This window comes from Malania oleifera, chromosome 6, assembly GCF_029873635.1.
Source record: "Malania oleifera isolate guangnan ecotype guangnan chromosome 6, ASM2987363v1, whole genome shotgun sequence".
NCBI classification, from domain to species: domain Eukaryota; kingdom Viridiplantae; phylum Streptophyta; class Magnoliopsida; order Santalales; family Ximeniaceae; genus Malania; species Malania oleifera.
The window spans coordinates 80,932,839-81,004,927 of NC_080422.1; the positions used below are offsets into that span (position 1 = coordinate 80,932,839).

Below are 72,089 nucleotides of genomic sequence, written 5' to 3' on the forward strand. Positions count from 1 at the left end.
ATTATCCAAGATTCATGATGTATACCATGTATCTATGCTGAGGAAATATGTCTCAAATCCCTTCCACGTGATCAGTTATGAAGAGTTGGAGCTTAAAGATACTTTAATGTATGAAGAAATACCAGTACAGATTTTGGATAGGAAGGAACAAGAGTTGCGCACCAAGAGAATTCCACTAGTGAAAGTATTGTGGAGGAATCATGCAATGGAGGAAGCTTCGTCGAAGCTAAAGGAGGAGATACGACAGAAGTACCCACATATGTTCAGTGGGGATCAATATTAGTCAGAAAAGGAAGGTAATAGTTCATCTAAAGTAAGTATTGTTTCGATTTTGTTTTATATAGTGCAGGATAATTAATGTATATAATTGTGTTTTGGATTATAGGATATAGTGGGTTTTAGGAGAATTTTAGTCAGTTATTGTAATCTCCCAGAACCGTATGTGTAACCACAGTATTCCTCCGCCATAAGGGAGAGTGATTAGTAAAAGTACAATGAATTTTTCCTTTAGAGGTTAGTACATGTATAGTCAGCAAATTTCGAGGACGAAATTTTTAAAAAGAGGGGAGAATGTAGAGACCCAGAAAAATAATAGTAATAAAATAATAAAGGAAAAAAAGGAGAATAAAGGAAAAGAGAAGAAGGAAAATGAATTATATTAAGGAGCATCAGCAAGAATTCGTCGACGAACCCAGGGTCCTCATCGACGAATGTACTTCTAGATCTCGTCGACAAAGTACACGTGTCTTGTCAACGAGAAGATACCGAGAGTTGGAAAATCAGGTCATTAAGTGTTCATCGATGAACTCATTATCTTCTTCGACGAACACCCTTCTATGACTCGTCGATGAGTACACGTGTCTCGTCGACGAGGTCACATGGACAACAGCCTATATAGCGAAAAATTGGATTTTTTTGACAAGAAATTCATACTTTCTCTCTCTACTTCGGCTCTCCCTCCTTCTCTCTTCATATCTAGCTCCGTTTTACCCCGTTTCGACAATCAAAAGTTACCACAATGATCCCGAGGAGATTCTCTACAACTTAGTTGGAGCGGATTGCTAATTTGGGGTTCTTGTGCACCATCCCAAAATTAGGGTAAGTCAGTTATTTTAGGGTTTATGCAATTATTTGGAATATGTGAACCCAGGAAAGGTGTTAGATGGTAATATATTGGGGTTTGAGTTTTTTAAACTGGGGTTAATGTGATTTCAAGGTTTAGAGTTCTGAACGCCGCAGGCGTGATTTAGGGATTTTCTACAGGCTTCTCAGGAAACTAGTAAGGGAATAGATTAAGTCAGGTATTTTCAAAAATTTATTTATGAATTTATGTGGTTTTTGAGAATACTGGTATTGAACAGAGTTTATAGCATATTATAGTATAGTACAAAGTAGAACACACTCGTGTGGCGTGAGTATAAGTTTAATGGAATAAAAGTATGTCAGAATATATTATATTTCATAGAATAGGTATGACTTTATAGTAATTTTTAGAAAGAACATAAACAGTACAGAAGCTAAGATATTTATAGTATAATATGATATGACAGCCGGCGCAGATGCCGTGAAATGATAGCCGGCACAAATATCGTGATATGATAAGCCGACGTAGATGTCGTGATCAATTTAATATGACAGTTTATTCAGAAATTATGAAAAACAGCTTTTATTTAGAAATATGTAAAAGCCAGATTTTATTTCAGAAATATGAAAATGTTATTTATGAACAAAAATATATTATGTGAAATGTATTACATAGTAACAGAACATGGATAGTTATGTATGTTATAAGCGTGGTGCTGTTGCTAGCTAGTCAGATCGGAGAGAAGGATACCCACTATGTGCCAACCCGTTAGAGGTTTAACGGAGAGTAGGATGGGTGAACCAGATTGGCGTATAGCCGACAGTGCAACCACACTATTCAAGAAGTGTGGGTTAGAGGCCGATTAGCTCCAAAGTGTTGGCAGTGTGTAGAAGACACCCTGTGTACTGACCCATTAGAGGTTTGCGGAGAGTAGGATGGGCAGGCCAGGATGGGAGGGCAATCATGCATAGTTATGTCATGTTTGAGTTAACCTAGTAGGCCAGCCAGCGTTAAGTCCAATCCACAGGCTACACAACCCGAGTCATGCGGGGTTAATTCATGATTTGTAGTTATACATCCAGGGTAAGAATTCAGTAATATATAGATTTACGAGATGATTTAAATGATACGAAAATTTATTATGATATAGTAAGAATGTTTAAAAGTACAGTTTTTCATGTGTTATCAGTTACAGGTTAAAGATATATTACGGTTATATTATTTGCAGTATATGTTTATAATATGATAAAACTCACGTTGTCACACACTGATATTAGTTTATATCCCTTACTGAGACGTGTCTCACCCCAATGTTATAAATATTTCAGGAAATCCCAACAGACGAGTGGAGCGAGCTCCGTGATAGAGGAGTTCGTTGGTATTACCTCAGGTACAGGGTAAGTAGTCGTGTCGGAGACAGGATGGATTTTGGGGTATATATGTGTATATGTAGAACCGTGATTCTCTGGTATTGTATATAAGTTAAGCATGTTATGGTTCCACTGCCTAGATGATATGTTTGTATAAACAAGTAAATTTTCGGTACCTATGGGTTCGAGTTGACTTTGACTACGTTCTATGGTGTCAAATTATCAATAGTATGTGGGAATATATATACACATATATGAAAATTTGAGGTCGTTACACCTCAAGCTCTATTGGTTCTACCCCTTGGGATTATAGATGACATCACGCCCTCGATGTGTTTCAACCTACTCAAGGTTTCCAATAGCTCAATACTCTTTGGCATACCTCAAGCTCTATTGGTCTACTTCCTGTAGGGAGGCCTCAAGTTCTATTGGCTCTACCCCTTGGGATAATGAATGACTTCATGCCCTCGATGTGTTTCAGCCTATTCTCAAGGCTTCCAACTACTCAATCCTCTTCTCGAAGACCTCAAGCTCTATGGGTTTTTCTCCTCTATGAGATGGGAGACGTGGCATCACGCCCTCAATGTGTTTCAGCCTATTCTCAAAGCTTCCAACTGCCCAATCGTCCTCTCGAAGACCTCAAGCTCTATTGGTCTTTCTCCTCCATGAGATGGGAGAGATGACATCATGACTTAATGTGTTTCAGCCTCTTCTCAAGGCGTTCAACTACTCCATACCAGGGATTTCTATACATGGAGTGAATTATTCAAGTCCCATAATTCTATTTTCAAAATCAATTACACTATATAGAGGTCCTCTCTTAGTGTTTTCTATTTGGCGGCCTCAAACTCTATTGGCACACCTTTCTCATTTGTCATCCCTTGCCTCACATGCTTCAACATTGACTGTCTTTATCAAATTTTTAAATTCTCATTTTACAAATCATGGTGCCCATACACCGTGCTCTGATACCAAATGTCATGGACCCCCAACTTAAACTCAATTAAGGGGTTGTGTGGCACTCGTCAAGACTCACCCTTGACAGAGTCAGCCAACAACTACGTGTTTAAACCTACAATCATGAGCACCAGAGAGGTTTCGAAAGCCATTTGTAGTCATGAAATATTAGTTCCAACAATATTGAATCATGAAAGCAAGCGACATTCATACCCAATGATAAGTGGAACTATTTGTTTTACTCAATCAACAAGACAACCACAAAAGACGTCCTTTGCGTAATTCAACATCAAGTATAAAAATCCCTAGCGAGGACGGGTGAAGCCATCTCTCCTCCCCATTTAACCGAAATCACACTTTCAACCCCTAACACATAACAATTTTTATTTTTGTTAAATGTGCGCTGTTTTGCTCTTCAAAAGCAAAATAACAACATTAGTTATTTTTAAGAACTTATTAAATCACGTGTTTTGATTTTAATTTTATTTGCATAAAATTTTAAACATCTTGTCCGTTAAACCTCCCAATGAAAAAGAAAATGCATTTATAAATCTTACATAGTCAGTAATTTTCTATTTTTTTAATTTTTGATTCTTAACAAATTTTTAAAAATTTTAAAATTAAATTTAATTATTTTTAGTTAATTGAGTAACACTTTGTCAAAAAAATTTATCATTCAAAATTAATTTTTATAGATTTAAGCATTTATTTTAAAATTAATTTAACTAAAATTAAAATTTAGTGATCATGTGAATTTAAAATATAATTCAAACAAAAATATCCATGAAATTTTTAAAAATTTAAAAATAATAATTCATTAGAAAATTATGTTTCCTATTTTAAATTGTCGTTGTTCTTGTAACATTAAAAGTGAATTTTCAATAAAGTAATTAAATAAAATAATTATTATAATTTCTGTTTTATGATAATATTTTTTTAATTTGTATTCTTTCTATGTTTTTATTATTTTGATTGGATTTTTTGAATTTTTATTTAATTCAACAAAAAAAATCAACATTTTTTTAATCAAGTTTTTTATTTGGTTTAGTTTGATAGTATCAGTAAATTTTAATTTTAGTTTTTAATTTCCGTTTTGAAGTTTTTTGATAGGGATAACAAGGACCTTAAATTTACAATTACCTAATAACTGATTTTTTTTTTTTAATTCTACACATAAAATGAAGGTATTTTAAGGACAATGAAGCATAAAAACCTAAAAATTATAAAAGAGTCGGCTAAAATATTTTTGCACTATTTGTTTGCAAATATAGTTTTATTTTCTATTTTAAAATTTTCAAATAACTATAAAAATATCACTTTATTTTTCAAATTTTTAAATTTATATAAAAATATGGAAAGCATTTTTTTTTTTATTACTTTTCTAGATTTCTAAGGCTTAATTTAGCCCTCTTGTGGCTTTTCAAAAGGATATTTTAAAAAGGAACCAATGAATATAAGTTTTTTGATATTGTTTTAAAATATGTTCCGGGTGCATGTGAAAAAGGAACTATAAGAAAATAAAATAAAAAGTTGACTTTGACTGTTTAACAAAAAATCGTAAAGTGCCTAAAAGTATTTAAAATGACGAAAATAGATATGTACTTTTAAAACATATAATTAATACACATATAGTTTTGTAATATTTGGAAACAATTAAGGGTAATAATGAAATGAAATAATTTGTTGAAGAAAATAATTAGCTTTCAGTTTTCAAAATTTTCAAATTTGTAACTTTCGAAAGTTTACAAAAACACAAAACACTAAAAGTTGAATTTTAAAAGTTGAAAAAATTATTTATCTAAAACACATGCAATCCAACTTTTACTCTTTAAAAATAGAGAAGTTGAGACAAAAAAAAAAAAAAAAGTGATAGAACTCAACCAAACTCTTACTTGTAAGGATATGAAATTTGAATTATGTATAATTTTTTTTTTCTAAATCTATACAAATCTACATTCAAGCCCCTTAATCTATGATTCCATAATTTACCTTATATAATTTAAGAAAAATTAGAAAATAAGTTGTTCAATTTTTGTAATCTTTTTGAAATCTATAAATAAAAATAATTCTTTTTACAAATTTAAACAAAACTCTTCTTTTTTTTTTACACTTTTAATATAAATTTTAAACTAAAAAATAAGTTAAAACTTTTATAATTCTTTGAAAATTTTAAAAACAAAAGATAAAAAATATTTTTCACAAATAAATGGGCCTAAACTTTTTTTTGTTAATAAAAAAAAAAAAGAATACCGAGGAAAACTTAGGCCATTGAAGCCTAACAATATTCCATTTTCAATAATATAATTTCCCGTAAATAATTTAACACTTCAATTTTTTCCTGAAAACATATGTATATTTTTCCATTTTTGGTTCTTTTTTTTTTACCATCATTATAGCGTCCTACTACCTGCGCTCAATCTAAATAGTGAGCGCACGCAAGAATTTCTTCAATAGTTGGTACCCTCAATTGAACTCGAAAACATATGATTCACCTCCTAGATTTTCCAAACATTTACAAGACATTCACAAATCGGATTTTGAAAAAGGATACAAATACCGTCGCTTATCTAAGAAAAAATAAAATAGATTCACATATTGAATTTAGAAAAAGAACATAAGTACCATCGCATTTAAATTTAGCATGCAAGTGAAGTGTCTTTACCAAAGAAAAACGAAAGAAAGATACATAAAAAGTATGTGTTAGATGTATATACAAATATGTAGAAATTCTGGGAGCAGTCAAAACTATATGGCGAGGAAAGTTCTCAACATGGTTGCTCCAGTGGGATCAGAGAGCAAATGCCTGATCAAGCACTTTCTCATGTCATTTGGCGCTATAACAAACATATACAAGGCAAATAGTACAAGGTCCGCTGACGATAGAGTGGATCCAAGAAATCCCTCCCACATCCTGCAAGCCAACCCAAGCCAATCACCCATTTACTTACAAGGCACTTAAGAATTGGTCTTTATAAGTTTGCATGTTTACATATAAATTTCATTTATTAATCCACTCCCAATCCATTCCATTTCAACACACTGATTAGTTTCAAGCAAACCATTCACATAACCAGAAATCTATTCACAAAATAGTCACTGCTGATACTGTAATTGTATGCTTGGAGATTGAAATCACATGCATAACCATCGCTCTTCTTTAATGTTCATCTCCTATTTCATAACACTCACGGCTAGCTGATTTCCAAATCAAGCAGAAGGGCATCATTTGGTTCCCCCCCAACGTGAACAACTGCTTTTTAAAAGAAAAGTATTAGCTTCAAGACAGTTGGTGAAATGTTTTTTCGAGCTTTTACAAAGTTTTTAACCCTTTTGGGAAGATCTCAGAGGAAGTAATTTTAGGATTTTAAAAGCAAAAGCCAGCTTTGGTTAAATAAATATTTTTATCCTAGTGTGTTTTTACCTTTTGCAAATACTATTTATCTATTTAGATATCCATATAAATTTAAAAGAGTCTCCAATTTATCTAAAAAATACTAAACAACCTTTATAACAATCTAAATCGATTCTTTTTTTTATAATTTTTTTTTAATTATTTTCATTTCATTAGTCCAAAAGGGGCAAATGGAGCCTAGGGAAATGTTAGTACTGATAAAACTAGAGCAGAAGCGAGAGGAAAATCAAAGACAGCAAAGAATGAGTTACTATATATTTGATTTCAATTGAACAACTCCTATTTATACAAAGAATTAGGGAACACGTAATCAATATGTACGCTCCAAAATAATTTGTTGACTTTTCTTTTTACGTGATTTCAGTCATGCTTTGGTTCTTTGATTTCTACCGTAAAGTGCGACATTTCTCAACACTTTGGTTCCTTGATCTTTGCCGTGAAGTGCAGAATTCCTCAATACTCCCCCCCAAGTTGGCATGGATAATTATGACACCCAACTTGTTGAGTAAATAATTAAACTGTGTGAATCCAAAAGCTTTGGTAAAAAGATCAACAGGTTGCTGACTTGTATGCATGTAGACTGTTCGTATGATGCCACTCTGGAGTTTTTCTTGAACCACAAGACAGTCTATACCGATATATTTGGTTCGTTCATGGAACACTGGATTTGAAGCTATGTGTATAGCAGCCTTGTTGTCACAGTACAAACTGACTGGTTGAGAATGTATTACTTCAAGGTCTCAGAGAAGAGACTTTAGCCAAGTAACCTCACAACATGTGGAGGCCATAGCCCTACATTCTGCTTCGGCTGAGGAGCGTGAAACTGTTGTTTGTTTCTTGATCTTCCAGGAAATGGGTGATTTTCCAAATAGGATGCAATACCCGGTGACCAATCGCCTGGTGTCCCTACATCTTGCTCGTTGAGTGCAAGATTTTGATCCATAGGAAAGTTTCCCGGTTTAGCTCTAGGGAAGCCTGTATCTTCTAATATTTCGAGAGCATACTTCCTTTGGGATAAAAATATTCCTTTAGTTGAACGAGCCACTTCGATTCCCAAAAAATTATTTGAGAACTCCAAGATCTTTGAGTTTGAAATGATCGCTAAGATATTTCTCGATCTCATTTATCTGCTCCAAGCAGTTTCCTGCAACAATAATGTCATCCACTTAGACTAGAATGGCAGTGAAATTGCCCTCATGGGATCGGACGAATAGTGAATAATCTGCCTTGGATCGTTTGTATCCTGCATCAATGAGAGTGGATGAAAGTTTGGCATATCATTGCCTTGAAACTTGTTTGAGACCATACAAAGACTAAACAAGCCTGCAAACTCTAGTCTCCCCCTTTTGTCCGAATCCCGGGGGAAGCTGCATATAGACTTCTTCATCAAGGTCGCCATAGAGAAAGGCATTGTTGACATCGAGTTGATGGATATGCCAATTGCGAGTGAAAGCAAGAGCCAAAATGGTACGGATGGTGGTCATTTTAGCAACTGAAGCAAATGTCTCCGTGTAGTCAATGCCTTCCTGTTGACTGTAGCCCTTGGCAACTAGGTGAGCCTTGTATTGTTCGATGGATCCATCAGGATTGTATTTGATCTTGTAGACCTATTTGCAGCCAATGGATTTCTTACCAGGAGAAAGATGAGTAAGGTACCAGGTGTTGTTAAACTCGAGAGCATCAATTTCAGCCCACATGGCAGTACGCCAGTTGGGATCTGTCATGGTCTGAAAAAATGACTGTGGTTCTTCGGCAAAAGAGAGGGCTATGGTAAAAGCATGGTGAGAAGGAGATAAGCGGGAATAAGATACAAAATCAGTGAGATAATAAGGGTTACCTGACGAACGGACCATTACAGAGTCAGATGATTGAGCAGGCCAACATGGCAGTACCTGTTGCACATGAAAATCTTGCAAGTATGTCGGTCGCTAAACAAGATTACTGGATCGTCGAGGTTGTGGAGAAGAGCGTAAAAGATTAGATAAGGATGGAGGAGAGGTAGGTGGTGAAGATGATGACTAAGGTGGAACGTCAGTGATGTTGTCAAGAGAAGGAATAGGACAGGGTAGGACGGGTTCCATGGGTTCGGGAGTAGATGAAGCAAAGGGGAAGGAATCTTCATGAAAGAAAACATCTCGAGACACAAAGATATTATGTGTTGCAAGGTTATAATGTCGATAGCCTTTTTGACCACATAGATAACCAAGAAAAACACATCAAGTTGCTCTGGGATCGAACTTAGATGGATTTTGCGAATGAGTGGAAGCAAAGCATAAGCATCCAAAGACTCACAGATGGCTATATGTAGATTTGATATTATACAATCTTTCATAAGGAGACAAGCCACCTAAAACAAGAGAAGGAGTTCAGTTAATGAGATAAGTTGTGGTAAGAATGACATCCCCCTAAAAGTGTTTAGGCATATGGACTTGAAAAATTAGTGGACGCACAACATTAAGAAGGTGACAATGTTTGCATTCAACTACTCCATTTTGTTAGGGAGTGTTGACATAGCTGATTTGATGTATAATGTCTTTGAGAGCATAAAATGAAGGCATGTCGAACTCAGACCCATTATCACTTCAAAGAGTTATGCAGATACTCACCAGCGAGAATTGGAGTTTGACGCAGTAGATCACGTACTCCTAAAAGTGGCACCAATGAAAGGAGTTATGAGATTTGGGAGGAAGGGTAAACTGAACCCTAGGTATATTGAACCATTCGAGATTCTTGAAAGAGTGGGTCCAGTTGCCTACAGGTTGGCGTTACCACTGGTTTTGACTAGAATCCATGACGTATTTTATGTTTTCATGTTGAGAAAATACGTCCTAGTTCCCTCCCATGTGATTAGTTATGAGGCACTGGAGTTTGATGATGTGTTATCTTATTAAGAAATGCCAGTGCAGATTTTAGACTGGAAGGAACAAGGGTTGTGTACAACGAGGATTCCACTGGTAAAAGTGTTATGGCGCAGTCATGCAGTAGAGGAAGCTTCCTGGGAATTAGAGGAACAGATGCGCCAGAGATACCCACACCTGTTCGGTGGAACCTAGGGTTGAACTAAGAGCAAGAAAGTAAATAACGAGATATGTATTTTGATTTGTATAGTATAGGATAGGTAGTGTTAAGGTTTTGATTATAAATGGTTTTGGGGGAGTTTTCTTTTGTTGTACATTATTGTAATCTCCCAGAACCCTCTTTTGTAACCACAGTATTCCTCCGCCATAAGTGAGGGTGATTAACAAAATTAGGATGTTTTCTATAAGGATGAAAAGGTGATGAATAGCAATTTTGAGGAAGAAATTTTATAAGGAGGGGAGAATGTAGGGACCCGAAAAATTTAATTAATGAAAGTAATAAAAGAAATGAAATGAAAGAGAAGAAAAAGGAAAAAGAGAGATCAGCAGGGATTCGTCGACGAACCCAGAGTCTTCATCGACGAATGTCCCTATAGGTCTCGTCGACGAAGTACACGTGTCTCGTCAACGAAAAGATACTGAGAGTTGAGGAATTTCAGAGAATTTCAAATTCGTCGACGAACCAGTCTCCTCGTCGACGAAGTGCCTTCGTGGGCTCGTCGACGAATCACTTTAACTCATCGATGAAGTCTGGCTTATAAAAAGGAAAACCCTCATTTTTCAACGTGATCTCTCTCTCTCTCTCTCTCTTCGATTTTTACTCCGTTAAAGCCCATTTTGACGATTAGGAACCAACACGAGGTTCGTGAGGAGATTCTCTATAACTTAACTGGAGCGAATTTGATTTGGTGTTCTTGGGCTCCACTCCAAAATCAGGGTAAGTGAAGTATTTTAAGGTTTAATGGGCTATTTGAAGTATTCGGAACCTAGGAAATGCTAAATGAGAATTGTTCTGGGAATTGAGTTGATTAATTTAGGGAAATGTGAATTTCAAGCTTTTGAGTTGCGAACGCCGTGGAGCGCAGGATCTAGGGTGTTAGTGGACCTCTCAAAAAGTCAGGTAAGGGGAATAAATTATAACAGTTATTTTGAGAATTTCTGGTTGGATTAATACGTGAAAATGGGAATATGATATTTTGTTTGAAATTATTATGATACGAGTATCAGATAAAATTGTGTGGCATATAAGTAATACTGAATTGTGGTGTTTTGGAATATGATATATGATTATAAAAATGTTTTCTATGATAAATAGGGAAATATGAGAATATAATATGTTTTATTGAGAAATGTGGAAATTCACGAAATAAGACATATATACTATTATGAGAATGGAATGGGTATTGAAAAGATGAGAAAGAAACAGAAAATGATGAGAATATTAAAATGCGATATATAACATTATGAAATGAGATATGAATACTAAAATGTGAATATGAAAATGTGAATATTGCAATGTTAATACTGCAATGAGAATGTTGAAATGTGAATATGAAAATGTGAATTGCAATGTGAATACTGCAATGAGAATGTTGAAATGTGAATATGAAAATGTGAATACTGCAATTATGAAAGTTGAAATGTGAATACTGAAAAGTGAATATGGATATGTGAATATTGCAATATGAATGCTGCAATATAAATACTGAAATGTGAATAGTGAAATGTGGAAATGAGAACCCTAATGGACGGTTGTGATAAAGAGCACGGTACCGTTGCTAGTGAGGTGTTAGTGCAACCACATGGTCTCGTGGAGAGTGGCGTGACAATCGATTGGGCCTTCGAAGAGATGTTGACTGCCCCTAGGTCCGGACCAGGCTGCGGTAGGCCAAACGTACTACAAACGAACAGGTAGAGTTCTTAATTTGATCTAACCGGGTCAGCTAATCGCGGTTTAGATCCAACCTTCGGGCTGCACAACCTCGACCATAGGGGGAAGCATGGCGTGGAGAATATCCTCAGGGCAGCCATGAGTTACAAACGGCACATGGATTGGTTACTGAGGACACTCATGAGCTAAATGCGAAATTGAAATGAGAAACGAAAAGAGTGTGAGTTTAATAACATAAATAATTAGGGCGAAGTAAAACTTTCAACCTGAAGGCTTACTAAGTAAAGTGAGTGCCCTGATAAGTATCAGTTGTAGCTATACCCGAGTTAATCAAACAAGGTTACAAATGATATCAGAGCAGAGGGGAGCTACATGTATGGGCATGTAATCTCCCTTATCCTCGAGAACTTTTGCTGATAAATATGGGTTGCATGTGAATGAGTTAAAAAATGGAATTAAAGTTTATAAAAGCTTGTGTTTTATATCTATATGATTATGAGTATAAATGGTATATTTTTCTCAGATAGTATTATCACTGAAATGAGAATATTATGAAATAACGAAACTCTTACTGCCACACACTGTAAATAATTTATTTCGTCTTACTGAGATGTGTCTCACCCAATTATCTAAATATTTCAGGGAACCGTGACGGACCAGGAGATAAAGCTCTGAGATAGAGGGGAGCTAGTACCCTGATAGACAGGGTGAGTGTTTTGACCTAGGGATGCATGTTCCCCTAGAGTTTTTGGTTGATTTTTGGGAAAGTGTTATATATATATATGTGTGTGTGTGTGTATGTATATGGATGTTTAGTACTCTAATTATTTGTATTTTGGATGGTATGTATATATGGACTTCTGCTGTTTGGGTTGTTTATATAAGTTTGACTGATTACCCGATTCCCGTTTCGGGTCGGGTTATGCTGATACGATATCAGAGATTCTGACGTGGCCAATGTTTAGTATTATTGATTAATAGTTATTATTTACTAGGAAAAAAATGGTATGAAAATTGGGGTGTCACATGTCCCCCATTGCCTCACATCTTAATGCAACGACGTCGTCCCACTCCAATCCATCCAATCACATGTTGTCTCCCACCTCAAATGACTCCCCTGCTTCTGGTTCGTCACCACCTTCCCCCGCTCTTCCCTTAAACACATCCACCACCCAACCGTCATTAGAGCTTGCCACTGCTGCAAAACCTCCAGTACTACGTTCCCACCAAATGACCACATGGTCCCAAAACCACATCGTGAAGCCAAAGACCTTCACTGATGGACCAGTCCGCTACCCACTTCTGCAGTCTTTCTTTGTTGCAGGTGGTGTTCTTGACTCCCCCATGAATTATATAGAAGCAAGCAAATATAGTGAGTGGCGCAATGCAATGGATGAGGAATTCACAGCTCTTATTAAGAATGGCGCCTGGTCTCTAATGCCATCAAAACCGAACATGAACATCGTCGGGTCCAAGTGGATTTTCATATCCAAACACAAAGCCAACGGCACTCTCGAACGCCGTAAAGCAAGACTGGTTGCCAAGGGCTACCACTAATAGCCTAGAATTGACTTTGACGACACATTCAGTCCAGTGGTCAAGCCCACAACCATCTGGCTTGTTCTAAGCATTGCAGTCTCCAAACGCAGGCCAATCCATCAAATTGACATACAAAACACATTTCTTCACGGGAATCTATCGGAGGAGGTATATATGCATCAACCTCTTGGATATGCTCACCCCAATTTTCCAAATCATGTATGTCGACTGCACAAAGCATTCTACGGCTTGAAACAAGCCCCACGGGCCTAGTACCACCACCTGCATGAGCACCTTCAATCACTTGGCTTTGTCAACTCAAGCTCCAACACTTCTCTCTTCACATTTAGGCAAGCTTCAATTACTCTCTTTGTTACATTGATGATATAATCATCATTGGCTCCATCTCACAAGCTATATCTAAACTGATCTCTGCTCTCGCCAGTGAATTCACTATCAAAGACCTAGGTGTTCTAAGTTTCTTTTTGGGCGTTGCAGCTCATCATGTGAAAGAGGGGCTACTCTTATCTCAAAGTCAGTACATATATAATCTACTCAGTCGCACGAAAATGCTCAATGCCTAGCCAGTATCTTCACCCATGTCTTCTTCCCAGAAGCTATCGTTGTTTTCGGGTGCTCCATACTCTAATACCTCTACCTACCGAAGCATATTTGGAGCCTTGCAGTACCTATCTTTGACACAGCCTGATATCTCCTTTGCTATAAATAAAGTGTGCCAATTCATGCACAAACCCACTAATGAACATTGGACAGCAGTGAAAAGGATACTACGTTACTTCAAGTTTTCCATTAGTTTTGGATTAGTCATTCAGCCTAGCATGTCTACACAGCTCTCAATTTATTTCGATGCCGACTGGGCCGGCTGCCCCGACGATCGAAAATCAACCTCTAGTTTTTGCATTTTTTTGTGACAATTTAATCTCATGGAGCTCTAAAAAGCAACCGACTATGGCTCACTCAAGCACCGAAGCTAAGTACCGAGCAATTGCTCAGGCCACAGCTGATTCTATCTGGCTCCAATCTCTACTACGTGAGCTCGGTATTTTCCTTTCCCAGCACCCCATTCTCTTGTGTGACAACATAGGGCCGACCTATCTCACAGCAAACTCAGTGTTTCATGCACGTACAAAACATTTGGAAATCGACTACTACTTTGTTCGTGAAAGAGTTCAGCCGAATTCATTGGAAGTTCGCTTTATATCAAGCAAGAACCAATTAGTCGATGGCCTCACAAAAGCATTAGTCTCTACAAGGTTTTCCCATCTTCGGTCCAAGCTCAACGTGCAGCCTTCCCCGATGAGCTTGCAGGGACGTATTAAGGAAACACTTTCCAAAATAGATGACAACAAGATTAAATCAACAGATGACAACAAGCTCGATTCTATTCCATGATCTGAGGAATTGTATTCATTCACTTCTTTCCATTTATGTAAAGATTGTAATTATAACTATTCCATTTATGTAAATTTTGTAATTATGGCTATACACTAGTCTTTTCTATAATTTTGCCAATTCCTGTAATTACTCTAGGACACAAGTTTTGTAATTTTTATAATATCAGTAAGCTGCTATATATATACAATTCCTATTGACAGCAATTGCACGAGAGTTTCCATCTTGTGAGTATTGTTTTAATAGCTTACTTCATCAACTCTAGCCAACGGGCCAATGTGAGGTCTTGTCAATTCTCCCCACCCAATCCCTCTCCCTAACTTACCAAAACAAAAGAAAAGAATGTAGTAGTTAAATATTTGCATGTTTCCACATTAAATAATATAGTTTTCATAAAATGCATTGAGATGCAAGTGGAAAATCAAGGATGCAGTGGCTATTGAAAGGCATGGACAAAATATCTATTACACAAAAGAGAATATAGAGAAAGTAAAAATGGTGATCATACCATTTAGGTAAGCGGAAGAATGTATGGAAGAATGTTCTAATGCCCTCAATGTCCAGTTGCAAAATGAGCGCTAGTCCAAAGAGAAAGAATGCTCTTTGTCGTTTCCTTTCTTGTGGCCAAAGGGTATTCCATGCTGATGCACAAGAATTATAAGCATCATCATAAATCACAAAGTACACTGCATAACAGAGGTTTGAAAATGCTAGACTAGCCCATTATAGTTTTGTTTTTATTTAGTCATAATTGCATGCAAATGCTTCCAATTACAGATCACTAGAAGCAACCAAAAAAAAAAAGCCTAGTGGTCCTTTGTAACTAGTAATGTACAACATTTACTATAGGTATGGGTTTATAATTAATTTTGTGTGGACTACACCCTAGGGTGCCATACCTAAGGTAAGACCAAGCCAACCCTCATACATTTCTCACTACAACAGGGTGGTATAAGTACAACGCGTTGCTCGTAAGGGATGCCCCAACACATAATCAATAGGGATTTTTTTATAGAGATTTGATAAGTTTTACCCTGATTGTTAGCTACCTAACGCAACCCTCCTCCTTTACCAGAACTTGGGATTTGTGTGAAAAGAATTTGAACATTGAGTACATTACAAGTAAAGTTCTTTTACGCAAAACCACCCATATAAAATTACCATTACTCAGGGAGGCATCCCTGAGGCCATAGTCTCTAATGAAAAAATCAAACTTCCCCATGCTAATGGTCACTCTTGATCATTGCTACTCGTTTTTTATTATTTCTTCACAAATAATTTTTTATTGCTATATTTATTAGTTTTTTTAACTATTGAAGGTTAAAGTTTATATGTTCTAAATATAAAAAATTTCAAACTTAAAATGTGTATGCCTTAGCTCCTTGAGGTTTATGTTTTAATTACCTACCAAGTGTTAAAAGATATACTTCTATGCATTTGCCATTCAAAAACATTAACAAACCCCAACTGAGTTAGCCTTGTTTTATGGAACTAGGTTTTTTTAATTCGAAGTTTGGTCCTCATTCTTAGTTGAGGCATTGTGCCATTGACAATTTGACAATAAGCAAAGATTTATAAAGGAACTTTCTCACTTTGCAATATTGATGCTCTTTCTCCCAGCTTGGAGGAGATGGATCTACTTTATCATGCATTCATGCTTATAACTCTTCTGAATAATCATATTGTTTCTTGAGTTTTAGGCACAATGTGGTCACAAATAAAGGTATATACAAAACATTCATATGACAATGTCTAACACTAAAGCTAGTATAATTCCACTACCAATAAGTATAAAGAACATTAAGTAGCAATAAATGGAACAAATGATGTAGATATATTCCAAAGCAATATTCATGCACATACCTTGCACCGAAAGAGTTCCAGTGCAGCTAACACGAGAAAGTGTGTCCTTGGAATGATCACGCTTCAAAATATTTGCAATCTTAGAAGCATATTTTGGGGCCTCCGACAATGATCTCACAACTGAATAACCTGTTTAATGAATGTGGGAAAGTATAGGAACAGTCTAGATCAAAAAATTAAAATTGATTCATTTTTCCCTACCTGTTGCAGGATGCACCATACTGGCAGCAGCACCAAATGCAATGGTTTTTTGGGCTGTATTTGGCAAGGATCCACCAACTGGAATATAAGACCATTCCTGTAAAAAGACCAAAAGTTGTTAACCACATCCTTTTGGTACCAAACTGACACACTAGAATTATCTGTTAATGAGAAATAATTTGATCACTACCATCTGGCAGGCTCAATGATCAGTCGAAGAATTTTACATTCAGTAATAACTGGAGGTAATGGTCATAACTGCTGCTTAAATACTTTTGAAATTAAGAACATTCTGGTAACAGGCAAAGTCACCAACCTATATAAACCATGTTCATCTCAAGATTAAAGCTTAGGCACACCCTTTCTAATTCAGGCATCAGAGAGGTACCCCAAGGCCCACCCAGGCCTCAAAAGTGTCATTTCTTTTGTAATTATGGGTAAAGCAGGGTGGTTGTTTAACCATTCAATGGGATCAGACTGAGCCAGTTTTTGGCATCAATAATTGGTGGCGTCTCTGGGAAACCATTTGTTTTCAATAAATCATGTCGAACACACTTGTCAAAATCAAGTATAAATGCAAGCACTACAATATGACAGCTAATCTCAAGTGTGTGCGCCAATATTTTTGTTCTGATTACAAAATGTTTTTGAGGTCTAGTGGACAAGATCTTGCCATTAGTAATGGCAATCCCATGGGAGTTAGAAACTACCTTCCATTCAGCAAGTTGTCTCGTTGGAATTCATTCAAAAAACACATCACTCGGATCTTAAATCATAAAGGTTCCACTCCATATTGCAGGCATGGAAAATGGTTAAAACTATGTTTTCCTAATACTCTCCTCAAAGCATTTTCTGTTTCCCTAATACTCCGCTTTTTGCATTTGAGGTTGGCACCATTCCAAACATGCATAATGGAATCTTGGTACATTGCTCAAATATTCATGAATGACGGCCGTGCTTGAGATATGGCAAAATAATATTCAAAGGTGAAAACATAAAAGCTAAAATTAAGTAGAGAGGCAAGTAACCTATCTATTTAGAGCACTGTAACAATTGATTCAAGATTAGCTATTCTGCCTGATTTTGTTATGTTGGTGCACGGTTTTAGCCTGATGCATTGCATGTTAAATTGTTCAGCCTAGTGCATGGTTAACCTGCCACAATTAAGTCATTTAGCTCAATGCTCAATTTTCAACCCAGCTAGTTAAAATTATTCAGCTCAATACTCTGTTCTTGGCCTGATGCATTACATCATATAGCTTGGTGCACAGTTTTCAGTCAAGCGCATTAAATTATTTAGCATGGACATATGGTTTTCAACTTGAAACATTAAATTATTCGGCTCGATGCACAGTTTTCATCCTGAAACATTAATCATATACCAAAAAATATGGTTTTTAGCCTAGGCATTAAATCCATTAGTTTGGACCTGCCATGACCCTCTGGCATGTAAGCCCATGGCACCATGTTAAGCTTGGCATGTCAGCCCAAAACATGCTCTTAAAACCCAGACTTAAAAACAATATGGCCTTAAGGTAGCCTAGCCCTAAGTCAGCTCAGCTCTATCTCAAATCAACCTGGCTTCATGGTAATGTAACCCAACTACAGAGCCGCCCAACTTAGCCCGACCTCCAATCAACCTGACCCAGATGGACCTCAAATTAGCTCAACTTTGAAACAACTGTGCCCAACTAGTCAATTCAGCCTCATCATCTCAGCATGTAAGCACATGCACGACACACTTCTAAGTCCAGCATTTATGCCTGTTGTAAGGGTAAAGGGACCTGGTGAAGACCTATTCTGAGTTCTTACTCCTGATCTAGGGTTGGTAAAAATGAGCCAGTGAAGTTCTTTTTTTAGATCTTACTTCTAACTTTGGGTAAAAGAAATTGGTGAAGACTTATTCTCAACTTCCTACTCTCAACCTAAGGATAAAAGAGCGTGAAGATCTACTCACAAGTCACAGCTCTTCCTCCCACCTTAAAAGTAAAAGAGGTTGGCAAAAATATGTTCCAACTCATATTCCTAATCTAGAAACAACCACCCCAACCCCCCCCCCAAAAAAAAAAAAAGGAGGAAAAAAACTACAGAGGAATATACCAACTTATCTTATTTGTTATGAAGGTATCACCATATCCAACCCCTCAACTTCGACATGAAAGGAGGCAATTGATCAGGGTTAAATTGGTCATAACTACTTAGCAAGATTAAAGACTCAATAGCTTCACATGGATAATCCCCAAATCAGTGGGCCACTCAGTCATCATTGGTGGTAATGGACATAATGCCACTTAAAATACAATTGAATAGAATTTAATTAGATTTAAGGACAAGAATGTAATGGACAAGGACAATGACCTATATAAACTCAAGGTAGAATCATCTCAGGATCCAAGGTATGCACTCCCTACAATTGTGTACATATTATCAAATTGGTTGAAGTCCGAAAGTGTCCCCAAAGCCCACGCTTTGCCTCCTAAGTATCATTTTCTTCAGTAATTGCAGGTAAAGCAAGGTGGTTGCTGATGATCCAAGGGTTGGGACTCGAACTAAGGCATGGTATTGTATGCATCAAATATGCTTCGTAAAATAATCAAATTTGTGCAGTTAGTTTGGAATGTATGGTGTAGATGCACATTCTGCAACAAAGAATACAATCATTGGAAGGTCTTTGCATGGCTAGGGATTGAAGTAAATAATTCAGGCCTTATGGCTAAGGAGGAGCAGCAAAAGCTGAGTTGTTGGCTTTATTGGAGAGTCCTAAGGAAGCTGAAAATATGTGCCAGCATGACACACAAGATGAGAGTGACTTGTCCACTTTGATTGGGTTCAAAACCCATAAAGTTACTCGTAAATTCTCAAGAACAAGTGAGCATTCCATATTCAATAGTTTCAACTTTCACTAAGCTCCTTAGATTCAAAATGCAGATTGGCTTCTTAGTCAAGATTAACAACAAACTAGAGGATTTTAGAGAGTGTGCTTGCTTAAATGAGTTAAATTACAATATGGAAAGCACATAAGCTCTGCCATTTTTTATGAATCACAAAAATTAGACAGTCTAAAGACGAATAGCTTTGGTGTGTCACACCACATATCCACCAAGACAAAGCATGAAAAAGAGAGAAGAAATTACAGAACTAGGTATGGTTCGCAGCAAGTTATTTCTATTAACAGAGACCTAATTGTTTTATATTTCACTCGATAATATAATATAGGTCCTAATTGGGTCATACTTCATTAGGAAATATGGCATATGGCCAGAGCTCTCTTTTGACACTAAACTTTTTTTTGTGGGGGGGGGGGGGGGGGGAGGGGGAGAGGGCCCTATTTTGAGTAGTGAAAAGATCATATCTTGCTGCTGGTAGAGCTGCACTAGTAAGATTACCTCTTCATAAGTTTTTATGATTTGAATTCCCATTGTCTCTAACCTTGACATGAGTCTTTTCTTCAATAGATCAAAAGGCATGGCATCTTTAGAAGCCAAACAGGTTTCCTGCAATGTGATTTCTCACCATATTTAGAATAAAATTATGAGGACTTAAGTAGCACGAAGTGTAAAACTGAAATACATCTACATCTTACATACCTCAAAAAAAACTCTTGTTTGTGACATGGGCATAGCATATAGAAATGTTGGATAATGCACTTCTAAAAACTGAACTTTTTGTTTAATATAATCTCTATAGTCCATGAAAACCATCAGGCTAGGATCATATGGATTATTTTCGACCTGAAATTATTAGTCAAAATTGACAAATTTATAGATGAGCACATTTGCAGAGAACACAAATGTACTGAAATTAAGTTTTGAATCCTCTACTGCAGGTTTGGAATAATAACTGTAAGATTTTAGATATTGTTTTGTTTTCCTCACACAGCAACATACAATAAAATATCAATGAACAATAATTCATAGGCATATATATAGAAGGCAGATTGCAACTACTACATAACTTACTGGCAAATTCCAATATTTGCTGTAGTCTGAAAGCATTTTAACTTTAAAATGAATAGAAAATCAAAATTATATATTCAAACTTACAATAACAATATATATATATAGCACCCCACTTGTGTCAAACACTAATACTACAACTATGGTTATTGCATATATAATCAAAACTAAAGCAATGTAGAAACTAATAATAAAATACGGCAATAAAGAACAACACAAGAATTTACGAGGTTCGATATAGAATTACCTACGTCCTCAGGCGCCGACAATCAATCCACTACTTCCAGAAAAATTACAATTTGGGCAAATTTCAAATTACCAATAGCAATTAGAAATACCCTAGAGTTCTTTATAAATAGTGAGGGAAGCTCTTTATATAGCTTCAACCTAAAGTTCAATAAACATTTCCCAGCAATGTGGGACATAAACTAACAAATCTCTACCTTGGCGATAAATTCAACAAAATTTTCAATCACCAACACTCTCTGGAGTTCCACATCATCGGTGCCTTCCAAAAATATTCAAACTTGCAAGATATTGATCAAGTCCAAACAATGTTTGAACTTGATTGTTGTCACAATTTTGGTCAACATATCTGCGAAATTTTCTCAGCTGTAGCAATCTTTTGAAGAAGTATTTTACCTTCATCAATTATATCCCGCATAAAGTGAAAACGAACGTCAATGTGCTTTGTTCGTGCATGGTAAACTTGGTTCTTTTCCAAATGAATAGCACTCTGGCTATCACAGAACAGAGTAATGTGCTTCTGAACAACTCCCAAATTTTCAAATAAACCCTACAACCAAACAGCTTCCTTAATAGTCTCTAAAGCTGTCATGTACTCTGCTTTTGTCGTAGACAAAGCAATAGTAGACTGTAAGGTAGATCTCCAACTCATTGGACTATTAGCAAATGTAAATACATATCTAGTAGTTGATCGGCGTTTATCCAGATCACCTACAAATCAAAATCCACATATCCAACAACATGTTGATCAATAGTATTATTTTTCTCAAATACTATACCAACATCAATAGTATTCATTATGTATCGTAAAATCCATTTCACAGCTTGTCAATGTCTTTTACCCGGATCATGCATATACCTACTCATCATACTAACAGCTTGTGAAATTTCGAGTCTTGTATAAACCACTGCATATATCAGACTACCAACTGCACTTGCATAAGGAACTTGTGACATATATTTACTTTCCTCATCTGAATTAGGAGATAAAGATGCACTAAGTTTGAAGTGAGGAGCAGCCGGAGTGCTAACTGGTTTTGACTGCTCAGACATGCCAAAACTTTGTACTACTTACTTCAAATACTGTTTCTGAATCAAACTGACTCTTCCTCTCATTCTATCTCTACATATCTCCATGCCAAGTATCTTCTTTGCTTCATCAAGATCCTTCATCTCAAACTCTTGATTTAACTGAATTTTTAGTTTGTTGATTTCTTCCCTCTTCTTTGAAGCTATCAACATATCATCAACATACAAGAGTAAATATATAAAAAATCCATTTTGTAGTTTGCGAAAATAAGCACAATGATCATGTTTATTTCTAATGTACTTATGACCAATCATATAAACAGAGTAGACACAGTTGGTACGTACTATTCATTCTAGGTCTTTTGCTTTGTTGGTTGCTATTGAATATATAGAAGATGGCAGAAACTAGTGCAGCAGTAGAAAAAACTCTGTCCACATGAACTTCAACCCCTTCGACTTCGACATCATTGTCAAAGACGATAGCTAATGCTCAGTTTGAGGTGGAGAAATTTGATTATACCAATAATTTTGGTATGTGGCAATGTGAGGTGACGGACATCCTGTATCAGCAAGAATTGGATATTGCTTTGGATGATAAACCAGTAGTTATGGGTGACAGAGATTGGGAAAAGATCAATCGTCAAGCATCTGGTACGATTCGTCTGTGTCTCGCTAAAAATCAGAAATATTGTGTTATGAGGGAAACATCTGCAAAGAAATTGTGGAAGACATTGGAACATACATTTATGACCAAGAGTTAGGAAAATCGGCTCTATTTGAAAAAGAAATTGTTTCGCTTCCAGTATCAACCAGGTATTTCGATTAGGGGTGAGCATAATTCGGGGAAACCCGAATTAACCGATCAATTTCGGTCGGTTCGGTTCGGTTAAAAAATAGGTCGGTTCGGTTCGGTTATGGATGTACCAAATTTCGGTTAATCGGTTATCGGTTCGGTTAAGAGAAATTTTAATTCGGTTAACCGAATTACCAGAAATAATAATAAATTAAAATTTAAATATAAACTAATAATATATATATATATATATATATATATATATATACGCAGGATGGGGGAAAGATTATTCTAAGAGAAATTAAAATTATGAATTGAGTTTTAAGATTATTTTTATTACGTAAAAATAAGACTAAAGTTTGAGATTGCATAAAAATAAGACTAAAGTTATAATTATAATCTATTTTTAATAATTAATTTAAAATAAATTCGGTTAAATTCGGTTAACCGAATTACCCGAAAAGGTAATTCGGTCGGGTGAGGTTCGGTTAACATCTCTTATTCGGTCGGTTCGGTTAATAAAAATCATTAACCGAAAATTTCGGTTAATTCGGTTAATTAACCGAATTTGACCGAACCGACCGTTTGCTCACCCCTAATTTCGATTAATGACCACATAAATGTTTTCAATAAAGTTTTGGCCGATTTGTTAAATTTGGATGAAAAGGTGAAAAATGAAGATAAAGTCATATTGTTACTGAACTCTCTCCCTGATGATTATGAACATCTAACCACCACTTCATTGTATAGGAAAGATAAAGTTACTTTTGGTGCTGTTTGTACTGCATTGATTAGTACTGAATGCAAAAATTAGGATCAGAGGGTCCATAAGGAAACAGCAGAAACACTAACAATAAGGGGACGTTCTCAGAGTCGTATGCCTAGAAGGAGGAGTAAATCTCATGGGAGACCTGCTAAAGATGAATGTGCCTTTTGTCATGAGAAAAGACATTGGAAGAAAGATTGTCCTAAATTATAGTAAAAGAATAAGGGCAAAGCACATTCTAATGCTAATATAGCCAATGATGATGGAAGTGAGTCAGATTTTTCTCTTGTTGGAACATCTTCGTCACATTTTTTTGGTGAGTGGATTTGGATTCTGGTTGTTCCTATCACATGTGTCCCAATAGAATGGTTTTCTAATTTTGAAGAATTAGATGGTGGAGTTGTTTTTATGGGAAATGATAATACCTGTAAAACAACTAGAATAAGATCAATACAGTTGAAATGTCAAGATGGAACTATTAAAACCTTGACTGATGTTAGGTATGTTCCAAGCCTAAAGAAAAATCTGATTTCATTGGGTGCTTTAGAATTTAAAGAGTTCACTATCACTTTGAAAGATGGATGAAAGCAGAAGCTATGAATCTTTTCTACATTAATTTGTTCATATGTACATCCCAATATATAATACGATTACCTATTCTAAACAAGGAAACAATTCCCTTACTGAATAATATCAAATCCCCCATATTTACCCACTTTCCTAATTTGTATATTATTTACAATGATACTTGGGATTGGGATTTTAACACTCCCCCTCAAGTTGGATCATAAATATTAATCATCTCCAACTTGCTAATAAGATCATCAAAGCTCTGTCGTCCCAACCCTTTAGTGAAAATATCTGCAGTTTGTTCCTTGGTAGGTACATAAGTCATACAGATAATTCCTTCTTCAATTTTCTCTTTGATGAAGTGTTTGTCTACTTCCACATGTTTAGTCATGTCGTGTTGAACTGGATTAAGAGACATGCTGATAGCTGCCTTATTGTCACTATAGAGTTTAATAGGAAAGTTCACCGGAACCTGTAATTCTTCCAAGAGTTTCCGTAACCACAATCCTTCACATATCCCTTGAGCGACTGCCCTGAATTTAGCTTCAACACTACTACGAGCCACCACATTCTGTTTTTTGCTTCTCCAAGTTACCAGATTTCCCCAGACGAATGTACAATAACCTGTGGTGGACCTTCTATCTTCCACTGATCCTGCCCAATCTGCATCTGTAAAGATCTCTACTTCCTTGTTTTCACATTTCTTAAAGAAGAGTCCTTTTCCCGAGAATCTCTTGAGATATCTAAGGATCTTGTACACAGCATCTAAGTGGGCTTCTTTTGGTGAATGCATGTGTTGACTTACTACACTGACTGCAAATGCAATATCTGGTCTAGTATGTGATAGGTAGATTAACTTGCCAACCAATCTCTAATACCTCTCCTTTTCTACTGGTTTTCCACAGTCTTCAACCCTCTTTACTGCTTTCATCGGGGTTTTGTTGGATTTGCATCCCAGCATGCCAGTTTCAAATAGGAGGTCAGTAACATACTTTCGCTAAGAGACACTAATTCCCTTTTTCGTTCTCGCCACTTCCATGCCCAAAAAATACCGCATCTGTCCCAAGTCTTTAACTTCAAATTCAGCAGCCAAAACCTGACTGCCCACTACTGAAAAAGGAGGGTAAGAAAAAGAAGAAAGCCATGAAAGCTGGGACTTCATGGGACCAATTCAGCAGCAGCGACTCGGATTCAGATCATAGTGACACGGAGGTCGCTAATCTGTGCTTAATGGCACACGGGGATGAGGTATCGTTTTCTAGTTCATCATCTTCTTATTATTCATCTGATGATTGTGATTCTAACAGCATGCCTACATTTAGAGAATTACAATTTGAATATATTCGTGTTTCAAAATTGTTAGGCAAAATGACTAAAGAGAATAATGATTTGAAAAAGAAATGTGAAAATTGTTCAAAATTGTTTAATATGGCAAAAACCTCTCATGCATCTATTTTAAAAGAAAAAGATACTACTATTGTTGAGCTTGAGAGGAAATTTGAGGATAGCTCCAAAATCATTTTTAAATTCACAAAGGGTAAAGAAAATTTTGAAAAATTACTTGGTGCCCAAAGAAATTCCTTAAGTAAAGAGGGTCTTAGTTTTAATGGCATTGAAAATGTTAGACGACCTAATCTTTACTTAGGACATTTTACACGTGAGTCAAAATCTCATATCCCTCCTAAAGAACCTAAGTGTAGATTGAAATGTTTTAAATGTAAACAAATTGGTCACATTCAATTTGATTGTCCACTTAGGAATAAGCATGCTAAAATTAGAAGGTATGGGTAGTTAAGGGAGATCTTGCTACTAACCCCCATGGACCCAATAAAATTTGGGGACCAACATCAGTCACTTAACTTATTTTACAAATATGCCTATGATCATCCTCCTCCAAGGACCAGTGGTACTTAGATAGTGGGTGCTCACGGCACATGACCGGCGATAAGGGAAAATTCACTTTAATTGTTCCCAAGGATGGAGGCTATGTGACATTTGGCGACAATGCCAAAGGACGCATCATTGGGGTAGGTAAGATTGGTAAGGATTCCTCTCCTACTATTGATAATGTTCTATTGGTTGATGGACTGAAACACAATCTACTTAGTATAAGTCAATTGTGTGACATAGGATATAAAGTATCGTTTGAAAATGACAAATGCATAGTAGAAAATAAAACGGACCATAAAGTGCTTTTTACTACTGATAGACATGAAAATGTCTACACTACCTCTTTTGATAATTTAGCTTCACAACAAGTAACATGTTTTTCTGCTATAAATGAAGCTAGTTGGTTGTGGCATAGGTGTTTGGGGCATGCTAGCATGGACTTATTGTCTAAACTTGATAGAAAAGAATTAGTTAAAGGCTTGCCTAAAATGTCTTTTGTAAAGGATAAAATATGTGATGCATGTGAAATGGGCAAGCAAACATAATCTAGTTTTAAGAAAAAGAAATTCATATCTATTACTAGACCTTTGGAGATGCTTCACTTAGATTTATTTGGGCCTAATTCTGTGCAAAGTCTTGGTGGTAAATCTTATGCTTTTGTAATTGTGGATGATTTTTCTAGATTCACATGGGTGTTATTTCTTGCACATAAAAATGAATCATGTGAACATTTCACCAAACTTTGCAGGAGAATTCAGAATGAAAAAGGATATAAAATCACTCACATAAGAAGTGATAGAGGCATGGAATTCAAAAATGAAAGCATAGAAAAATATTGTGACTTAGAGGGCATATCACATAACTTTTCTGCACCTAGGACACCTCAACAAAATGGTGTAATTGAAAGAAAGAATAGGTCACTACAAGAAATGGGCAGAACTATGTTGAATGAGCATAAGTTACCTAAATACTTTTGGGCCGAGGCCATTAATACTACATGCTATGTTATGAATAGGGTGTTGATTAGACCATCAATTAATAAAACCCCTTATGAATTGTGAAACAATCATAAGCCTAATATTTCCTATTTTCATATGTTTTGTTGTAAATACTTTGTGCTTAGAGATAATGAGCATCTAGGAAAATTTGACTCTAAATCTGATAGAAGCATCTTCCTAGGCTATGCACTTAATAGTAAAGCATATAGGATTTTCTATAAAAGAACTTTAGCTGTGATTGAGTCTATTCATGTTGTGTTTGATGAGTCTAATCCATTTTCTAATAAAGATGATGAAGATGATATTGATATTAGAAAATGCTTAGAGAAAATGTCCATTGAAAATAATGCAAGTGAAAATCAAGAAGCAAACGAAAAATCACTTGAAGATAATGAAAATGGAAATCAGGAGTTGCCTAGAGATTGGAAATACATTAGAAGTCATCCTATAGATCAAATCATAGGCGAATCATCCCGTGGAGTAGCCACAAGATCATCATTGAGAAATATAGTAAACCACTCCGCTTTCTTATCCCAAGAAGAACCTAAAAATATTAAAGAAGTCATAGAAGATGAATCTTGGGTAATGTCCATGCAAGAAGAACTTAAACAATTTGAAAGAAGCAAAGTGTGGACTTTAGTTCCTAGGCCTAATGAGCACACCATCATTGGAACTAAATGGGTATATAGAAATAAGAAAGATGAAAATGGGGTAGTAACTAGGAATAAAGCCAGACTAGTTGCCCAAGGGTATAACCAACAGGAAGGGATTGACTTTGATGAAACATATGCTCCTATTACTAGATTAGAAGCCATTCGTATGCTACTTGCCTTTGCCGCTTTTAAAAATTTTAAATTGTTTCAAATGGATGTTAAAAGCGCTTTTCTAAATGGCTACATTAATGAAGAGGTATACGTAGAACAACCACCCGGTTTTGAGAATCATAAATATCCCAATCATGTTTACAGGTTGTCTAAAGCCTTGTATGGATTGAAACAAGCTCCTAGAGCTTGGTATGAGAGGCTTAGTGGTTTTCTACTAGAAAATGGGTTTACCCATGGCAAGATTGACACTACACTTTTCATCAAGTCCAAAAATGATGATATGCTCCTTGTTCAGATTTATGTGGACGATATCATTTTTGGAGCAAATAATGATGAGTTGTGTAATGAGTTTGCCAAATGCATGCAAAGTGAATTTGAAATGAGCATGATAGGTGAACTAAGTTTCTTCTTAGGTCTACAAATTAAGCAAGCTAATCATGGAACTTTCATATGCCAATCTAAATACATTAGGGACTAGCTAAAGAAATTTAATATGGAAGATTGTAAAATTCTTGGCACACCTATGAACTCTTCCATTAAGCTTGATAAAGATGAACAAGAAATCCCTGTTGACGTAAAATTATATTGTGGCATGATTGGAAGTCTCCTATATCTCACTGCTAGTAGGCCCGACATTATGTTTAGTGTATGTATGTGTGCTAGGTTTCAGGCTGCTCCTAAGGAATCTCATCTAAAAGCTGTTAAACGAATCCTTAGGTATCTAGTTGGGACTATAGAGTTAGGTTTGTGGTACCCTAAGCATACTACCTTTGAGATTGTTAGTTACACTCATGCTGACTTTGCCGGTAGTAAGGTTGATAGAAAAAGCGCTAGCGGCACTTGTCATTACTTAGGACAATATCTTGTTTCTTGGTTCTCCAAGAAACAAAACTCAGTTGCCTTATCCACCGCCGAAGCTGAATATATTGCGGCTGGAAGTTGTTGTGCCAAAACTCTTTATATGAAACAACAACTTGTGGATTTTGGATTGTACTATGAAACAATACCGATTAAATGTGATAATACTAGTGCAATCAACATCTCTAAAAATCCTATTTCACATTCACAAACTAAACACATTGAGATTAGACATCATTTTCTTCGTGATCATGTGCAAAAAGGAGATGTGGCTCTTGAGTTTGTATGCACAAATGAACAGTGGGTCGATATATTCACTAAGCCACTACCTGAGGATAGATTCATACAAATTAGACGTGAGTTAGGTTTAATGCATAGTAGAGAAGCTTCCTCACTTAAATGTCTCATAACTTGCATAATTTTAGGGAGAGCTCTCTTATGGGACTTATTTTCTTGCTTGAGACTTTGTGAAAAGCTACTTGTTGATTGTGTGCATATGTTATACATATATCTATTGCATGATTATATTGATTATCCTCTATGTTGCACAACTTGTCTAATTCACTATTGATAGTTTATTTGTTGTAGTGGACCATACTGAACTGTTTGAGTAGTTGTGGATAAATTGCTAGGAAATATACACTCAAAACAGGTTACATTTATACAAGTTTACTTTTGGAAAGTCTGATTTACAAACGGCACCCTGCCAAAATTTTTCAAAACCTCTTTTCAAAATTACTCTTGCATAAATGTATTAAACACCCATTGCCTAGGACTTTAATTCCAATGACCCTTTTTGCTGCTGCCAAAAGGGGGAGATGGAAAGAGGCAAAATAATGGGAATACATTGGATGCATCTTGAGAGGGGGAGCCTTCTTAGGCTTAACCCTATAGTTTTGCCAATCGTATTTGTCACCATCAAAAAGGGGGAAAATGTTGACCTTATAGGTCACGCCCTGATTTTGATAATGACAAATACTCTTATATTTAATAAATATCTAGTTCATGTGCAAGTTCATATTAGCATATCATCAATGCCACGTGAAAGCTCAAAGCTTGAAGACAAACTCATGCTCTTAATTGTAATAATTTTTAGTGAAATTTGTCTGTAATAGTAATTAGGGTATTCGGTTTGTAATAAGCACACACATCACATGCATGGTTTATTTTGTAAGCTCAAACCAGATACAAACCAAAAATAACCATAGAAAGACCTTAGGGTTTTCCTTTCAGTCAACCGACACCGGACTTTTTCGGTGTCTTCAAATTGGACCCCAAGTGCCCCTAGGACACTCACACTTTCACATATATTTGTTAGGCACTTGAATAGGGCTTGTTTGCTTCAATACGGGACCGAAATGCACACACGATGCACTTTCGGTCGACCAGCCAAGCCAGTTCATTTTGGCCTGGTCGACCGAAACTCCCTTGGGTCAAAGTTTGACCACTCGGTCGACCAGCAAAGGTAGTTCAAAAGGCCCTGGTCGACCGAAACTCCCTTGGGTCAAAGTTTGACCACTCGGTCGACCAGCAAAGGTAGTTCAAAAGGCCCTGGTCGACCGAAACTCCCTGGGGTCAAAAGTTTGACCAACTGGTCGACCGAAACTGGTAGTTCAAAAGGTCCTGGTCGACCGAAACCCTCCTGGGTCAACAGTTGACCATCTGGTCGACCAAGAACTTTTGTACTACAACAACCTGGTCAACCGGAGTGTTCTCGGGAAAATTCCCAGTGGTCTGGTCGACCAAACCAGGCAGTTCAAAATGCCCTGGTCGACCAAAACTCGGAAAATTAGGAAATCGCCCTCTCCTGGTCGACCAAGACCTCAGTTCAATATTCCCCTGGTCGACCGGACCATTTGAAACTTGGTCGACCGAAACATTTTTGGTCGACCGGACCTCTCGGGTTGTCATCATTTTTACCGCGGGTTAAATTTTTTAAACAGGGTTAAATTGATTTAAATATCATTAATCTTTTCTAACAATCCCTAATAGGTCCCTAACGGTCAAAATTTTCAGTATGTCTATATATACTCTTTCATTTGGTAGATTAAGTATCAACAAAACAACAACAACAAAACCAAGCCTTAGTCCCACTAAGTGGGGTCAGCTATATGAATCCTTTTCCGCCAATTTATGCGATCATGGACCATTTCTTTTGATAGATTCAAAGATATTAAATCCTTACTCACTATCTCCTTCCAAGTTATTTTAGGTCTACCCCTACCCCTTCTACTGCCCCCCACAGTAACTAAGTCACTCTTCCTCACAGGTGCACTATAAGGTCTACGTTGCAAGTGTCCATGCCATCTGAGTCGTCCTTCCCTTATCTTATCTTCTATAGGAGCTACACCTAACTAACCACGAATATGTTCATTCCTTAATTTATCTTTCAATGTTATACCACTCATCCATCTAAGCATCCTCATCTCGACAACTTTTACTTTTTGGATATTATGTTTCTTCGTCGCCCAACATTCTGATCCATATAGCATAACTGGTCTTATAGCTGTCCTATAAAACTTCCCTTTCAATTTTAAGGGTATTCTACGATCACATAGAACACTTGAAGAACTTCTCCATTTTACCCAACCTGCTTTAACTCTATGCATTACATCATCTTAGTGATCTGACAAATTTTACGCTGGCTGTCAGCTACCTAACGCAACCCTCCTCCTTAACCCGGGCTTGGGACCGGCTGTGTGTGAAAAAATTAGGACATTTAAGTGCATCATAGGCGGAGTTTGGTGGATTAAGTATCGATTAGCAAAAAGATTAAGAAAATCTCTCTCAAGCAAAAATACTCTCTTTTGATTCCCATTTGCTCATACTCTTCCAAATACACTCTAGCTTACATTCAATACTCGTAAAATCATTTATAAGTATTCTTGAGTGTTTAGATAGGAAGGTTTGCTCTCTCTTGGTTGTAAGATTGATCTATTTTTATTGAGAGCTGAACCAAAAGGATTCTTAGGGGACTTAACCAATAAGTTCGTCCTGAGAAGACTTTACTAGATCTTCTGAGATTGCATATTTGTTGCAATATCTTAAGAAGCTCATTTTTTCTTTTGGTTGCGAAATATTTTCAAAACCATTTACAAATATCTATTGCTCGTTATTTTGAAAACCATTTGAGGAGATATTTGTGTTTGAGGTGAAACATCTTTGTTGCAATATTTATTCACTCAAATATTTTTGCTGAAAACAAAGATCCTATCTATTTTGCAATCCACGCATATACATACTTCCATGATTGAGATATTCTATTGATTGATATTCTTGAGGCTTATTTGATATTCTGTGTGAGCACATTTGATTGAAATATCTTGAGATACACAGATTGGTTGTTTGACACTCTCACGTACTTACTACACTGATAGAAAACATAGTTGAGAGTTGAAATATTTAGACCACACAGAGCTTACATTTTAAATCATCTGTGGTGTTTGTATTTGTACGCATTTGTGGTACAAATCTGCTTTACGTGAAAGCACCCATATATTGTACCGTTTGATTGTATATCTGAGAGATTCCAGGCGTGGCCTGAGGGGGCGGTAATCCAGGCCGGTAAGGATTGGTAAAGGTTGAGGTCAGCCCTGTAGTAATTTAACCTGATTTGTATAGGTGTCGCTCCACCCGTTTAAGTGAGCAAGTTATTGTGATAATCCTTGTGCTGGTTAGCCAAGGCGGGGACGTAGGCAGTTGGCCGAACCTCGATAACATATTTGCGTGTCATCCTTTCTTTACTGCTCTCTGGTGCTTGTGTGATTGTTTAAACTGCTTTATTTAATTTCTGGTATATTTACATTATTTACATTAGATTAACCATAGGCTTGTAAACATATTGCTGTTAGGTGGAATACCTAGGAGATAAATTTTAAAAATACCAATTCACCCCCCTCTTGGGATTACAGTAAAGCTAACAAGTATTAAAATATTCCGTACCATTATCAGTACGTAAAATTTGAATATGAGTCTGGAACTGTGTATGAATCATGGAATGAAAACTGATGAAAATGGAGCGAACTTCAGTTTTGTCTTTTAGTAAGTACACCCAACGAAGACGAGTATGGTCATCAATAAAGGTAACGAACCATTTTGTATTGGTGCGATTGAGGGAACATGAGCGACCCCATACATCACTGTGAAACATAGTAAATGGGCGAGATGGTTTGTATATGGATGATGGGAAAGAAGTACAACGATGTTTTGCAAGCTCACACACTTCACATTGAAACTCAGAAGACATTTTATTTGAACAAATAGAAGGAAACAAACATTTTAAATATTGGAAATTAGGATAACCCATCCTTGAATGCGATAACAAAAGTTCACTATTTCTAGAAGTAGATGCAGAATCACAAATTGCAGTATTACATAGTTCACTCAAGCTTGCCTTCTCAAAGTAGTAGAGTCCCTCATACGCTTTAGCAGTGCCAATCGTCTTCCCCGATGATAGGTCCTGAAAAACACAATGAGAGGAAACAAATTTAACAGAACAATTTAAGTCATTTGTTAACTGACTAATGGATAACACGTTGCAAGATAACTTGAGAAACATGTAGGACAGATTGTGAAGTTATAGAATCAGATATGCAAATACTTCCTTTTCCAGCAACTGGTGAGAGAGAGCTATCTGCAATTTTTACCTTCAAATTCCCGACATATGGTGAGTAGGATGAAAAACATTGATAAGACCCAGTCATATGATCAAATGCACCCGAATCAATTATCCATGGAGATTTGTAACGGGATGTAGTATTTAAAGCTGACAAATAATTACCTCGGTGAGCCAAGGAACCAGAGGAAGACTGAACCTATGTTTGAATTGACGAAATCATTTTATACAGCTGATCCAACTGTTCAGGACTGAATGCACTACTTGAAGAGGTATTGGTGTTTTCTCCTTGTAATCTTTTAGTTGACTCGTTAGTGCTGGCCTGGCACCCACAATTTTTTTGGTATTTTCTCGGCTTCCAATCTACCGGTTTTCCATGAATCTCCCAGCAGGTATTTTTTAAATGACCTGTTTTTCGGCAATGTTCGCACCATAATTTACCTTTTTGCGGTCGTTGACTACGTCCCCGGTGGGCCTTTTGATACAAGGGCTGAAACATCCAGCCCAGTGTGCCCATCTATTTTTTGGGCAGATACGGGTACAGGGAGGTCCAGCCCAACACGATCATTTTGGGGCCTCAGCATCACACGCCTCCTATTCTCCTCCCTCCTAACCTCTGCGAAGACCTCTCGGATTGAAGGAAGAGGTCGCCAGCCAAGGATTCATCCCCTCACGTCGTCAAGCTCTCGGTTCAAACTGGCAAGAAACTCGAATACCCTTTCGTTTTCGAGCCTCCTTCGGTATCGTGTACTGTCGCCGGAGCACTCCCACTCCTCGTCGATGCTCAGGTCGAGCTCCTGCTAGAGATGGGTCATCTCCATGAAATACTCGGTAACACCTCTCTCACCTTGCCTCATCTGCCACAATCGTGTTTTGATTTTGAAGATTTGCGAGTAACTCTCAATGTCAGAGTATGTCTCACGTACGGCTTCCCAGACGTCCTTCGCCATTGGCAAGAACATGTAGACTTTTCCGATTGACAGCTGCATCGAGTTGACGAGCCAAGTTGTGACCATGGAGTTTTTGGACCTCCCTTTTTGCAAGGCTACAACGTCGGTAGGGTCTGGTTTCCTCCATTCACCAGTAAGATAACCTAACTTCCCTTTTCCCTCGATCACCAATTTTATGGAATGAGTCCACCCACTCAAGGAAATTTTTTCTGTTTAATTTTTCCAATGAGAGTGGAAAGGTTGTGTTATCTAGCCCATTCGAACCCCCAACAGATGTGGCCTCTGAGTCACCGTCGATATTTGCAGAAGAGGTAGACCCTCTGCTGTTGACAGTGCTGCTAGCCATAGTTTAGCTAAGGTTGAGAAACCCTTGCTCTGATACCATGAAAGCAGAAGCTATGAATCTTTTGTACATTAATTTGTTCATATGTACATCCCAATATATAATATGATTACCTATTCTAAACAAGGAAACAATTCCCTTACTGAATAATATCAAATCCCCCATATTTACCCACTTTCCTAATTTGTGTATTATTTACAATGATACTTGGGATTGGAATTTTAACAATGGAACCTTAAAGATTAAATCAGGTGCGCTAGTGGTGATGAAAAGAATAAGGAAAAATAACTTGTATTATTTACAAGGTAGTACAGTTATTGGCACAGTAGCTGTTGTTTCTGAGAAAAATGCAGGTTCAGATACAACCAGGTTATGGCATATGCGATTGGCACATGCAGGAGAAAAATCTTTGCAACAAATTGGTAAGCGAGGTTTGTTGAAGGGTGCAAATGTGTGCAAACTTGAATTTTGTGAGCATTGTATTCTGGGAAAACAGACTAGAGTGAAATTTGGCACTGCAATCCATCAGACTGAAGTACATCCATACAGATGTATAGGGGCCCACAAAAACGGCTTCATTGGGTGGTATGCATTATGTTGTCACTTTTGTTGATGATTTTTTCAGGAGAGTTTGGGTGTATTCTATGAAGCATAAAAATGAAGTGTATGATATTTTCCTTAAGGGGAAAAAATTAGTTGAAACTCAAACTGGCAAAAAGATTAAACGGCTCAAATCAGATATTGGTGGTGAATACAAGAGTAACCCGTTTATGAAGGTTTGTTAGGATGAAGGTATTGCTCGACACTTCACAGTTAGAGATACACCACAGCAGAATGGGGTGGCAGAGCGCATGAATCGGACTTTACTGGAGAAAGTTCGATGTATGTTGTCTAATGTTGGGTTAGACAAAAGGTTTTGGGCTAAGACTGTTAGGTATGCATGTCATCTCATTAACCGTCTACCATCATCTGCAATAGGGGGAAAAACACCCTATGAGGTATGGTCTGGAAAACCTACTAATGATTATGATTCTTTACATGTTTTTGCTACTATGGCTTATTACATGTTAAAGAATCTAAGTTGAATCCAAAAGCTAAGAAAGCAATATTCTTGGGAATTAGTGCAGGAGTAAAAGGATACCGTCTCTCGTGTCTAGAGACGAAAAAAATAATTTTAAGTAGTGATGTGACTTTTGATGAACTTGCGATGATGAAGAAAACAATACGCAAGGAGTCACGAGTTGAAGAGAAGACCAATGGTACTTAACAACAAGTGGAGGTTGAGATAATTTTGGGAAACTTAGTGAGAAATGAAACTACACAAGGTAACTCTCCAGTTACGGTGGGGAATAGTATACAAGAAGAGGAGATTTCAACTCGAGAATCTTCACAGCAACAAGAATCAATTGTTTCTCAGAGGCCAAGACAAGAAATTCGAAAACCTGCTCGGTATACTAATATAGTGGTCTATGCACTTCTAGTTGTGGATGATAATGTTCCTTACACTTTCAAAGAAGCAATGAGGAACTCTGAATCAAACAAGTGAAAAAGAGCGATGGATAAAGAAATGCAGTCTCCTCATTAGAATCAGACTTGGGAGCTAGCTCAACTCAGCTGCCCAAGGGTAAAAAAGCAATTGGTTGCAAATGGGTTTATGTAAAAAAAGAAGGATTTCCAGATACAAATAATGTTCGCTTCAAAACTATATTGGTAGCTAAGGGATACGCACAAAAGAAGGCATTGATTATAATGAGGTATTTTCTCCAGTTGTTAAACATTCTTCCATTCAAATTTTGTTGGCTTTGGTAGCACAATTTGATCTTGAACTAGTTCAGCTCGATGTAAAAACTGCATTTTTACATGGTGATTTGGAAGAGGAAATCTATATGACTCAGCCAGATGGATTTTAGGTTGTTGGAAAAGAAAATTGGGGATGTAAACTTGGGAAATCGTTTTATGGTTTAAAACAGTTTCCAAGACCGTGGTACAAATGATTTCATCATTTTATGATAGGTCACAAGTACATCAGAAATAAACATGATCATTGTATTTATTTTCGCAGACTACAAAATAGATCTTTTATATATTTACTCTAATATGTTGATGATATGTTGATAGCTTCAAAGAACGGAGAAGAAATCAACAAGTTGAAAAGTCAATTAAATCAAGAGTTTGAGATAAAAGATCTTGGTGAAGTAAAGAAGATACTTGGCATGGAGATTTGCAGAGACAGAATGAGAGGAAGAGTAAGTTTGTCTCAGAAACAGTATTTGAAGAAGATAGTACAGAGTTTTGGCATGTCTGAGTAGTCAAAACTAGTAAGCACTCCTCTTGCTCCTTATTTCAAACTTAGTGCAACTTTATCTCCTAAATCAGACGAGGAACGTAAGTATATGTCACAAGTTCCTTATGCAAGTGTTGTTGGTAGTCTGATGTATGCAATGGTTTGTACTAGAGCTTTCACAAGCTGTTAGTATGGTGAGCAGGTATATGCATGATCTGGGTAAAGGACATTGGCAAGCTGTGAAATGGATTTTGAGATATATTATGAATATGATTGATGTTGGTATAGTATTTGAGAAAAATAATACTATTGATCAACGGGTTGTTGGATATGTAGATTCTGATTTTGCAAGAGATCTGGATAAACGTCGATCAACTACTGGATATGTTTTTACATTTGCTAATGGTCCAGTGAGTTGGAGGTCTACCTTATAGTCTACCATTGCCTTGTCTACAACAGAAGCAGAGTACATAACAACTTCAGAGGCTATTAAGGAAGCTATTTGGTTGCAGGGTTTACTTGAAAATTTGGGAGTTGTTCAGAAGCACATTGTTGTGTTTAGTGATAGCCAGAGTGCTATTCATTTGGCAAAGAACCAAGTCTACCATACACAAACGAAGCACATCGATGTTCAATTTCATTTTATGTGGGATATTATTAATGGAAGCAAGATACTTCTTCAAAAGATTGCTACAACTGAAAATCCCACAGACATGTTGACCAAGATTGTAACAACAATCAAGTTCAAACATTGTTTGGACTTTATCAATATCCTGCAATTTGAATATTTTTGGAAGGTGCCGATGATGTGGAACTCCAGAGAATGTTGGTGACTGAAAAATTTGTTGAATTTTTCGTCAAGGTGAAGATTTGTTGTTTTTTGTCCCCACATTGGTGAGAAGTGTTTTTTGGACTTGAGGTTGAAGATATAAAGAGTTCAACTCTCCATTTGTAAAACACACCTCAAAGTTGTATTTTGTCAAGAAGTAGTGGATTGATCGTCGGCACCCAAGAACGTAGGTAATTTTGTACCGAACCTCGTTAAATTCTTGTCTTATTTTTTTACTATCTTTTATTATTAGTTTATGCATTGCTTTAGTTTTTATATATTCAATAGAATTAGTCCTAGTATTGGTGTTTGGCACAAGTGGGGTGTCTGGCACAACATCATAAATTGATGAAATCATTTGTACCACTGTCTTGGAAACTGTTTTAAACCATACAACGATTTTCCCAATTTGCATACCCAATTTTCTTTTTCTGCAACCTTAAACCCATCTAACTGAGTCATATAGATTTCCTCTTCCAAACCACCATGTAAAAATGCAGTTTTTACATCAAACTAAACTAGTTCAAGATCAAATTGTGCTACCAAAGCCAACAAAATTCGAATTGAAGAATGTTTAACAATTGGAGAAAATACCTCATAATAATCAATACCTTCCTTCTGTGCATAGCCCTTAGCTACCAATCTAACTTTGAAGCGAACATTATTTGCATCTGGAAATCTTTCTTTCTTTACATAAACCCATTTCCAATCAATTGCTTTCTCAGATTCAAATCTCCTCCTCTTGTACACTGTAACTAGAGAATTACATCTTATAGCGTCATTTCTCACTAGGTCTCCCAAAATTGTCTCAACCTCCATCTATTTTTGAGTACTACTGGTCTTTTCTTCAGTTGGTGACTCCTTACGTATTGTTTTCTTTATCATCACAAGTTCATCAAAAGTCACATCCCTGCTTAGAATCATTTTTTTCGTCTCTAGACACCAAAGAAGGTATCCTTTGACTCCTACACTAATCCCTAAGAATATTATTTTTTTGGCTCTAGGATCCAACTTAGATTCTTTAACATGGTAATAAGTAACAGTGCCAAATACATATAAAGAATCATAATCATTAGCAGGTTCTCCAGACCATACCTCATAGGGTGTTTTTCTTCCAATAGCAGATGATGGTAGGCGGTTGATGAGATGACACGCATATCTAATAGCCTCGGCCCAAAACCTTATGTCCAACCTAGCATTAGACAACATACATCGAACTTTCTCTAGCAAAGTCCGATTCATGCGCTCTACCACCCCATTTTGTTGTGGTACATTTCTAACTATAAAATGTCAAGCAATACCTTCATCTTGACATACCTTCACAAACGGATCACTCATGTATTCACCACCAGTATCTAACTTGATCCGTTTGATCTTTCTATCAGTTTGAGTTTCAACCAATTATCTCCACTTAAGGAAAATATCACACACTTCATTTTTTATCTTCATAGCATACACTCAAACTCTTCTAAAAAAATCATCAACAAAAGTGAAAAAAAAATGCATACCACCCAATGAAGCAATTTTGGTAGGTCTCTATACATCTGTGTGGATGTAGTCCAAAATACCTTCAGTCCGGTGGGTTGCAGTGCCAAATTTCACTCTTGCCTGTTTTTTCATAATACAATGTTCACAAAACTCAAGCTTACTTACCTTTGCACCCTTCAATAAACCTCACTTAACCAATTGTTGCAAAGATTTTTCACCCGCATGTGTCAGTCGCATATGCCATAACCTGGTTGTATCTGAACTTGCATCTTTCTCAGAAACAACAACTGCTAAGCCAATAACTGTACTTCCTAGAAAATAATACGAGTTATTTTTCCTAGTACCTTCCATCACCACAAGCGCACCTGATTTAACCTTTAAGGTTCCATCTTTCAAAGTAATAGTGAACCCTATAGATTCCAAGACGCCCAATGAGATCAGATTTTTCTTTAGGCTTGAAACATCAGTCAAAGTTTTAACAATTCCATCTTGACATTTCAACTGTATTGAACTTATTCCAGTAGTTTTACAGGTATTATTATTTCCCATAAAAACAACCTCAGCATCTAATTTTTCAAAATTAGAAAACCATTTCCTATTGGGACACATGATAGGAACAACTAGAATCCAAAATCCACTCACCACAGTAATGGGTCAAAGATGTTCCAACAAGAGAAAAATCTAACTTACTTCCATCATGCTTGGCTATATTGGCGTCAGAATGTGCTTTACCCTTATTCTTTTGCTGCAATTTAGGGCAATCTTTCTTCCAATGTCCTTTCTTATGACAAAAGGCGCATTCATCTTTAGCAGGTCTTCCTCGAGATTTATTCCTTCTTCCAGATTTACAACTCTGAGAACATCCCCTTATTGTCAATGCTTCTGCTACTGTTTCCTTATGGACCCTCTGATCCTTTTTTCTGCATTCAGTATTAATCGATGCAATACAAACAGCATCAAAAGTAACTTTATCCTTCCCATATAATAAAGTGGTGGTGAGATGCTCATGATCATCAAGGAGAGAATTTAGTAACAATAAGGCCTTGTCCTCATCTTTGACTTTTTCATCCAAATTCAACAAATCAGCAAAAATTTTATTGAAAGCATTTATATGGTCATTTGATAGAAATTCCTAGTTGATACTAGAAGCAAAACAATTTCTTTTTCAAATAGAGCCGATTTTTCAGACTCTTGGTCATAAATGTATCTTCCAATGTATTCCACAATTTCTTTGCAGATGTCTCCCTCATAACACAATATTTTTTATTTTCAACGAGACACAAACGAATTGTACCACATGCCTAACGATTGATCTTTTCTCAATCTTTGTCGCCCATGTCCTCTGGTTTATCATCTAGAGCAATATCTAATTTCTACTGGTACAGGATATCCATCACCTCACATTGCCACATACCAAAATTATTGGTACCATCAAATTTCTCCACCTCAAACCGAGCATTAGCTATCGTCTTTGAAGATGATGACGAAACAATTGGGGTTGTAGTTTCTACCATATTCCAAAACTATATATCCAATAGCAAACCAACAAAACAGAAGGCCTAGAATGAATAGTACCACACTTATCCCAACTGTGTCTACTTTGTATATCCTATGAAATTCCACTTTGACCAAACTGACCTCCATGGAGCGACTGAACTACAATGGTCTCTAAGCACTCACTTAGATAAGGTCTTTTTTAGATATCAAAAATGGAATCAAGGATCCTAACAGAAAAACACCTCCATATCGGCACTATTTAAGTTGGCTCTGATACCAATTGTTGTGTCGGGCACCCCACTTATGTCAAACATCAATACTACAACTATTGCTATTAAATATATAATCAAAACTAGAGTAATGCAGAAACTAATAATAAAAAATGGCAATAAAGAACAATACAAGAATTTACAAGGTTCGGTACAAAATTACCTACGTCCTCAGGGGCTGACAATCAATCTACTATTTCCAAAAATATTACAACTTGGACAAATTTCAAATTACCAATAGTAATTAGAAATACCCTAGAGTAAAAATACTATTTGTAACTCTACAAATTTTAGGTGTGATTACAAATGATGAAGGAAGCTCTTTATATAGCTTCAACCTAAAGTTCAATAAACATTTCCCACCAATGTGGGACAAAAACCAACAATACACACACACACACACACACACATATATATATACACGCATCTTTTACACATGTGAAGTGATTCACTATAGCATGCATAAGTAGTTTCATACACCCATCTAGAATAGAAAAGATAAAAGTAAAATAAGAGGCATTGCCCTGATATATTTTCCAAAAAGGTAGAAGAGGATAAGTGAATAGAAAAGAACATCCATGAACACAATCCCACAATATGGTGGATTTTTTTTTTCCTTTACTCAATTAAAACCCAAAACTAGATTTAAAATGTCTGCTGTCAATAAAGTTTGTGACACATAAATTTTTTAACAAACCAATAATAAATGGAAAAAAAAAAAAATTTGTATCCATCAGTCCTACCTCAACCTCCAGACCATAGGCTGTTTGCACAGAAACTCTGGGGCCACCCACCTCATACTGCAAGAGTTTCCCAGAAGCTGCTCCAGATGCAACAGTAGCAAGCCTATAACAACATTTTACAATATTGAAACGAGGCAAAATCAAATAGTTCCAAGTACTTCATTTAATTTTGAGGAATGCTTTCTTTTGCTTGATAAGTGGGGAATGCTATTTTACAATATTAAGGGTATCACACCTGCACGGAACAACAATATCGTGTTCGCAAGCTACAAGACTATGGCCATTGGTAGCTTCAACAATCCTTTCCACTTTAGAGCAAAGATATGAGACACCTGACTCGACACACCTAAGGAAAATTAATATCAATCATATATCCATAAAAGCCATAACCACAAGCACCTTGAGAAGGCACTGACACTTAGGAAAGTACAGCCAATTTTACCTTTTCAACAGCTCCTCATGCAGCAAGCGTCGACTAACTCTTCCATAAGCACGGCCAATCATAATGGGATCACCATCATCAAGATATACCACAGTATCCCGCCAAACATGTTCAATGCACCCTTCAAGTCCAAGATCTGAAAGTACATATAAATATTAGCCTCAACCTTGATCAGAGACGAGCAGATATGACAGTCCAAGGTTATTTAACTTTCCATTATATGGACCTTTAAACACAGGAATAAAATTAGATAATACTAATAATATTAATAATAATAATAACAATGGTTAGAGTTCCACTTCAAATAAAATCTTAAGTTGTTAGTGACAATGCATATCAAGCCTTAACATTCCCCCACACGTGAAGTCAGATTGCACGACATATAAATATTAGCCTCAACCTTGATCCAGAGACGAGCAGATATGACAATCAAAGGTTATTTAACTTTCCATCATATGGACCTTTAAATGCAGGAATGAAATTAGATAATAATAATAATAACAATGGTTAGAGTTCCACTTCATACCACGTCTTTCATACCATGTTAAGAGTTACCATGTATATCAATCCTTAACAAGAAGAAGAAGAAGAAGAATGTAAGATGGTGACATGCAAACGAGAAATCTGGACATTGTAGCTTCTCACAAGAAATTCACTTTTTGATAAGGAAGAAAAAATAATCTCTTTCACTGTTTCATAGTGAGCAATTCACTGTTTCAGAAGGACAAAATGCATAAGCATTACAATACAGGAGAACAATGACAATAAATGAACTTGGTAAACAGAGTAAGCACCATAGCCAGCTGCTCTGATAGAAAAGGAATGGTTGCAACGGTCTAAATGTCTAATACATTCATGAATGATATCCTGAGCCTGATCATAGTATCTAACCTTATACAAATGATAAATAATTCTAAATGTCAGAAAAGAGTCAATACCTCTGAATTCATCTTCCCATACACCATAGTTGTTTGTAAAAGGGAGATCTGGCCCAATAAGTCCAACATTCAATCCTAACTTAGCTGATTCTGCAGCAAGGGCAAGACCAGCAGGACCACAACCAATCACCACTAAATCCATTATACTATCTCCAGTTGATATTTGTGGCAACTGCAAGATCAGTCTATAAGACATGATTTATCAACACATAAACACATACAAAATAAAAAAAGCCCTCGCAAATGCAAAAGTCAAGCTTTGAACATAATGAAAATTTCATAGCTAGATAGTAAAATAAGGCATAATATAATATATATTTCTGATAATATTATATAGAGACCTTTTAAAACAAAATTCATACTGTACTGTGACAGGGATCTGAAAAAAAAAGTCAAAATAAAGCAACAATTAGAGGATTTAGCAAAATGGTCTCCATATATCACACTTTTCTCAGAACATACTCCATTCCATGGATAGCATAAAATTTCACAGGCTGCATATATAATCTGTAAAATATCTGATCTCCCAAAATACACAGAAGTAGTGGATGGGCAGCAAGTCAAAATTTGGAACATCTGGTATAAAAGTTCAGGCAACCACAGAAAATGCCAGCCATTTTTGTAGGAAATGATCAAAATTTGCAGATGGTGTACTGAATCTTTCAAGGTACAAGAGCATATGCATTAGTCCAATGGAGAGCAAATTACAATTAATATAATTCTAAAGCTGTTATGTTATACTTCTTTAATATATTTCATTGCAAAGCTGAGGAAAATCTAGATTCTTTGAGTGACATACAGAAATTACATGCAGGATTATTTGCCGCAGATGAAATTAAAATTTCTAGATTTTCTAAATTAAATATATAACACCTCCTTGATTAATGTACAACCAGGCTATATATTTCAAAATTCTTTGGCAAATGTTTCAACTACATTTTCAAAATTTTATATATGAAATTATGAGTAAATACATTGAATGTCGAAATAATAATTGCAATCTACTATTAGATTGGTATGTTAAGAAGAAAAAACAAATTTACTTGAGAGAGAATATAAGTAGAGGAAAGGTTCAAAATATGGATTGAATGCGATCTCCTCAGGGAAGATGCAACCGCTTTAGCATTGAAAAGTACAAATATTTTCACCTATATAAAGTTGGTTCAGAAGCAAAGTTATCATGATAAATTTCATCAAATTGCTGTGATAGACCAACCCCTGAATAATAAACAAAAATGTGCTAGGGATAATTTTTGTGAAGCTGTTAAAAATAGGGGAAACGTCACAGTAGAACCAAAAATTCTGAATTTCTAGGGGTCCATGCCAACTAGTTTCATGTCCAGTGGACCTTGCGACTACCCCAGTGCAGTTACAGAAACTCTCTCATTAGCACTAGATGAAACGATATCATGTGATTATGTGAAGAATGATTCTTGTTTAGAGGGATGTAAAACAAAAAAGACAGAGAAAGCTTGATGATTGCGAAATAAGCAACAAGAATTTGATAGATGGCAATTTCTATGCTGATGCTTTTTGCAAATGATTTGATTACTAAATGCTGCATAAAATTCACCCCTTGAGGGATATAATAAATAGTCAAAAAGAACTTCTCTAATTTTGCTTAGGACAAATTTTTCAAGTTGAAAGGGATAAAATTCACCTAATATCACCAAACCTACAAAAGCAACCAATAATGGCAAGATGGCACTATTTTATACTTTACTAGAGCAGTTATCTTCTTGTCAAGTCACTTCCCTCAGCAGTGCAAGAACCGTAGAAAAATAGGCACAAGTTTAATAAAAAGAATTCAATAGCAACTTGGGTTTTTCTTAATCAAGATAACTACATATTCAATGAGCACTTTTGGGCTTCAAAATGAATTAAAATGTGAAGTTTGTTGCTTTGTAATGCTCAAACCGAGTTATACAAAGATAAATAAGTTGTTTTTAGCTACCATTTGATCTGAATTTTATCAACAAACCAGTGGATCAATAATTTATTCTTATTCCAGTTCCACACTTATGCTTTGCAACTTAGCATCTGCTTTCTGCAAATTAGAGAACCTCTTCATACATACACTCTCAGTCTCGCTAATCCTGCAAATCCATATTTGCAGCATCATGTACATGATCTAATGAGTGGCTTACTACATAAAATACAAAGCCAAAGCACGGTTATCAATAAATTAATTGTAAAAAGCAGTGATGGTCCTTGAATTACCACCAAAGTTGTACTTTGGTCTCCGAACTTTAATTTGTTGCACTAGCAATTCCAAACAACATGACTAATTGCAATGTGGTCCAAGATTGTACACATGTAACAAAATTTAGAGTTTTATCCTAATTTAACATCCTAGTTAATGCCTAGTAAGAAAAAAGCACCAACATGCACATGCTTGAAAGCACCCAAAGGTTGTGTATGCAAGGAACACACATGTACTATTGGTTTGAAAATGTTACAATGCAGAGAATTTTGCATGCACTGAGTATACTTTGAAGAAACATATTAGTTATGCTCCAAATCTGTACTCAAAGTCTCACTGATGTGGCCATTGATATGTGCTATGCCCATCAGTTATAAAGTCACATTTTTTTTTTTCAAAAAAAAAAAATCTTTTTTTTAAGGAATTAGCAACCCATGATAGAAAGCCACATCAGTGAGCCAAAAAAAATAGCAGATGAAAGTGCGTATGTATAGCTCATGACAAAGCCACATATTACGGTACCGGCACTCGCCGCCACTCAGTTTACAAATATCTTATAAACTTATAGTTGTTTATTTTTCTAATCTAATTTTAAACACTTTTTTATATAATGCACCCTCTCAATTAATTAATTGTGGGTCACTTTAAGAACATAATAAACTCTGCACTAAAATTATTTTTAATTAAAACTTACAGTTTCGTAGTTTATTCATGTTTTTACATGGTTTTCATAGTTTATTTATACTTTTTACATATTTTCGAAACTTTTAAATAGTAGCCTGTAATAGACTAATGTAAGCCTGTAATAGACTAATAGCCATCAATTTTTAGAATATTTAATAGCATTATCTAATTGAAAAAGATATAGTTCAAAGAACGGTTGCTTAATCATGGATACTGAAAGAAACAAAAATGCTGATAATAGCATTAATTTCTACATTCCAACGATGCATAATTCCAAAACATAAAATCTATCAAAGATAATGTAAAAAATACTTTTATATCGATTTTACTTAAAAGAAAAAAAAAATTACAATGTAATCCTCCCACTGTTCTAAGGTCCTAGTTCTGCCACTATCTGTGTATAGCATTGCTATTTTTTTAATCTTCTTTGTCGATTAAGCTCTGACTAAGAGGCAAAATCAGTGGAATAAAAATCATTTTCGTTACATATGTGGAATTCAGGACAACCTTGTAATAAGTTGGATGCTTTTGAACTAAAATAGTACAATAAATAAAGTTTGGGAATCAAAGCGCAACTTTGGTGATAGTTAAGGCATTCCTGGTGCTATTAACCCATAATTAGCTTCCACAAATTAGGCTCGTCGGAGACTTGATCAAGAAACAAAAGAGTCACCTTATCTGCGAGTTTAGACTGTTTCTCCATGGCTTTGTTCTGCTGCATTTGAACAAAGAGAAGCTCAGAACCGCCGGCCTTTATGTAATCTTCCTCGTCGGCGAAACATTCCTTCACGTCGACGCAACTCTCGTTGCGTGCGCCGGCCCTGGCTCGGAGAGACCTTACACACGAACCTTGTCCGTACATCGCACGGGTGTGCTTCACTGTAATGAGGCTCCTCCTCCTTCGCGACCAGCGTGCGACGCAGGGAGAAAAAACCGCCATTGCTGCGAAGTTTCGAGCTCCGAGACACTCCATCATCACTGGCGCTTTCACCTTCTCCTTCAAAATCTCGGGTTCCTCTCCATTACCGTCACAATGTTCTCTCTCCCTCTCTCTCTCTTTCACAGTGTATGACCCTGTTCTACTCTGTCAGTCTCCCTCTCTGTTTTCTGGCTGTCTCTTGGTAAGGGATAGGGAAGGAAGGTTACTGGTCTCTGTGATTTGCCTGGCTGTTATACTGCCACCTTAAGCTGCCACGTGGGAGGGCGGATTGGAGACACAGTATGTAACAAACTGAAAATCCTCTTCGTTAGCTACCTTGGGCGGACAAAGCGTTACTTAAAACGGCGTCGTTTCAGAAAACATTCAGCCCCTAATTAGGAGCACTTTAAAAAAATAATTATAAAACTTATCACTTAAAATAAGCATTTTTATAAATTAAAAAAAAGTTACATTCGATTTATTCTATAACAAACACTTATTATTAAATGTATTTCTCTATAACCACTTTTTTGAGAAGTATTTAAGTAAATTTTGAAAAATAATTTAAGATAAATTAGTTATAAATGGTATTTTTGCGAGGAGAATAAATTTTGTGAATACAAGAAAATTTAGTGGTTATTCTATAATTTAAAAATACATTATAACATTATTGTTAATCAAAAATTAATATCATATTATTTTTATTTAATAAAAATATTTAAATATTATTTAAAAATAACAGTTAACATAATTACAAATTAAATTATTAATTAAAAATTAACTATATAGTATTTTATTATGCATTATAACACCTATTAATTATTAATAAAATATAATTAAATTTTGGAATATATGAAAAGAACTATCTACAAATTTAAATTAACATTACATAAACTATAAATTTTTAACGTAAACTAATGTAATAATCACATGTCATAAATATACATTAATAATAAGATTATTGTTAATTAATTAATAACAATATTATTATTTTATTTAATAGAAATATTTAAATTTTAATTATAAATAATTAAAATAATTTATATAACCTAAAAGAGACCTTGACATTAAGTTCAGTATTAACTAATGTAAGATGAAAAAATGAAAAGATTTCAAGGGATTAATAGCAAGGGGTGTAATGTCCATTAACTAAAGTGAGGAGTTAGCACACCAAATTTTACTTCCTAGTAACACATTTGAAATGTAGCCCTTGTGATCCATTAGTAGGGAAATCAATAGGAGGTATCCACAATAACTATGAAAAGGACCCCTGAGGTAGGTAAGGCATCTCATCTCATGTCATTTCACTTGAACTCACTCCTTTACTGTAGTGATCATATAATTTTTTTAAAATTTTCTAACTTAGGCATCTAAGTGATCCCTAAGAGTATACCCTAGGTCCTCTAAGGCATTTTTCTCTCATCCTTGGCAAGTGATCAATGTCATGATTAATCCATATTCTCCTAAACAAAATTTGGTAGCAATAGTTGATGCCGTCTATGGGAGTCAAAAGATTTTTATCTTTGATCTTGACCATGATCACATCACACAACTCCATATCAGGACCTGTTGCTAAGGATCAATCACCCTAATCGATTCATTTCCTACTAGTAGACAAATCATCACAAAGCATGCCATTAGACAATTTTTTTAACTTTGAAAAGAAGGTGGAAGATATGTTTAGCATGATCATACAACAACAATAAAAAAAAAATCATGTAGAACATGACCCAAAGGCTGCTCAAGCAAAAGCAGCACATAAAGGCAAAATGGTTCCATAGGAAGCAACTTTGAAAGTATCAGACCAGACAAAAAATAAATAAATAGAAGATTCCAACATTGTGGGTATTGATGAACAACAATCCTAGGAGCTTGAGGAAAAATTTAGGAAAATTTAGTAACTAGAAAAGATGATGAAGGAAGTTTGCAGCCAACCCATGGGGAGGGAAAGGGAAACTTCAGCCAAGTCCTTAGATTCCCCGTTCACCAAGGAAGTAATGGAGATTCCTTTGCGTAGAAAGTTCAAAATGTCTGATGGGTTGAAAGATCCTTTAGACCACCTCGATGCCTTCAAAATGTTGATGCAATTGTAAGGTACACTTGACGCAGTTATGTGCCTAGCATTTACAACAATTTTGAAAGGAAACGCAAGGGCATGTTACCAAACTTTAAAGCTTGGCTTGGTCAAGTCCTTTTCTGAGATGAAGTAGCAATTTATAGGACATTTCATCAACAATCGAAAAATGGCGAAAACTTCAGCCCGCCATATGAACCTTATTTAAGGAGAGAGGGAAATGTTGAAGGAATTTATGCGTTGCTTTGTTAATGCAACCTTAGAAGGTAGAAACTTAGATCATGGAGTCGCAGTAGCCACTTTGACAACAACCCACTAGCCTAGCGATTTCTTGAATTCCTTAGGAAAGAAACCTTAGTTAATATGAGATAATTGATGGTACGAGCTCAGAAGTATATTAACCTGGAAGAGGTTATCATCATAAGAAGGAAGCACATAATAGATCATACTCGATATGTAGCATGACGAGTAGTAGACCCCAAAGCCTCAGGAAGCATTATCTTTGTCTTGTGAGAATCTTTTGAGAAAACTACATGTTGAAGGGCCATGCCAGGAACTACCGAATTATGTAAACAAGAGCCCTTAGTAGCAATAGTAAAGGATAGGGGAGGTGCTTCCTTTTAAGTCTGAGGAGTGTCCTGTGCCTAAGATGAATCCCTTTGGACCATCTTTTTCTTGGAGGAGCCATTTTTTTATTTACAATCATTTGTTCAAATTCAACCCAAACCATCTCTACCAAAAAAAAAAAAAAAAGGACTTCAAAAATATGATAATATATATATATATATATATATATATATATATATATCTTTATATGTTTAAAGCAAGATGGGGGACTAGGGGAAATGATCTATCTTATGAGCACTGCTCCTAATGCCCAAAGACATCCACTTGATAAGTAGAGCTTATGTGGCAACAAGAAGTGAGCACAACTTACTGAAATACAAGTCATATGATGAGCACCGCTCATGAGTCCCAAAGATACCCACTTGACGAACACAACTCATGAGGCAACAAGAAGTGAGCACAACTTACTGAAATGCAGTCCATATGATAAGTACTACTCATGAGGCTAGGAGACGCCCACCCACTTGATGAACACAACTAAAAAGGCAACAAGAAGTGAGCACAACTCACCGAAATATGACCCAATTTATAAACACGTTTTATAAGGCCCAACAATGTCCATTTGATAAGCACCGCTCATGAGGTAATAAGAGATGAACATTGCTCGAAAAAAAATTGGCCAATCTAATGATAACCGCTCATGGAGCCTAAAAATTCCTATTTGATGAGCATCGCTCATTAGGCAATAAGAGATAGATACTACTCAACAAAAAATTGGCCAATCTGATAAACACCGTTCATAAAACACCAAAAATGCCAATCTAATGAGCATCGCTCATGAGGCAGTAAAAGACAAACACTTTTTAGAAAAATACAAGCCCATTGGTGAGCACTACTCATAAGGTAATGAGAAATGGGTGCTACTCGATATAGTATTGGTCCATCTTATGAGCATCGCTCATGAGACCCAAAGAAGCATGTTTGATGACTTAATTTGAATCTTGTGATAGTAAAAGGACTTATCGTAAATACAATATACTCTCGAGCAAAAAAGGTAACTTTAAAACTTGAGAGTAGATAGGACGATTGATATAAGCTAAAAATAACCCTAATTATTAAGCTCGACATTAAATAATGTATGACTAAAAAATGAAAAGACATCAAGGGATTAATGGAAAGAAGGTAACATCCGTTAATTAAAGTAGAGGGGTTAGCACACCATATTTACTCCCTAGTAACATATCTGAAATGTAACCCCTACGATCCATTAGTAAGGAAATCAATAGGGAGGTATCTCAAATGACTATAAAAAGGACTCCTCGAGGAAGGTAAGACATCTCTTATCATCTAATTATCACTCACTCCTTTACTTTTGCAATTATACAATCCTTTAAAATTCCTTGACTTAGGCATTAGAGTGATCCCCAAGAGTACATCTCGAGTCTCCCAAACCATTTTCTCCCATCCTTGGTAGGTGATCGAAGAAGTGATTAATCCAAATTCTCTTGGGCAAATTTCGACTGTAACAATAATTATTAATGAAATTGTGAATTAAAAATATATTAATATTTGTAATCTGCAACCTCCAATTCATCAATTCGAGTCTCTAACATCAAAAGGATATTTAAGGTAGTGAATCATTTTAAGTTCAAAAATGGATTTTGAGGAACCTCAGTAGGTTAAAATGAGAAATAACAATATTTTGACCGCTATCATTCAAGCATAATAATCAGTTTGCAAGCAACGAGAAAATTTGACCTCAAGCATGCAACTTATTATCTCTGAAAATGGGGATCTGAAAAAGGGACTCATTGATTTTCTTCTACCACTTCACCTCAAATTTTACTTCTAGCACATCTTCAATCTAAGTTTTGTACGAGCACATAAATCCTTTTCGTATTCCACTTGATCTAGGTTGTGCATGAGCACTCAAAGTCTAATCCTTTTCACTATTTATATTCGGGTTCTGCACAAGCATGTAAATCCTAATCCTTTTCATGTTTCATATCCAAGTTGTGCACAAGTGCGTAAATCCTAATCCTTCTAACATTTCATGTCCAGGCTATACATAAGCGCATAAATATTCCACATCTCAAATCAAGGTAGTGCACAAGCACGTAAATCTTTCTACCAATCTAAGTTGTGCATGAAACACTTAAATCCAATGTCCATCTTTTGCTGAAGTCGTCTAAGATGGGTTGAAAGTCCCATGGATACTCAATTGTACTTATCCAAAAAGGGGATGGAGCCCAAAGGATCAATCTATCTGAGATAAGTTAGAAGCCCCATGGACATTTAATCATTTATGTAACGACCCAAATAATAATGAGATAAAGAGGAAGGGAAATGGAACAGTGACAGAAGGAGGAAGTCGACTTCGTCGACGAATTCCCTATATTCACCGACGAGGGCTTCAAAGAATTCGTCGACGAAGACTGAATTTCGTCGATGAAGAATTACTGAGAGAGGTTTTGAGCCGACTGAATTTTGTCGACGAGGACTGAATTTCGTCGACGAAATTAGCGAAGGATTCGTCGACGAATGACGTGACTCATCGGCGAATTTCCCTGTTCTATAAATATCAAAAATCCGATTTTTATCTTCCTTATTAAGTTAACTCCTCTCTCTCTCGCTTTCTCTCTCTCTCTCTCTCTCTCTCTCTCTCTCTCCTCCCTTCGGTTTTCTCTCTCTCTCTCTCTCTCTTTGATTTTGGGCTAAATTTACGCCGAATCGACAATTTGAAGCCACCACGATGCTCCTGGGGAGGTTCTCTCCAAATCTGCTAGAGTGGATCATTGGTGAAAGCAAGTTGGAAATCATCCCAGAGTTGAGGTAAGGCTTTTTAAGCCAAATTTGGTCTTGCGATAGTTATAGAAAATGATATACACGTGGAAATACTAAAATTTAATACTGAGGGTTTTTATTTTCAGGGTATTAGTCAGGAAATCCTACGGGAGTTAAACTAGATTATTTTGAGGGCTTTCTCAGTAACCAGGTAAGGGGATAAACTAAACTAATTCTTTTGAGAAAATGTTTATATATATATTTAGCACTTAATTTCAGGAAAGTAAATATGTTTACATATATATGATTATATTTGGAAAAATACTGTTGAAAATGATGTTATGTGGAATATGTGAAAATTTGTTAGTGTGGCATGAGTATAAAATGTTACGAAATACTGTTTCTAGAATGGGATTATGATACGGATTTTTATAATGTGTAAAACTGGCGTATGGGTCGAGATTTTTTTTAATATGTTTACGGTGTACGGGCCGTGCTATGATGTGATTTTCTTGCGTACGGGCTGTACTATGATGTGATTTGCCAACGTACGGGCTGTGCTATGATGTGATTTGCTACCGTACGGGCTGTGCTATGATGTGATTTGCCAGCGTACGGGTTGTGCTATGATTTTTCGGCGTACGGGCCGAGCTATGATAAAATGTGTAATACCAGCGTACGGGCCGATGATTTTCATGATATACGTATATATGCAAAATGATATGATTGATGTGAAAATTAATGATATGAAATATCTATGTATCACAGTTTCATTATATGTATATGATATCAGAACCTGGTTGGCTTGGTTTAGGTTGGCACTTGCACGGTACCGTTACTATGTGTCCATGGTCCTCGTGATCATGATATATGTGTTAACACCGCTGTACGGAGTGGTGTGAGATTGGATGGTCGATGTGGTTTTAGTAGTGTGTGATCGCCCCTGGTGTACGGACTAGGTCAGGAAGACCCATCGGACTTACAGACTGTACTGTTGACTTGACAGTGGTCGACCAACCATTGTCAGGTCCTGCCTTCAGGCCACACAACCCAGTCATGTGGGGGTAATACATGACAACAGCCTACTAAACTACTAGGAATGTTTTGTATTATTATTATTATATGAGATGAAATAAGCTTGTGAAAATGCAATATGTTCTACCATGATTTGATGATATGTATGTTTTCCCAGATACAAAACAGTTACTGAATATGGTCTGTATGGTATATGTATGACACGAATACTCATGTTGTCACACACTAGTATTAGTTTATTTTCCTTACTAAGAGGTGTCTCACCCATAAATTTTATAAACTTTTTAGGAGCCCCAGATAGGAGAGTGGGAAAAGCCCCGCTGATCTAGAGCAGTTATCTGTCCTTTTTAAAGGGTAAGTTTTGTAGGGACAGTTAGATTTTGGGGAAATGTCCCTAGATCTCATTTTTGGGTTGTATATATATGGAAATATAGTTGTTATAGTGACTCTGGTAGTTATGGTAATATAATGGATGTTTCAGTATTATTATATTGTGGTTGTATGTTTTCTGCTGCTTAGGCTTCCGTGTTGTATTTAGATTTATCCCTGGTACCCATGGGTCCAGGTGTATTATGATCTGCTAATCTGGAATTGTGATATTGATTATATATATATAATATAGAAATTAAACAGGTTGTCACAATTTAAGTTGTGCACAAGTACGCAAATCCTTTAAACAATTTGTGTAACAACCTGCTTTTTCATGCCATTTTTTTTTCACTTAAACATATATAGTAAATTTCCCTGTATTATCTGTTAAAAACATCTCAGGCCCCAAGGTAGCACTGAGAAAACTCTGTTCACGTTACATTCCTAAGCAGCGGTAAATCTAAAACTGTAAACTATATTTACAATACTAGAAATCCAAAAAGTCTCAAAAGATACATTACAAAACTCCTAGTGACATCCATCAAAAACCTTGGGATCTACCCAAACAACCAACACCTAGGAAACATTCACCCTTCAAAAAGGGTAGCGCAAGAACCTCTTTACCTGCGAGCCTGATATGCTCGCCTAGCTAGATCACCTGAAAAATATTAAGTCGCTGGGATGAGACAACACTCAGTAAAAGAAGATATGCTATTACTAGTGTGTGGAAACTGAGTTACACATTTAATATATTGATATAATACTGAAATTATAAAACTGTTAGTTTAGTATACCATACAGATCACATACATTATAGTTTAAAATACAACTGTATATCTGAGTTTTCTAGTTACACATAATTCTAGTATTATAATAAATCTGTTGTTGTACTGTAAATCTATATATATATATATATAAACAACTGTGATAATACCCTGAAAACTGAATGTCATGATTTAACCTCTTATGATAGGATTGTGCGGCCCGTAGGCAAGACTTAACACTGGTTGGCCCACCAGGTAAGTCAATCTAAAACTCTACCAATCATCAATCCGGTCCACTGCAATCTCTCCAGGCACGATAACTAGCCTCTATCTTGTCAAACGGCCTCCTCAACTCAGAATACTGGGGAGACTGCAATCTCTCCAGGCACGGTAGATGGTAACTCATACATTATCTGAGATATGTGGTTGCACTCTGATCTGAAATAGCAACGGTACCATGCTCTGCTGTCTAAATCTGACTGAATAATTCATCAGGGTCTGATAATATTTAGTACTGATACTTATAATTATCTTACTGTTTTTACCATGATTTTTTAATAACCATAACATCTTTAAAATGATCTGCATAATCCGAACATCTGACTGAATACCTAAATAACTGAGTGTTATGATTCTGAAGTCATGACATTCTAAAGAATACTATAAATCATATTTTCTGAAAACTGGATATTGATATTTTCTGCTAATATACTGTAAAATATTTATCTGTATAATATCTGTAAAATATTTGTCTCATAAATATCTATCTTCAAAATATATCTTTCTATATAATACCTGTCTATAAATTATATGTGTACATACATATGCATTGTAATTCATCATTCTATAAAATGTAGTAAAACATGTTTCTATGCAAAAACTCTGTAAAATAATGTTATTCTGAAAACTCTATAATTCTTGAACTAATCCAATATTAACTCATGCCACACAATTAAATAATAAAAAAAAAAACCTTGTAATAAAATCTATATTTTCTAATAATAAAAATAATTTATACCCTGTAGAATTCACCTCGAAATGCATATATACTACTGATGTAATTTCTTAAATTTCTAACATAGCATATTTTCCCTTACCTATCTGACTGGGAGGCTAGCCTCTACTCAACTCTCGTACTCTTAGTGTACCAACCCCATAAACCTGCATTTACATATGCAAATTCTCCAGTAATTCAATACACCCATATTTCCTGAGATTGCTATTCATAATTTCTTGAACTATAATTTAACTGGGCTCTCGAACATATACTTGCTAGGGTCCTCAAACTATGACTATAGGGCCCAAAACACCCTATTCCTAAAAACATAACACCCCAAATTTATTCCACAAAATACCAGTATATCCGCATGGAATACAAAATATGGCCCCAAATAATACTGGTAATACTAAAAATACTTAAAAATCTACTTACCCTAATTTTGCGATGGTTCCCAAAATGCTCAAATTGAATTTTCGCTCCAACTAGGTTGTAGAGAAACTCCCCAGGATCACCGTGGTAGCTTCTGGTCATCGAACCGGGGAGAATCGGAGCTAGAAATCTAGAGAGAAGTGGGAGAAACCATTTTCTAGAGAGAAAAAATGAGAGAGAGAGAGAGAGAGAGAGAGAGAGAGAGAGAGAGAAATTTTCCGCTAAAAACTCATTTTCTTCATATTTATAGGTGGCTAGCCACGTGGCCTTGTTGATGAGCCATGTCACCTCGTCGACGAGTCAACAGAGGCGATTTGTTGACGAAGACGGTGCCCTCGTCAACAAAATTCAGGCCCTAAGGACAACCTCTCGATAAATTCTCATTGACGAGACACGCGTCCATGTCGACGAGCCCAAGAAGACGATTTGTCGATGAACGCTCCGCGTTCGTCGACAAGACTTTATCCCTTTTGTGAAATTTCCCTTTCTTTCTTTTCTTTTCTTATTATTTAATTACTATAAATTCTCCAAGTCTCTACATTCTCCCCTCTTTATAAAATTTTGTCCTCAAAATTTACTATCTATACCACACACCACTCTCTGAAGAAAATTGGCTACTTATTTTATTAATTACCCTCACTTGTGGCGGAGGAATACCGTGGTTACATTCAAGGTCCTAGGAGATTACAAATATACCCATAAAAGAAAATTCTCCCAAAATCGAAACATTACCTATCCTATAATCTAAAATACAACCATATATTTATATCACTTTACACTAAATAAACTTTCTCTTTACCTAAACAACACTGACTAATACTATAATTCATTAAATAAGTATGGGTACTTCTGTATAATTTCTTCCTCAAGCTCCCATGAAGCTTCTTCTATAGCATGGTTTCCCCACAAAACTTTCACCAGCTAAATTTCCTTGGTACGCAATTCATGTGCCTTTCATTCTAAGATATGTACTGTGCTTCCTCATAGGCTAGTGAATCTTTAAGTTCTATCTCTGCATAATTGATTATATGGGACGGGTCTGGGACATATTTCCTCAGCATGGTAATATGGAATACGTCGTGTATTCTAGACAAATCTGGTGGCAAAGCTAGCATATAAGGTATTGACCCCACTCTCTTAAGTATCTCAAAAGGGTCAATGTACCTAGGGCTCAGCTTGTCCTTCTTCCCAAACCTCATAACCCCTCTTAAATGAGTTATCTTCAGGAAGACTTGATCCCATACATCAAATTCTAACTCCCGACAGTGAGTGTCTGCATAGCACTTCTGGCGACTCTGAGTTGTACTAATTCTTTCTTTAATTAAACGGACTTTAATTTACGCCTTCTACACCATTTCCGGACCCAAAACTCTCCTCTCGCCTACTTCATCCCATAAAAGAGGAGAACGACACCTCCTACCATAAAGCGCCTCATAAGGTGTCATGCTGATGCTGGCCTGATAGCTGTTATTGTAAGCAAACTCAACCAATGGCATAAACTTGGTCCAGCTACCCCCAAAATCTAGCACGCATGCACGAAGCATATCCCCTAATATCTGGATTATCCTCTCAATCTAACCATCCGTCTGAGGGTGAAAAGTAGTGTTGAATGCTAACTGTGTTCCCATAGTCTCCAAAAAGCTTTTCCAAAATCATGAAGTAAACTGGGGATCTCAGTCTGAGACTATGGATACCGATACATCATGGACGCAAACTATTTCCTGAACATATATTTATGCCAGTCTGTCCAGGGAATAGCTGATTTTAGTAGGGATGAAATGAGCATTTTTCGTCAGACGATCAACGATCACCCAAATAGCATTCAACCCATGTCACACTGGTGGTAGCCTATTAACAAAATCCATAGAGACGTGATCCCATTTCCACTCTAGAATAAAGAGTGGCTGCAACTGCCCCGCGGGTCCCTAGTGCTCAGCCTTTATCTGCTAGCACGTCAAACACTACTTTACAAATTTAGCAATATCCTTCTTCATGCCGCTCCACCAAAAGGATTCTCGTAGATCCCGATACATTTTAGTACTACCTGGATGTTCGATGTATAGGGATCTGTGAGCCTCCTCCAATATAGTTCTCCTGATCTCGGCGTTTTTAGGAACACATAGTATGGTATGGAGCCGCAAGGCTCCCTCATTTGATATGATGAAATCTTCTTCCTGTTCGTCTTGCACTTTCTCTATCAACTCCGCTAACTCTGGGTCAAAATTCTGGCCAACTTTAATCCTTTCTTGCAATGTAGGCTGAATGATCAGGTTAGCAATGAATGACTGGTGATCATCCTCTATCAACTCTATGCCTAATCTCTCAAAATCCATCAAAATAGAGTGCTAAATCTCCATTGGTGATAATACTGCTCCCACTAACTTTCGGCTCAAAGCATCAGCCACTACGTTTTTCTTTCCCTGAATGGTAGCCAATAGTGCAGTCATAATCCTTAATAAGTTCCAGCCATCTTCTTTGCCTCATATTTAGCTCTTTCTGAGTGAAGAAATGTTTTAAACTTTTGTGGTTCGTAAAGATTTCACATTTCCCTCCATACAGATAATGCCTCCAAATCTTCAAAGCGTACACCACTGCAACTAGTTCTAAATCATGCACAGGATAGTTTTTCTCATATTCTTTAGGCTGCCTAGAAGCATATGCGATAACCCTACTGTGCTACATCTATAATGACCTGGCCCTTCAAGCGGACTCAGGTGTCACTCATTCATACATAATACTTGTACGTGTTCAAGATATGTAAACAACCTGCCCTAACTAAGGACATACGAGTATAAATCATACATAATTTCGATGTAAATGTCGCGGAAAAACATAAACATCCATTGAGATTTCTATTAGTCTTATACCAAAGTTTACTAATATATCCATAATTACATAAAACAAGACATGGAATAAATCATGTTATTACAACCCTCCAAAAAGGACTTTCATCTAGGTTTAATACAAGATTCAAATGCTTACGTAAGCTAACCAAAAATAAACTCCCCGGTTCCTTTAGCTACTAGGACCGACGTACTTGATGGACCTAAAAACAAAGGTTGTATGATAGGGTGAGACACCTCTCAGTAAGGAAGAAAGTGTTACAACAGTGTGTGACTGCATATATACACATTTTCATACAAACTCATACGTTTAAAACATTTGTTTATAATACGGTTTCATATAACATTTATCTACACATTAAGTATTTAAATCATGCATATGAATATTAGAACAACTACCAGCTTGTCATACATGTTTTACCTATTTACCCCGTGGCACGGGTTGTGCACTGATATCTCCAACAATGCTTTGTTCGTGCTGGCATATGTCAAGTATCTATATATAGTCTGACTGCCCCCATCTGGTTTATTATTTTACCAGTGGTTTCATTACACCTGCTAGCCGACTACCTATGTACCCAAAATGATTTTAAACATGAATGGTTGCACTGTACCCTTCCAGCTAAGGAATTCCCTACTATTGGGAGTATTTTTCAACTCCATTAATGAAGTTTTTTCAACTTCTTGCATTGGAGTATCTTTCAACTCCTATAGTAGCAAGTTGTGGTTCCATTTATCATATATACAATTTATAACAAAATATAGTAACTTGTGCAATTCCGGTATTTTCACAAATTCAAATAATCACATCGGGTTCAAACCGGCGCCTATCCAGTTGGTTTACCCCTTTTCACAAATACAGTTCGGTGTATCACCGGCCTCCGTTTTCCACATTCTCAGTATAAAAAATTGGAACTCCGTTCCCATAATATATATCAATAGTATAGAATATTCATACATTTCCATTTCAACATATATCACACGAGTTTAGTCCAAAAATCCACTAAATGATATAAATTCAGTAAACATCATTTGAAAGGAAAAGTAAAGGATTCAAGCATCTCTTATTACAATATAAATGCAAATAAGTGATTTTCGTAAGATTTGGAGATCATACACCAAAATCCTCGTTTTTACCAAAATCGTAAAATCGGCATTTCTACTCTGTAAAATTTAGCAACTAAGTAGTTAAATCATACATATAAGTATAAACTAGTTTTTTAGCGGTTTAGTTTTCCAAAAATTACTGTTGTAATCAAATTCCCCTTACCTTAAACTCAAAACGAAACTTCATACGAAAACGATCCAAACTGACAACCCGAGATCCTGGAAACCTAAAACCACAGAAGATAACCTTACTATATTTTCGAATACTATCAAAATATCCAATAAAAATTGAAATCAGATCCCTACCTCGATTTTTGGGAAAACCTGAAAATCTCCAAAACAACGATTCGATCTGCTAAAATTGTAGAGTTTCCTCTTCTGATCCATGCAGTACCCTCCATTTTCGGAAACGGACGACGAATGGTGAAAAATCTTAGATAGAAAGAGAGAGCTTTTGGGAGAAACTTAGCTCTTAAGCAACTCAAGACGGATATTTACAGGGCCTTTGACCAAGTCCAACTCGTCGACAAGGCGGCGTCTTCGTCGACGAATCCGCCACACAACTCATCGACGAGGCTATCCCTTTGTCGCCGAGTTCAAGTTCCGGATATTTCTCTGATCCGCTCAGTATTTGCTCATCGACGAGGCTCTGAATTTTGTCCACGAGGCTCTCAAGGACTTCGTTGATGAACGTGACCCTTCATCAATGAATCCAGCTTATACAGGTTTGGGTCTCTACAACATCAATATGCACCCAAGTCCCTTCAGGGACGCATCACTGTATATCATGATCTCGTCCTCTCCTGATGTGATAGCCAACATTGGGGCGGTGACCAACCACTGCTTCAATTTCTAAAAGCTCTGTTCATAGTCATCGTTCCATTCAAACCTTACATTTTTTCTCGTGAGTCGCGTCAGCAGACCCGATAATCTAGAGAAACCGTCAACAAAGCGTCGGTAGTATCCTGCCAAACCAAGAAAACTTCTAACCTCTTGGACATTCCTTGGTCTCACCTAACTCACCACTGCGTTTATCTTACTTGGGTCAACTGATATATCATCCTCAGAGATCACATGACCGAGAAACATAACCTGCCTTAACCAGAATTCACATTTCTTGAATTTTGCGTACAACTTTCTTTCTCTCAATGTCTGCAATGATGCTCATGCTCCTCAAAACTCCTCGAGCAAACCAGTATATCGTCAATGATATTTACAACAAACTGGTCCAAGTACTGTGGTACACCCAATTCATTAAATCCATAAATACTTCTGGCGCATTAGTCAATCAAAATGGTATCACCAGAAACTCGTAATACCTATATCTAGTTCAAAATGTCGTCTTCGAAATGTCTTCTACCTTAACTTTCACCTGATAGTAACCCGACCAAAGGTCAATTTTAGAATAGATCTAGGTCCCCTGGAGCTGATCAAACAAATTGTCGATCATGGGAAGAGGATATTTATTTTTTATTGTCAGTTTATTTATTTCCTCATAATCTATGCACATCATCATGGTTCCATCTTTCTTCTTCACGAATAGAACTGGTGCTCCCCAGGGCGACACACTGGGTCTGATAAATCCTTTATCCAACAATTCTTGCAATTGATCTTTCAGTTCCTTTAACTCATCTAGAGCCATTTGGTAAGGTGTTTTAGATACTGGTGCCGACCCCAATAGAAGATCCACAGTGAATTCAATTTCACAATCTGGTGGTAAACCAAGTAATTCTTCTGGAAAAACGTCTGAAAATTATCTGACCACAAAAATATCGGCATGTTTTATTTCTCCTTTTGGAAATTCTTTTATGTAGGCAACAAATCTCTGTCAACCATCTTGAATCAGTTTCCTTACCTAAATAGCTGAAACAAGCTGTGGCAAACCACGCACACGTGAACCAATAAATCTATATTCTTACTCACTAAGAGGTCTAAAAATCACTTCTTTCAAATGACAATCAATACTAGCATGATTAATTGTCAACCAATTCATTCCTGAAATTATATCAAACCCCTGCATATCTAATATCACAAGATCAGCTGGCAGTACTTTTCCCTGAATGATCACTATAAAATTCCTAAGTACCTTCCTACACCTCATCACTGATCCAGTCGGCGTAGCTACAGCCAACTCAACATCTAACAGCCGTGCCTCATACCCAATCAATTTAGCATACCCCGACGAAGTAAAAAATTAGGGGGCACCTGTGTCAAAAAAAAAACAACAGCTTTATACAAAAAAATGGTAAAGGTACCTGTGACTACGTCTCCAGTAGTCTCGGCATCAATGCATAGACCCTCAGCAGTGCAGTGTTCCTCTGCTAGCCTCCACGGGGCACCTGATAACCACCTCGAAATGGTCTGGGAGCTGGTGTCTGGGCCGGTGATCCCTGACATGACCAAGACCTGTGCCCGGGTCTCCCACAACGATAGCAGACGTTCTCTCCCATCCTACATTCACCTGGATGTCTCCGACCACATTTGAGAAAAATAGGAATAGCCTGTCCACCTTGAGAACCACTGCACCCCATTATCCGTCCCTGACTTCCTCCATATCGATCTCCTTTTCATGGCCCCCGGCTAGAACCCGGCTGAAAATCCTGAGGCGTGGGCCTTTTCCTCTAACTCTGAGCTGTGGCATCCCTCTATATGCCACTCTCGATAACAACAACTCTTTCCACCACCTCTGCGAATGTCTGAACCCGAAAACTAATGACCTGCTCAAACAAATTTTGCCTCAGACTTTCCTCAAATTTCCTTGCTTTCTTCTCCTCGTCTGGTGCTAAGTGTGGGGCAAATCGAGACAACTCAATAAATCGTGTTGCATACTGTGATACTGTCATTTACCCCTGAGCTAAATTCAGTAATTCTGCTGCCTTTGCACTTCGAACGATAGCAAGGAAATATCGCTTGAAGAATAGCTCCTTGAACAGACTCCACGTCAGTAGCACAAGATCAGGCCTCTGTTCCTCAATTAGCTTTGCCAATATCCACCAGCGTTTTGCCTCCCCTGTCAATTTAAACTATACAAATGAAACCTTCTATTCATCTGTACATGAAAGCACCACCAATATCTCCTCAATGTCTTGAACCCAACTTTCAGCCACAATCGGGTCAACTTCTCTAGTAAAGGATAGGGGCTTCATCCGCATAAATTGCTCGATTGTGCAATCACACTCCCCCGAGCTCTTGGCCATCTCAACCATCACCTGTTGTGTGACACTGCGCAATACTGCCTCAGAATCTCTACCCTCCATATCAAATGATCCTACTCTGTCACCCCTAGTATTTGTACCACTGCTCCCTGGGTCCATCCTGAAAAAATGAAGAACATAATATAAGGACCCTATCTCCCATACAGATCTAATTTATTTCATCTAATTGAAATCTCATATTCCTATTAACTACCCACCCTGGTCCTAACTCAAAATCCAACCTACAACCTAAACACACGACTCGTCAATAATTTACTTTGGCTTTCCTGAAATCGTCACCCCAGGAAAGACATAGAAACCACCATGAAAATCCTATACCCAGACCACAGAACCAAACCTCAAATCCTTTTCCTATATTCTAGTATTATTTCCGCTACACTTTAGAGTTTACAGAACCTATCAACCTAGGCTCTGATACCAAATTGTAACGACTTGCTTTTTCATGCCATTTTTTTCACTTAAACATATAAAGTAAATTTCCCTGTATTATCTATTAAAAACATCTCAGACCCCAAGGGAGCACTAAGAAAACTCTATTCACATTACATTCCTAAGCAGCGGTAAACATAAAACTGTAAACTATATTTACAATACGAGAAATCTAAAAAGTCCAAAAATATACATTACAAAACTTCCAGTGACATCCATCAAAAACCCTGGGATCTACCCAAACAAGCAACACCTAGGAAACACTTACCTTTCAAAAAGGGCAGCGCAAGAACCTCTCTACCTGCGAGCCTGATATGCTCGCCTAGCCAGATCACCTGAAAATATTAAGTCGCTGGGATGAGACAACACTCAGTAAAAGAAGATATGCTATTACTAGTGTGTGGCAGCTGAGTTATACATTTAATATATTGATATAATATTGAAATTGTAGAACTGTTAGTTTAGTGTACCATACAGATCACATACATTATAGTTTAAAATACAACTGTATATCTAAGTTTTCTAGTTACACATAATTCCAGTATTATAAAAATCTACTGTTGTACTGTAAATCTGTATATATATATATATATATATATATATATATATATATAACAACTGTGATAATACCTTGGAAACTAAATGTCATGATTTAATCCCTCATGACAGGGTTGTGCGGCCCGTAGGCAGGATTTAACACCGGTTGGCCCACCAGGTAAGTCAATCTAAAACTCTACCAATCATCAATCCGGCCCACTGCAATCTCTCCAGGCACGATAACTAGCCTCTGTCTCGTCAAACTGGCCTCCTCAACCCAAAATATTAGGGACACTGCAATCTCTCCAAGCACGGTAGATGGTAACCCACACATTATTTAAGATATGTGGTTGCACTCTAATCTGAAATAGCAACGGTATCATGTTCTGCTGTCTGAATCTGACTGAATAATTCATCAGGATCTGATAATATTTAGTACTGATACTTATAATTATCTTACTCTTTTTACCATGATTTTATAATAACCATAACATCTTTAAAATAATTTGCATAATCTGAACATCTGACTAAATAACTGAATAATTGAGTGTTATGATTCTGAAGTCATGACATTCTAAAGAATACTATAAATCATATTTTCTGAAAACTGGATATTGATATTTTCTGCTAATATACTATAAAATATTTGTCTGTATAATATCTGTAAAATATCTGCCTCATAAATATCTGTTTGTATAATACCTGTCTGTAAATTATATTTGTACATACATATACATTGTAATTCATCATTATATAAAATGTAGTAAAACATGTTTCTATGCAAAAATTCTGTAAATCATATTATTCTGAAAACTATATAAATCCTGAACTAATCCAATATTAACTCATGCCACACAATTAAATAAAAAAAAAAAACCTTGTAATAAAATCTATATTTTCTAATAATAAAAATAATTTATACCCTGTAAAATTCACCCTGAAACACATATATACTACCGATGTAATTTCTGAAATTTCTAGCATAGCATATTTTCCCTTACCTATCTGACTGGGAGGCTAGCCTCTACTCTTCTCTCACACTCTCGATGTACCAACCCCATAAACATGCATTTACATATACAAATTTTTCAGTAATTCAATACACTCATATTTCCTAAGATTGTCTATTCATAATTTCTTGAACTATAATTTACTTGGGCTCCCAAACAGTTACTTGCTAGGGTCCTCAAACTATGACTATAGGGCCCAAAACACCCTATTCCTAAAAACATAACACCCCAAATTTATTCCACAAAACACCAGTATATCCTCATGGAATTCAAAATATGGCCCCAAATAATACTGGTAATACTAAAAATACCTAAAAATCTACTTACTCTAATTTTGGGATGATTCCCATACTGCTCAAATTGAATTTTCGCTCTAGCTAGGTTGTAGAGAAACTCCCCAGAATCACCGTAGTAGCTTCTGATTGTCGAACCAGAGAGAATTAGAGCCAAAAATCTAAAGAGAAGTGGGAGAAACTATTTTATAGAGAGAGAAAATGAGAGAGAGAGAGAGATAGAAATTTTTCGCTTAAAACTCATTTTCTTCATATTTATAGGTGGCTGCCCATGTGGCCTCGTGGACGAGCCACGTTGCCTCGTCGACGAGTCAATAAAGGTCATCGATGAAGACAGTGCCCTCATCGATGAAATTAAGACCCTGAGAACAACCTCTTAGTAAATTCTCGTCGACGAGACACGTGTCCATGTCGACAAGCCCAAGAAGACAATTCGTTGATGAACGCGGAATTTCCCTTTCTTTATTTCCTTTCTTATTATTTAATTTCTATAAATTCTCCAGGTCTCTACAATATGGGTTATACATGATGCAGTACTTAAGCCTAATTTTATTTTTCCCGAGATGGGTTTGAAGCCCCATATACATTCAACCATTCAAGTCGTGCATGAACACACAAATCCTTTAGAAAAGTTAGGCTGTCCACGATGCAGTACTTAAGCCCAATTTAACATTCGTCTGAGATTGGTTGGATGCTTCATGGACATGTAGTCATTCAAGTTGTGCACAAGAATGCAAATCATTTATTTTATCTAGGTGGTGTTTCATACACATAAAGAACTCACGCTTGTAATATTTTAATTCCAGGTTATGTTTCATGCATGTAAAGGAATTATGCTTGCATTCATTCAACCCAGGTTGTGTTTCATACACGTAAAAAACTCTTCTGTGCATTCATTCGATCCAGATTGTGTTTTATACACATAAAAGACTCATACTTGCATTCATTTTATCCAAGTTGTGGTTCATGCCACTACAAAAAATAAGGTTATTAGTGAAGGATCCAAACCATCATTAATACTCACAAAACCGTCACTAATAGTATTAGTGGTAGTCTTATAAGTATTAGTGATGGTTTTGAATTAGTTGTCATAACTGCGGTTACTAATAATTATTAGTGACGAATTTTACAAATCGTCACTAATAATAGAGTATTAGTGAAGGATCATAACCGTCACTAAAACCCTAATACCATTACTATAAATTCCATATTGGTTCGACTCAAAACCGTCACTAATAGTAGAGTATTAGTGACGAATTTCAAAACCATCACTAATAATATACTATTAGTGACGAATTTAAAATCGTCACTAATATTTTGAAATTCGTTACCAATACTCTACTATTAGTAATAGTTTTGAAACCTTCGCTAATACTTAAAACCGTTTCTAATAATGTACTATTAGTGATGAATTTAAATTAATAAAAGTAATAAAAGAAAGAGAGAGGAAAAGAAAAGAAACGGAAGAGAAGGAAAAAGGGAAAGAGAGCATCAACAGGGTTTCGTCGACGAATCTAGAGTCTTCTTCGACGAATGTCCCTATAGTTCTCATCGACAAAGTACACGTATCTCGTTAATGAGAAGATACTGAAAGTTTAGGGAATTTCAATAAATTTCATATTCGTCGACGAATCAGCCTCCTCGTTGACGAAGTGCCTTCATGGGTTCGTCGACGAATCACTTGAACTCTTCGACGAATGTCGGGCTATAAATATTGAAAACCTCATTTTCATCGCGTGATTCTCTCTCCACTCACTCTCTCTCTCTAAACCCACCGTTCTCTCTTTCATTCTCTTCGATTTGGGCTCCGTTAAAGCCCGCATTGACGATCAGGAACCACCACGAGGTTCCTAGGAAGATTCTTTACAATTTAGGTGGAGCATATTTTCAGTTTTGCATTCTAGGGCACCATCCCAAAACCAAGGTAAGTGGGGTATTTTAGAGTTTTAAAGTTAATTTGGAGTATATTGAGCTTAGGGAACATTAGATGTTAATATTGTGGAGGTTGCATTGAATAATTTGGGAAAAATGAATTTCAGGCTTTTGAGCTACAAACGCCAAGGAGCGTTTGTTTTAGGGTGTTAGTGGACCTCTCAGTAAGCCAGGTAATAGGAATAAATTATAGCAAACTTTTCTGAAAATTATTGGTTGAGAAATATGAGAAATGGAAATATGATATTTTACCTGAAATTTATTATGAAATGAATATCATATGAAAATTGTATGGCATATGATTTATACTGAAATGTGTTTCAAATTGAGTTAAATGAATTACATCAAGAACAATGAAGTGATGAAATGTGTATTGAAATATGAAATTTGAAATGTGGAAAATGATAAAAAGTGATTTGTATTGAAAAGTATCTTCTGAAAAATGAAGAAATATGAAATATGGAAATGTTTTATTGAGAAAGGTGAATAGTACAAAATGAGATATGTATATGTTATTATGAGATGAAATGAGTATTGAATTAATGAAATATCATTGAAATGATGAAATGAGTTGTGAATACTGAAAATGTGAATATTGCAATGTAAATCCTGCAATGAGAATGATAAAATGTGAATACTAATATGTGAATATGAGAATGTGAATATTGTAATGTGAATACTGCAATACGGATATCGAAATGTGAATATTGCAACGTGAATACTGCAATATGAATGTGAAATGAGAATACTGGAAGTGTGAAAAATTGCATTGTGAAATATTGCAATTGTAAAATATTGAAATGTGGAAATGAGAATCTTGATGGATGGACGTATTGTTGTAATGAGCATAGTACCCTTACTAGTGGTGATTAAGTGCAACCACACGAACTTGTGGAGCGTGTGGCATGACAGTTCGAATGAGCCAATAGGAAGGGTAGTTTTGCCCTCCTGAGTCCGAATCAAGGTATATGGTAGGTCATTTGTACTACAGACAAGTATATGGTATGATTATTTTGATCTAACTAGGTACGCCAACCGTGGTTAGGTTCAGCCTTTGGGTCACACAACCCTGACCATGGGGGAAGCATGGAGTGGAGTATGGAGAGTGACCTCAACCATGGGGTGAAGCATGGCATGGAAAATATCCTCAGGGCAGCCATGAGTTATAGACGCAGATGCATTGGTTACCGAGGACATTCATGAGCTAGATGTGAAATGGAAATGAAATGAAATGAAAATGGAAATGAGAAATGATATAGCATGAGTTAATAATATAAATAATTAAAGTGAAGTAAAAAACTCCGCCTGAAGGCTTACTAAGTAAGGTGAGTGCCCTGATGAGTATCAGTTGTAGCCGAACTCGAGTTATTTGGGCAAGGATACAAACGATATCAGATCAGAGGGGAGCTACATGTATAAGCGTGTATTCTCCCCTATTCTCGGGAACATCGTTGGTAAACATGGGTGGCATGAGAATGAATTTGGAAATGGAATTAAAAGCTTATGCAAGCTTGTGTTTTATATTTATATGTTTATGAGTAGAAATGGTATGTTTTCTCAGAAGATATTATCACTGAAATGAAAATATGTTATGATTTAATGAAATTCATACTGTCACACATTGTAAATAATTTATTCTGTCTTACTAAGATGTGTCTCACCCAAACTTCTAAATATTTCAAGAAACTGAGATAGACATGGTAATAGAGCTCCGGGTTAGAGGAGAACTGATACCCTACGTAGACAGGGTGAGTGTTTTGAGCTAGGGATGGAGGATTCTCCTAGAGTATTTTGTATTTCTTTTTGGAAATATGTTAGACATGAATTTATGGATGATTAGTATTCTGGTATGTGTATTCACTGTGGTATGTATGTGTATATATATATTGACTTCCGCTGTTAGGTTTGTGTATATGAGAATGGATGTGTACCCGGTACCCTCTTCGGGTCGGGTTATGTTTAAATGATATCAAAGGTGTTGACGTGGCTGATGTATGATATGTGATTTGAATAGTTGTTATTTATTGGAAGAAAATGGTATGAAAATTGGGGTGACACAATTTGGTATTAGAGCCTAAGTTGTTAGGTTCTATAGACTTTAGTAAACAACGGAATGCAGTACTAGAGTATAGGAATAGATTTTGATGAAAATAGTGGATGGATAGATTGATATATGAGTTAGTTATTGTTAGAGGATGAGACTAGAATTTAGGGTTCTATGTTATGACCTAGAGGCTGGAGTTCTGTGTTGTTTCTGTATTTTTCCTAGGGTGACGACTTCTGAAAAACCATGGATACTTTTTTCGGTTCTTATTTCTAAGTGGTAGGATTGAATCTTAAATAGGGATTGAGTATGTTAAGAGAAATGTTTGTAGCAAAATATCTTGTGGGTTTTAGTATACTGGGTGTGTTAGTGAGTTATGATGATAGAGTTTTAAAACCGTTTTATACCATTTGCAGGATGGATCCAGGGAATAGTAGTGCACATGCTGGGGGTAATGATGCAGGGCCTTTCAATATGGGTGGCAGAGACCCTGATGTTGTACTACGTAGTGTAACCCAGTAGATAATGGCAGAGATGGCTAGAAGTTCAAAGGAGCGGAGCTGCACGATTGAGTAGTTCACACATATGAGACCCCCATCATTCTCTGGAGGAGTTGACCCACTTGTGATTGAGAACTGGGTCCAGGATATAGAAGATATGTTGGTAGTTCTCCCATATATAGATGAGCATAAAGTACTATTTGTGACATTTAAGCTGATAGGGGAAGCAAAGCGCTGGTGGAAATCAGCGAGATTGTTGGAGGAGCAGAGACTTGACCCTGTAGCGGTGATGTGGAGCCGCTTCGGGGAAATATTTTTCAAAATATATTTTCCTGCTGCTGTCAGAAGTGCAAAGGTAGTGGAGTTTCTGCATTTGACGCAGGGACCGATGACAGTACACCAGCATGCAGCTAGATTCATTGAGCTGTCTCGGTTTGCTCCGAATTTGGTACCAGATGAGGAAAGGAAAACAAGGAAGTTTGAAGAGCGCTGAGACAACGTTTATTTGAGCAGGTTATAAGCTTCCGGGCCCAGACATTTATAGAGGTAGTGGATAGAACTACAGTGATTGAGAGTGGTCTTTAAAGAGGCACTGCAGCGTAGAGCTAGGGAAAGAGGTTTGTACCTTCAAATTTTTAGACAGGATCCAGCCGAGGGCCTTGAAGGGGGTAGGATAGCAGAGGGGGACGAAGAGAGGGAGTTGGAGATTAGGCAGTTCAAGCCAGACAGATGCCCTCCTTTTGTCCCATATACTACAAGAGACACCCGGTAAAGTGTCGGGTCAGGGAGGTGATATGTTATCAGTGCCATCAACCTGGGCATATGTCGAGGGACTATCAAGCACCTCTAGTTGTTGCGCTTGCTTATAGACCATATCGAGGAGGTCATCAGGTACCCTGAGGCAGACAGCAGAGGAATATTGCCCCAGCACGAGTCTACGCAATGACACTGGGGGTAGCTAAGGCAGCAGGAGATGTCGTGACAGGTACTGTTTCAATATTGTCATTTACAGCTACTGCTTTATTTGATTTAGGGGCGACTCATTCTTTTATTGCCTAAGAGTTTGTTAAATTTTGTGGGTTAGAAATACAGCAGTTGGGTGTCCATTTGTCAGTGACTACACTAACAGGGGCTGTGGGGATATGTGAGAAGGTACTAGAGAATTGTCCAGTATGCATTCAGGGGAGATCTTTATTAGCTAATCTGGTGGTATTGGATATGCATGGGTTTAAGGTGATACTGGGGATGGACTAGCTAGCTGTTCACTATGCCAGTATTGGCTGTTATCTGAGAGAGGTAGAGTTCAGACCTCCAGGAAGACAAGAGTACAGATTTGTGGGGTCTTGTGTACACACCCCACCACAGTTATTATCCGTCATTCAGGTGAGGTAATTGTTGTTAGAGGGATGTTAAGGATATGTGGTCTGTGTGAAGGAGATATCAGAAAGGGAGTTAAGGTTAGAGGATATCCCGATAGTGAGAGATTTTACCAATGTTTTTCCCGAGAATTTGTCTGGACTACCTCCTGATCGTGAGGTAGAGTTTATTATTGATCTAGTTCTGAGAACAGCGCCGATTTCGAGAGCGTCATACAAAATGGGTCCGGCGAAATTAAAAGAATTGAAAGACCAGTTGTAGGAACTGTTAGACAAGAAATTTATTCAGCCTAGTGTGTCGCCCTGGGGAACGCCGGTATAGTTAGTGAGAAAAAAAGATGGGTCGATGAGAATGTGCATTGACTACCAAGAAATTAATAAAGTAACTATCAAGAATAAATACCCGCTTCCCCGCATCAATGATTTATTTAATCAGTTACAAGGGACACAAATTTTCTCAAAGATAGATTTACGATCTGGATATCATCAGGTGAGAGTCAGGGCAGAGGATGTTCGAAAGACAGCATTCAGGACTTGGTATGGCCATTACGAATTCTTGGTTATGTCGTTTGGACTGACCAATGCTCCTACAGTGTTTGTGAATTTGATGAACAGGATCTTTCATCAGTATCTAGACCAGTTTGTGGTGGTATTCATTAATGATATACTAGTGTATTCAAAGAGCCTAGAGGAGCACAAGGAACATCTGAGGATAGTGCTTCACGTGTTGAGGGAAAGGAAACTGTATGCGAAACTCAAGAAGTACAAATTCTAGCTAGAGAAGGTTACCTTCCTTAGACATGTGGTATCCAAGGGTGGTATTTCTGTAGATCCAAGTAAGATTGAGGTGATAGTAGATTGGGTGCAACCGAAGAATGTGCAGGAAATCAGAAGTTTTCTGGGATTGGATGGGTACTACCACAGGTTTGTTGATAGTTTTTCTAAATTATTGGGCCTTTTGACTAAATTGGCCAGGAAATGTATGAAATTAGAGTGCACCGATGAATTTGAATGGAGCATCTAGGAGTTGAAACGGTCACTCATCACTCCACCAATGTT

The 72,089-nt window shown here is 36.6% G+C and overlaps 1 protein-coding gene across 8 annotated transcripts; it reads right to left on the reverse strand.

Moving 5' to 3' along the window:
* Positions 1-6,011: 6,011 nt before the first annotated feature.
* Positions 6,012-46,959, reverse strand: LOC131158118 (lycopene epsilon cyclase, chloroplastic). Of its 8 annotated transcripts, none has more exons than XM_058112732.1 (12): positions 46,477-46,947; positions 42,917-43,088; positions 41,979-42,114; positions 41,772-41,882; positions 41,537-41,639; positions 32,912-32,977; positions 20,176-20,319; positions 19,975-20,082; positions 16,589-16,685; positions 16,388-16,516; positions 15,033-15,165; positions 6,012-6,322 (listed from the first exon to the last, which is right to left on the reverse strand). In XM_058112732.1, exons 1-12 carry the CDS (start codon positions 46,777-46,779, stop codon positions 6,157-6,159), a joined length of 1,668 nt encoding a protein of 555 aa, XP_057968715.1. In that variant the 5' UTR covers positions 46,780-46,947; the 3' UTR covers positions 6,012-6,156. The 8 variants fall into 8 exon arrangements, with proteins under 8 accessions (XP_057968715.1, XP_057968718.1, XP_057968716.1 ...); XM_058112735.1 differs by having other exon boundaries at positions 6,012-6,661; positions 46,477-46,939; XM_058112733.1 differs by lacking the exon at positions 32,912-32,977 and having other exon boundaries at positions 46,477-46,959.
* Positions 46,960-72,089: the final 25,130 nt, after the last annotated feature.

Excerpts from the sequence above, each read along its gene's own strand:
- LOC131158118 (XM_058112732.1), bottom strand. The coding sequence starts at position 46,779 with ATGATGGAGTGTCTCGGAGCTCGAAACTTCGCAGCAATGGCGGTTTTT. Across the intron at positions 42,115-42,916 it reads ATGGGAAGATGAATTCAGAG|ATCTTGGACTTGAAGGGTGC; the intron begins GTATTGACTCTT and ends ATGTACTTTCAG. Across the intron at positions 6,323-15,032 it reads TTCTTCCGCTTACCTAAATG|GATGTGGGAGGGATTTCTTG; the intron begins GTATGATCACCA and ends GTTGGCTTGCAG.